Raw genomic sequence first — 51,007 nt, 5'->3', positions numbered from 1 at the left:
TAAGATGAAGGAAAGTGCGATTTTTTTGCGCTCAAATTCCACGAATTTTTATCCGCCATTGAACCGCCATGTTCCTGCGGCCTGGTTACCAAAGGCAGATGGTGTCCAATGACAACAGAGGCCGGGTCACCCGGGAAAAACAAGTGACGTCAGACTCTCAACTCGAAGCCCAGGCGAGCCCTACGAGGCTAACTTCTCATACGGTTTCGAACACGTTTTCGAAAAATGTTTCGTTCTTTCAATGGTGGGAAGTCGCTGTGTTGTTCAGTGGTAGAACAACTGCTCTAATCGAGCGGCAGGAATTGCGCTGCATGCGAGTCCGGCCGACAGAACGAGAGATGTGTGGGTCCAGTTTGTTGTCTTGCACGTTTTGCTATTTTCTCGGTTTAGTTCGAGGGACACTTGGGCATTCCACCCAAGTCAGTGAACACAAATTAAACCTGATCTTTTGAAAAGGGTAAGCGATCAGGAGATCGTGAACCTGAAAAAAATCTCCGAAGGGGAAGGAGCGGCAAAAGGTAAGCATATGTAAAGTGGGCGATATGTGTGAATATTGTTTTTTTATCTTTGGTGATTCCTCGATACCTTGTTCAGCACCCATACAAATAGCAGTCACAAATTTTTATACACATTTTATATTGCGTTTCTAAAGTACTAAACTTTGATTGAACGAGTAAATAATGTAAGTGCAACTAGCTCCCGGAACTAGCTTTTCCCTCCGAAGCATTTCCAAAACATCTCAGTGCGATAAGAGTAAGCTTGTGTTTACTTTGCTTGTGCAAAAGCTTGTGGCAAAAACTATGCAAACAAACGCGAAGAAAACCACTTTAATTATCCATTTTCACTCAGCTTTCGATAAGGTGGTCTTTGGCGTTTACAAAAGGGTTCCTTCTTTGTTTTAAGTGGTTTTCTTGAAGAAATAGTTTGAATTTTTGGTTTAAGAAAGGTTTTAAGAAAACCTCACATTCAGTTGTTTCTTATCAATTAGATTCAATTGGTAATGTATTTTAAATTTTGATTTATTTTTCAGACACTGAGTTGCAACAATGTCAAAACCCAGCTCTTACTATTAAACACAGGCCAAAACAAGCCTTGCAGAGCACAACACGTGAAAAATGTGGACAGCCAAGAAAAGGCCAGTGCTCCTCCTTAAACTAGCAGTTGAAGAGCACTGACCTTTCTCAAGGGCTTTTCTTGATCTTTTGTCATCAACCACCAGTTGACAAATAGAATCAATAAAAGAAATGTTTTCTTTTCATTCATCATGCCTCCTCTTTGTAACTCTTTCCATTACATAGGCTTCTGTTTTAGTGAATTGTCAGAAATTAGTGGGGAGGGGGGGGGGGGGGGGGAGTGAGGTGGAGATTTTAAATTGAGCAATGAAAATGATGTGACCCTCTATAGCGATGCAAATGAAATTTCATGACCCTCCCCCTGAACAGGTAATACAATGTAGCTCAAATACCAGAAAAAGAAAACAAGAATGGAGGCGAACTGTAAGTTACTTACTGGAACCATTTTGCCCCAACATAATTCAAATCATCTATAGAGCCCATTGGCATCATATAACTCCATTATGCTACACATTTCCTTTACATTAATATTTTAATACTTAATACTTGTCTTGCTTTTGTTAAATAATGACTTAAATTAACAAATTTTATTTTGTCTTTTGTATATAACTCGCTCTCCCTGTCATACTATAAATTATGATTGCAAGAGTATAAATTAATGTGACCCTCTGTTTTCACTGCTTATTCTTTCATGACACTCCACCTCCCCCCCTCCCCATCCCCTGCTCCCTGCTAATAGGGAGCTGAAGCACAGACATTCCTGAGCCATGTATAGCAACCAGAACTCAAATGTTTTCCCTTTTGGTGTGGTTTTAAATAAATACTAATTTGAATATAAACAATATTAATATGGTAGCCATTTTGGAATAAGGTTTATGGTTCATTGTCTGCAGTACATTAATAATTTTATTTTTATGTTCATTTGAAAAAGAGTGCCAGAATCTTGTTTCACCAATAAATTTGTTGTTGTACAAATGAAATTGAATCTACATTTTCTAAGAATAAACACTGATCAAGAAGAACAACCTTGAGAAAAAAAATCAAAGGTGGCTCACAACAGTCTCAACTTTACTTCATTTTGGTAGCATGCATTTGCCCATCTCTCACTGCACCAAAAGTGAAAGTAACGAGAACTATTACCACAGCAACAGTGTATCAAACTCATCAACACTTGCTTGGGGGTTTGCCCTTAGGCATGTAGGACAAAGGATGTTTGTTGTTAGGTTGATTTGACCCTTCATTAGAATAAGCAAAAAAATTTCAATTAATACCTGAATCACAAACTTTAACTCCCAAGAATATTGTTTTCAATGTATATTTGCAAAATTCCTACTTTTCCTCCCCTCATTTGCTTAGGTGGATGCTTGTTACCAGAAAGCATGCCTTAATAAATTTTCATTTATAAACCTAGTCATTTCTTCAGTGCGTTAAAGCATCCAGTGCAGTGGTGTTTAACCTGATGTGAGCCACCTTAAAAAAAAAAATATGTACACAGAAAAGACTGTTAATACTATTACATTGGTCATGATAGTGCAAGGGAAGAAAACAAATCATTGCAAATTGTTGTTGCCTTGCAAATTTATTTGTTTATTGATTACTGTACTTATTCAAATCTGGATACAATGATGTCCATGCAGCACCAGCACTCTCCAGGCTTGGTAAGTCGCTCATGGGAGCAATTTGAACATTTGCACCTGAGAAAATATTGAACCAAGAGGAAGCTTAGCATCAATTACAAGGGAACGATCAGCTTAAATTCAAGCCATTGTACAGAGCTTTTCACTACAATATATATTCTTTTTCCATGGTAAAAAAGTGCAAAAACAATAAGCTTACTCGGAACCGAAACTTAACTGTGCACTCTAATTTAACACCAAGGCAAACTTTCGAAAGCAAAGCTAAAAACCTAAACTTGACTTCGATTGCAATTCAACCGAGTCTCCGGTAGCCTCCCTCCGGGGAATGAACTGGCTAGTAGTCAAGAGAAATTGTTGAGGATTCTCAGGCACTACACTTTTAAAGCTTGCCTGTTTTGTTAATACAGCAAATAACACATCTAAATATCAATCTCTATCTCTAATATCTTACCCGAGAGATGAACGACTCAGCAAAGTCTGCTCTTCCTTCTCTTGTAGCAAAAGCGCTAGCTGCTGAACTTATTCGGCTGCCTCTTCTTCAGACGGAACTAGCTCTACAGAGTCAGGACTTCTTAATTTCCTTTGCCTATATCATGCGAAGACGATCCAGGAGAGCTTTCTGTGGTCAAAACAGCTCTGAAATTCGTCGTCAGAAGGAGGACTACAGTACTCGCTTGATCAGCGACTTGAGAGTATTACGTCACGACAAAAACACAATAGGTTTGAATAAAAATACCGCAACTCCAATCACTTTCATACCGCGGGCTCACTGGAACATAAATTCATAATGGCGGACTCGAAAACACCAGTTTTCAAGGCTCAATATTTTCAATTTACGGGGCCCAAACTTCATTTCAGTGACTAAGACAGGTACAACCACATCGGATAAGCTGTAAAGAACGTATTTTTGTTTCATACGTGACATGAAGTTTTGATCGTAGTAGCACTTTAACGAGTAGAAATGCAGACGTGAGAGTGCCAGATCAAAAGGAAATCATTGCGCTTCTAAAGAACATTGCCCTAAAAAACTGGTTGTTCGCAATCGAAGCGGCAGGCATCCCCATTCTTCTTGTTTCTTCGATCAAGTAGTCGATAATGAAACTTTGCAATGGGCAAAAAACTAACATTGTTTGATGCAAAAGGTTGAAATATCAAACTTGTCCCAAATCTCGTAGGCAAAACTGCAAGAACATCGCTACTTTGAAGTAAAGCATTGGCAGCTTGACTTTGTTCGGGTTTTTATTCCAGAGAAAACCTAAGTTATTTAGAGAAATTCTCGCAGCCCTTTCAAATAGAAACTTGTGTTGTCAACACGACCCACGCGAAGAGCAATGACGTAAGCACCAAATTCAATATCCACCAATCAGCATTTTGCGTTGAAAAATTCAACGCAGAAATGAAAATTCCTGAGACATCGTTGCAAGCTCTCTCCTCTTTCCCCCTCCCGCCCCCCACCCCCAAGAGAGCTTGCTCGCAGGCTAAAATTTAGAGAAAAACAGTGTCTCGGTACATTTCATGGTTAAAATACAAACGTACACAATGTCACTTGTCACTATAGAGGGAATAAACTAAATTGTTTTAGTATAAATCTACTAGTCGTTTCTGTAACTCCTCTTCACAGACACTTCAAAGACGCGAAGAAGTGGCCAACATTTTGTCGACAACCGCACACTGTTTGACTACTCAGTCTTCTAGCTATCTACAACAGAATAGCTAGTGAATAGCGTAGCCGACAAGAGAACGGCATTTGTGATAGAACACTAGTATACTTTCCTGTGATGCTGTTTATTATGCTGGTTCTACTTTTTCAGTTTGTGGACGAAATCCTAAAGTTTGAACATTCAAATCAAAGCTATTGAGCAGTCTACATTGATATCTATCCTTAGTGCGCCCGATTGTTGAATACGCCACTGTTACCTGGTCTCCACACACCAAGAAAGGGATTGACTGCATTGAGTCTGTACAGCGCCGCGCAGCGCGGTTTGTTAACAACGATTATAGCCGTTATAGTAGTGTATCATCTATGCTCACGGACCTAAATTGGCCCTCACTGCAGTTAAGACGTAGCATATGTGATATCAGCATGTTTTATCAAATACATAGAGGTCACGTTAATATCTCCCCCCCCCCCCCCCCCACGAGCTTATCTCTGTGCCCGCGTACAGCCGTGCAAGGGCGAGTCATGAATTTAAGAAAAGTCTACCGTTTTCTTGTGTCGACGCTTACAAACACTCATTTTATGTAAGAACAATCCCAACATGGAATGTGTTACCACCTGACATCGTCAAGTCTGACTCTTACTCGGAATTTATCAGTTCTTTATATGTTCTACATGTATAATTTAACCTATTTTGCGTCCGCTGGCCGCTCCATTGCCGGATTAGCTTTGCTAATGGCAATTATGCTAATTAAAGATTAAAGATTAAAAAGTCCTTTCATGTGGTGCTGTTTATTTTGCTGAACAATGTGGTTCTAAGTTTTGAGTCTGTGGATCAAATCCTAAAGTATGTGCTACTCAATAGCTTCTATTTTGATAGGTCATTTCTGTGATACCGTTTTTTAAAATTCTCTAGTACACGAGGTTTCTTGAGTGTCTGGTTGAAATCATAAAGTGTGACCATTAAAATGAAACTATTGAGCAGTACTTCTTCGTCTTTCAGGTGACAAAGTTAACGGACAAATAACATACAGTTTGGGTGCATGATTAGCCGATGAGGGGAATATGTCACACCACTAGTAGTACTCAGTTGCAGAAAGCAAAACGTTCACGGAAATTACTCTGTAGTGATCAAGCGACTATGTGCTGCTTTTTGCATCACCAAAACGACCAACCCCGTAAAGCAAAGCGTCTCAGTAGAATCTCCGGTGAGGAATACGGAGCACCAAAACCGCGAGCACAAATGCGGGACAGAGAGGGGGACGGGGGCAGTGTTCTGCCACGCTCGCGCTTTAGTCACACTCCAGACGCAGAAGGTTGTTTCAGCGACCAACTTTATGTCCACCTGTAGCTCAGATCTTCAGGCCACGCCAAACTAGACCTTGTTCTTAAATTGTTGGGAAACTCAGTTCACTGATATGAATGTTTAGGTGAACCAATAAATCCACTTCGGATTTTCAATAAAATTCGATAATGTTGCCAAATCTTCAAACGCGAGAACAAGAGATGATAAACCTTGATAAATTTTAAAGAAACCACCATTCTGAAGTAGTGTAAAGAAAACATCCCACCCTCCATGTTCTTCCTATTTTTCTTACTGAACTAGTTGGGAGAATTTGTTTAAACATCACGACATGTTTTCTTTGGTGATCCTTTTCTTTTTTCTGGTGACGTATTTGTACTGATAAGTAGTGAGATTTTAAGGAGAAATTGGATACTGATCACTGTTAAGGCTTAAAGGGTTAATACTATAAATACCATTGCTGTATCAACTATGCAACTAAGTCTGTTCCAGGCCTACTAAATTTGGACAGCAAGCTTAAGATGGAGCGTGACTGGAATAAGTCTTTGGTAATTTGAACCTGACAACGTTCTTAATATGTTTTTGGATTACCTGTTCAGTATATAGTGTTTCGTGTTTAAGGCAAAAAAACACCCCCTCCCCACCCCCCCCAACCCCCTCATTATAGGGGTATTTTCTTTTCTTTTGTTTTCTTGCAATATTGGCTTACCTCATCCTCAACATTCTAATAAAAGGATTCTCAAAAAAAGATAAAAGAAGAAGAGACCGATACAACGTAGAATTACGTTTTAGAGTGTACTTATATTTCGGCTGGCCAAACCAGCCTTCTTCAAGTACAATGAGAATTTGCATTGGAACATGCGCTTATATTAGAAGTATTTGCTCAATAACGGAACTGCATAAAACTTAAGTGATTGACAGTATAAAACATGAAGCAAATGAAACAATTTAAAGAAAAAAAAAAGGAAAAAGCTAGTAAATTTCCTCGCGAATATTCGGGCAATGCAACTAACGACATGCAATTAATCCCCATACAAACAGTCTACTCCAACCGAGACTCAATCCGTAAGGCCAGGGAAGCCGTCTAATCTCAAAAGACAGAACACTTCTTCCACATGAACTCACATGGCCTGAATATTCGCGAAGAAATTTAATATTTTTTTTTTTCCTTTCTTTTTAATTGTTTCATTTGTCGATTATACATGGGATGCATAATTCAGCTTTTGGGGACTGGAGAAAGCCAAGCTTTAAAATTTTTGATTTCATGTTAGGTTTATTCAGTTTTCCCTTTACTCCACATTTCCCTGTTATAGTCAGTTCTCTGTTTTACTGGCTTGCTTCACTAAAGTTCCTTGTTTCAACTACTTCCTGTTTAAAGCAAAGACAAATCACACTGTTTTTTAAATCACTAGTCGATCTTTTCTTTTGTAGAGTCGTCGATGCTGTGTTAAAAGCGTTGCATTTACTCGTCACTTGGTGCACACAGCGCATGTCAACTCTCGTCCATCGACATATGGAAGGCACGGGAGTTAGCCGCATCTTCCTTCCACAGGGTACAGCAAGGCACCATTCTTATTGGCGGAAGTACCACGAACATATTCCGGATCACCGTCAACACAAACGAAGTCACTTGAATGCTTGTGGCCGTAGTTTTCAGTCATCAGGTACCTATGATACTCCTCGGTCCATCCAGATGGACAGTCATTCCGTGCGGGTATCATCAGCTTTGAGCCACGTGACTTGACGAAGCACACAACGCAGGGTGCTTCATGGTCGTGAATGGTTCTCTGAAAAGGGTCGCCGTTGTACCCACTGACTTCATACGCAGTATCCCGCGGCTTGATGTCCATCTTTGTAGTTGTCATACTTCGGATTGTGAGGAAGACAAAGATAGCTCGCTCCGCCACCATAGTCAGTGTAATGGTCTCCGCCCATTATACCTGATAAAATTCAGATAAATTATCATGACATGACAGTAAGAAAGTAAAGGTCACTGTGTTCGCGAGACTTGAAATTCTCTAGTAAACTAACACCCGCTTCCCGTTTATTAAATTATTATTCTACCAGAGATTTTAGTATTGACCATCTCCAACTCAGTTATCTTGAATCAATGACAATGACTTTTCCCGGACCTATTTAATACTCTGCATTTAGAGTTTAGGAGCTTATGATGCTAAAAAAATGAAAATTCATGCAGGAAACGACATTCCGCTATTGTATCACGACATGTAAAAGCCGCTGTTGTTGGGAACGTTTTTCCTCTTCTTTTTCAAACAGCGAAGCAAAAATTATCATCAATTGCTAATCGCTTTACCTTTATAAACTGTCTGAGCACCACTGGGGCATGTGGTCCTTCCCCAGCGCACATACTTCACTCCAGACTGTCCCTTTTCTCCTTTGGCTCCTTGAGGTCCCTGGGCACCAGTCCTACCAGCAGCTCCCTGGTCTCCCAGCTGGACCTGGGAATGGTTTGTTTGTGCCAGGCTTCCCCGGTTCCCCTGGAAATGAACAATGTTCCTCAGCGCTTCTTTTTCTTAATGGTAGCTATTTTTGGCGAGAGGAGGGGGGGGGGGGGTGAGGAATCTGTTGTTTATAATCAGCCTAAGTTATTTGATTTACCAATAACATTGAAAGTTGGAGGAATTGCAAAAGCTCTTCCATTTGACGTGGGAAGTTTTCAGAATTTACACGTAACCAAAAGTTTAGCTAAACGGAAAGTGCCCCAGGTCTACCTGACGACTTTTCTCTTTCGTAAGTACCAACACATTGGATTATTTGATCATCTGAAGATCAATTTGAAGGAGCTCCAGTCATCCACAGCCCCGTAACCCCCTCTCCTCTCCCTCTCTAGATGTACCACTATATTTCAAGCTCTGATATTTACATGGGCAAACATCTTAATTGGGCCCATCCGCAGTAACATCACCACGTGCATTTAGTAGACACCTGACTTCACGTTTTTTGGACATTCCACTTCTTGCTGCTACACCATGCTGACGAGAGCCAGCTGCCTCGAAACAGCTGTCCACAGTTGCATTTTTGATTCTCGGTTTGCTCTCTAAGAAGTCGCTGCCGTGTTAAGTTTTCTGCGTTGTATCAGCCTTGCAGTTTTTTCAGTTAAATATAACATTATTTTGAGGAGATAAAAAAATCCTTGGAGTGTTACAATAAGAGATTATACCTTTTGGTCCAGTTTTTCGAGGGGGCCCAGGTGGTCCCATTCTTTCTTTTCCACTATTTTGAAGATGCTGTCCTGTTAAATTAAAAACACAACTAAAAAATGCCCGCCGCATTCATTTCAGAACTAAAAGCAAATCGCTAAGGTGGTTCAATCTGCCAATTTAAGGTGATCGCTTGTGGTGGAAACGTCTGTCACTACTTTCCATTGTAATAAATCAGCAAAAAATCTTCACAAAACTTTCCTTTCTTCTAGACTCATCAGTTTCTTTTTTTTTTTTTTTTCAGGAAATATCTTGATTATTTTGCCTTCTTCACTGTGACCCTACAGTGGAACGAAACCTCTTGGTATCTATTTTTCCAATGAGACGAAATAGCAAAGCGCGCAGACCTTTAAGTGAAGTTTCTTATCCTCTACACAGCTCAGCGTATTGTTTTGTTTTTTTTTTTTTTGTTGTTGTTGCTGTTGTTGTTTGTTCTTGTTGGTTTTTTTGTTTTGTTTTTGCGTTTTTTTTTACAAGGACAATTTTGATCATGAATCGGATTAAATGGGAAAAGGGCTGGAAGTACTATCTTTAAGATGAATCAGTCCAAATCGTAGGCAAACTGTAGATTGTATAACTTTATTGTGCCAAAATTGAAAAGTAGTATGGTCAAATAAAGTTTCTTTCAGAATTTCTTAAGAGCGGCAATCCAGAAATTTCGCCTGGAGGCGTGCAAAATGAAAAAATCGAAAATTCCCAAACTTTGCCAGAACATAGGTCTAGATGAATTATTTCTAGAAAAAATACTTTGAGTTCGATTAGATTTTTATTTTAGACGAACGGCGACAAAGTCGGTTTGCCCCTTTTTACGGAGTCCACACCATACGTTACTTGAAAGTCGCCTAAAAATAAACGGAACAGTGAATCCGACCATTAAACATCTTAATCAAAAGAATGAATATTTAGCAACAGTCTGAAGTGTTATTTGTTCAATTCCATCGCGAACTAAATACTTTTGGGATTTTTAATTTTGTTTAATATTTCGCCGATTATCGGCGGAAGAAAAACATGGACACATTGGGAGGGTAAAATCGCTCCTTGGTACATGGCGTGGTTTCATATCAAGTACATCAAGCGAAAGAGCAAGGTTTCATCTTTAAATAACTGCAATAAAATTTTTGGGCTACGCAAAATATGAAATTTTAGAGCGCCAAACAAAAGTGACCCAACGGTCAAAACACGCATTTGCTTGTCACGCATTTAAAAGCATAAATTCAACAAAGTGCTTTTAAAAAAAAAGTTGGTCAACGTTTCGCCAAAACTTATTACTGTTGCGATGTTAATGCCAGTTTTGAACATGATTTTTTTTAACTTCTTAGTTTATGTGAACTTTTTGAAGTTCAAGCGGATTATTTTCGTTGCGAGCCAAATTCAAATCCCTTATCACCGTGGTTGCAGGTGGTTGCGAACGGTTACATGTAAGCCGTAAAGGAAATCGATTTTCTATCCTTTCTGAATCAACATAGACAGCATAAAGGTAACTTGTTTCTGGTGATAACGTCGGGAGAAATAAATATATGTGTAAAATAAAAATATACCTGTGAACTGAGGAGAAACGGCTTCCAGTCTTGAGCCGGAGCATCATCGGATGCGCTGGAATGCGTTACACAATAGACAGACAAAGGATTGTGAGGGTGGGGGTAGGGAAATAGTTTGCACGGACAGGGATTGTCGGGGGTCACGCCAACTTTGAAATATTGATATGGAAAGTTCAATAAAAAAGATGAAAGAACAGAAAAACAGGATTATCCCTGGTTCCTTTTGCATCTGTAGAAATCCAGTTTGTTTCCGGTATAAAACTTAAAAAAATAACAAAAGTAGTCCGCATTGTTTTTGTAAACACTTCTCTATTTATTTATTGGTTACTTTATTTGTTAGCCTGGCCTTGTGTTCACAAACACGGCGAGTCACCACTTTTAACACTTTAACTGTATTCCTAGTTTTAAATGATCCCCTCTCCCCCACTGACACACTGAATCGCCTTAACTGTGGGCGGTTACAACATCATGGCAACCTTAACCTGTGGTTACTCCGAGTTTGTTGGAGGGCCATGTGGATGCAGACGCAAATGTCACATGTCTGCCGATAGCGCAGTGTGAAAAAGACGTCAAAAGCCATTTAAAGTCTTATGACTGCTTTGATTCAACTTTAAAAACAGAGGCAGATCTTCTTCTTGCTAGGGCAGGTAAGTCTGAATAAGTATCACGTTTTAGCGTAACTATACTTTAAAAAAATGAAAACAAAGCAGAGCAAAACGAAAAATATACACAGTGCTTGGGCATAATACAGGGAATACTACATTATTGGAGCTTCCTAAGGAGCATTCTGCATGTGCGTGGAAAGACATGCGGACCCGCCAGCAAGCCAGAGGTGTTTCGTGATGTTGCGAAACTATAATATTCAGTTTTAGTGCACGCTCCTATTCAGTATAGCTCTTTGGGGATGGCAACTTGAAACACAGGCGAAAAAGAGGTTACCAAAAATTATTATTTTTAAAATTAAAAGAATCTAATTGCGACCTCTCTTTGCTTTGGTCGCTTTTTGTTTTTATCATCTTCCAGCATGGGTGTGAAGTTGTTCAAAATTCCACTTGCTTTGTAACATAACTTAATTAATGTGGATAAAAATTTGCGGTTTGGCAATCACGTTAATTTTTTTTTTTTTAAACATAGCTCATTGAATAACACGAAACTTTTCCTCGTGACAATATTGCCAGTCATGGAAGTCGATTTTTTGCAAATTGTGAAATCTCCCGCAAAAATATAAGTCATTTGAGTAATTAAACATGCGCTCAACATCAAATTTCCAGACGTGTAGGTAAACATTGACACTTATTAAATTGAGGCTGAAATAAAACCATGCAGATAAAAATGATGATAAAAACGAATGCAAATAAACTCATTCAAGACTCTTTTCTCTGTCTGGGAAAGCGATTGATAAACATTTCCCATTTGATTTTTAGGGATTTTCGACATAAATGAAAATCATTTAAAAATATCAATATGTCCACGACATCGAGATGCACATGGAATAAGATGGCGCTGTTCCAAAAAGTTATGTTCAGTTCCACCAGACTGGGAGATCCACAAGAGAAAAGTATTCAGAGGAGACCGTGGTATCACACTCCCTCAATCTCGGCAACTCTATAGACTGACCTCTGTACTTGTTCCAGTTGCTTCACGTAAGTAAAAGTTCTATTTTAAACTCACCAACCCGATTGCTCTGATGCAAAAAGGAATAACTATCCTGTATGTTCTTCAAAAATGACGTCTTTTGAAAAACTTCGTAGAAATCAATACCAAGGGAGCAGTTTTTCATACTTGGAACATGTACAGGTTCACGCCATTGAAACTTTCACGTGACATCATCGACCTTGGAATCAGACGAAAGAAAAAATCCTCCAATACTGACGAAGTAGTTGTATTTTTGTCATTTATAGTCTTATTATTGTTTCCAGCAATTTGTAAACAATGCCGGTTGTGTCTAGCTAAAGAGGAGGCTCCTTCCCAATGTGACGCCCCATCTATGTCATGTCAGTCAACTGGGACTTTCCCTGAAGCCGTACGCGTTGAACAAGAAACAAAGAGATTGGAATCAACAGAAAGTGATCCAGTAAGTCTAAGCGTTATCAAATGCAAATACCGAGCAGTCCAAACAGAACACTGTTTATGATCCATGCCTAGAACTTGCCCACACGCGTGTGCTATTGATCGTGCAAAGACAAAGTTTTAGCGCGTGTGAAGGCTTGTCTCCTCACTACTCTTTTCGCGGCTCCGCTGCTCAAACCTAAAACCTAACACTAATTCTGCGAACAACCTCACCAGCTACGTGAGATAGCCTACGGTATGTACGATTATGTTCATGCACGCGCACAACGCACGAATTCGTGTCGCCTCACTGCAGTTAATAGGGATCACCAGATGCTTTCAAAAATATGATCACTGCTGTTCATTGTGAACAAGCAAAGTTAAAACAATCATAATACAAGACGGTGGGTGTTTGTTATTTTACCATGCTCTTGCCAGAAGTGGCTCAAAACAAGTGGCCGAGTGGCCTTCAAAGGACTGGGATCTAATTCTTTGAACGACGGTTTACTCCAAAGCTACCCGTATGACTTTAACTCAGAATCTTATCATTTAGACTTTGGATCAAAAGAAACGTTCTTACAAGTGAACACAATAATCTGTAAGCTAGGTTTTTGCATATCAAAGAAAATGTCAAAAATTTTGTTTTACAGATTTTGAAAATAAGTTGTCTGAAGACCGATGTTTACGTGTAATTAAAAATATCAAAAAATGAGCGTAGGTCGAATGGCTAGATTTCAAGAAATTTACGATTGAAAAACGTTTTTTACGACTTCCTTGAGCATGCGTACTGCTGCATACACTTTGGGGAAACCCATTCACTAGTGTTCGCGCGCGCGCATTACGAACTGCTTGCTTGTTTTCCTTGATCACTCGCGTAATACTTGCTCGGGCGTAATTGCTTGCGTGACACCCGCGCGCGTAAAGAAATTTAGTTTCTCAAAACTGTAGTAAGCCACCTTAAATTTCATCTGGATTAACACTATCGGCTATATTATGATAAACAAGTTCTCGCAAAATTCATGCTAAACAATTCTGACGGTCAGGCCCTTTTTGCCAGGCCACCTTTAGCTAAATCAGATAGATTGCAAAAACCTGGCTGATCAGACATCAGAAAACGTTTTAAATGTTTCTTTGATTGTGCCCATTTCGGTTAGACAGACTAACCTTCATCAGGGGTTAAGGAAACTGAGTAAGATAAATGTGAGGCGTAAGTTTAGTTAAATCTACTACCAAAACAGAAAAGCTTACCTAGTTTTAGCTTCATATGCTACTTATAGATTCAAAAGTAAAATTTGGTCGACGTGGTTTTATCATGTTTCTAGATCACCGTTGTGTAACTTCGCTTTCCTATGTCATTCACGTTTTTGTTCTTTTCCTTTTAGGAAAACGAAAGTGCCACTGGAATATCTGAAGCAATGAAAAACCTGTCAATTGTCACTGCATCAGATGATAGTCCATTTACAACAGACACTACAAGTAGCAGCAGTGATTCCTCAAGTTCCCTTGAAAACCAGACTCTTCGTCACTTAAAGTTGAACGAGTTTCTTAGCGTTTGTGGCAAAGAAACCGTAAATCAACCCAAAAAGAGCTGGGAACAGTTGAGTACACGCACCAAAAATGTTCGTATTTCGAAAGCAAAAGATGCTGTCGTTGCGTCACTGGAGGTCATCTCTCCCCAAAACCCTGCGTCCTTATGGGAAGCACTGAAGAGTTCACAGTCAGTGGAGAAAGCCCTCTGCGCGTCAGTCCAAACTTCAGCGGATAAGAAGTACCTGGAAGCCTTGGCAGAGGCATTTCAGAACGCCCATAGTTGGGACACTCGGCGGCAGGTGTTATCAATAATGGCTGATCTGATTCCTTATTCCGTGATCCAGCAGTTTATACCAGGCATTACGGAGTATAGGATCAAAGCAGCACGACAGCACGAAGTCCAACATGGTCGCGGTGTTCCCGTGCCTGCCACTAAAAGCCCTAGAATGCGTGTAGACGAATCTCAGCTAGACCATTTCTTGTGTTTTATAACTAGCCCACACGTTGTACAAGACTTGCCGTTTGGCCAACGCTACTTGTTTTTGACAAATGGTAACATTCTTGAAACACCAAATGTCATAAGATCTATGATTCCGCAACGGATAACCAAACAGTACCACCAGTTTTGTTCGGAGACCAACTTCACGCCTTTCAGCACCTCGACAATGCTGCGCATATTGTCATCTTGTACCGCAACAGTGAGAAAATCTCTTCAAGGCTTGGACTACTTTGCCGCTGAGGGAGCGAAGGCTTTTGACGAACTGACAGCGTTGGTTGAAAAACTAGGCGACAGACATTGGGTCCTTAAATGCCAGCAGTTACTGAAGGAAGGGAAACAGTACCTCAAAACAGACTACAAGGTAAGTAATACCAAGCTTGAATTTTCTGTAAGTTATACAAACATCACACAGCAAGATCAACTACACTGTCCAGTCTGTAAACCATGTTGTGTGTTTCACACGGATACAAAAGTCTCCTGAAGTACAAACGTCACGAGTTATTTGTACTTTTTCCGGATATGGCTCATTATCTGTTCTCTACTGAGTGAAGTTGGAATATCTAAATACCTAACCTTGAGTCATATTTTCCTTAACTGTCATAGGTACACATTACAGCAGCCTCTAACGTACCAGATCATTGCAGCACACACGCTCTTAGTGACCCTAAAGAAGAGCTTCTTCGTATGACGTGTGACCATTCCCACGACAAGTGCTGCCCATCTTGTGATCGACTGAAATCCACAATCATGGAAATCGAGTCTTTATTAAGGAGCTCCCACCTTCATGACGAAGACCGCGATGACTTGGTGTATACATTTCAGCAAGCATGCCAGTCAATTGAATCCTGGAAAGCTCATCAGTTAAGGTCAATTCAGCAGGATAAGGCGCGAACAAGTCTTCTAGAAAGACTTGACAAAACCTCAGTTCTCATCACACAAGACTGGGCGATGAAATTTCTGCCGCAGAAGTTCAGGGAAACTCAAGCTGATTGGTTTGCCAAAAGAGGAATTTCTTGGCATATTAGTGTTGTTGCCCGTAAGCTTGGTGAAAAGCTACAACACCAAGCGTTTGTACACATAGTGGAGAATTGCAGTCAAGACAGCGACGTGGTGGTCAGCATCATCCGACACACACTGCAGGGGCTCAAGAGAGAACATCCCGAAATTTCAACTGCCTTTCTCCGACAGGACAACGCGGGGTGTTACCACATTGTCACCATGTTAGCCACTTGTCAACTTATGGAACAAGCGACTGGTATTAAAGTTGAGAGAATAGACTTTAGTGACCCACAAGGCGGTAAGGGTCCATGTGACAGAAGAGCAGCCACCATCAAAGCCCACGTCCTTCGCTACATTAACGAAGGCCATGATGTAGTCACTGCAGACGATCTCAAAAAAGCTATTCTATCCCATGGTGGTGTCCGAGGTGTCCGAGTTACCTTAATCGATTCCAGAAAGCAGCATCCAACCTCTTTGCAAGGAAAACTTGAAGGAGTGAGCAACCTCAGCAATTTGTACTATGGAGAGGAATGTATGATTGCATGGAGAGCATTTGATTTGGGAGAAGGAAAGGCCATACCATGGTCTCAGTTGCAAGGTAAAAATGTATTTATTGCTTACTTCTACAAGCAATTTTTTTCTTGAAGGTTTCGTTTTTCATGATCAGCCACACCCTTAGTTCAAGAATCTTCCTACGAGGGTTGGGCCCATGCCTATTTGAGATCGAAAAGTACCCTCCGTCATTGACACAAAATGCTTGAAAATCTGTGTTTGGTTTAGATAAAAACAATAACTTTAGTAATAAAGTTTTTTGTTTATTTTCTCTTTTTCTTTAGTACAAACAGGCTCGTTGGGGAATTCAGCCGTGTTTCCTGACAGTCTCTTCTCTGCTGGAGACTTCCAAGACATCACTCCACCTGACAGCAAGCCGTCTTCTGTTCGTAGAAAGGTAGAAAAAACCGTCCAAGGGGAGGGAGACCTTGAAGCATCCGCTGACGACGAGAACGGGCTATTTTCCTGTCCAGTTGAAGGGTGCGTGAGAACTTTCCAGCGACACTGTAACCTGGAGAGACATATCCATTATGGCAAATGCAAATTTGTAGAGGAAAGGCACAGTCTTATCGACAGGGCAAAGATTCTTTATGCAGAAAAATTACAGGAAGGAGCTAGCGCACAGCCCTTCATTTCCGGAGCTGTACTTTCAGAGCAAAGTGTTCAGGTGCTACCGCAGGGATGGGCATTACGTTCTGCCAAAAAGGCTGCCCGATTCAATGCCAAGCAGAAAGCCTATCTGGACGAAAGATTTAAAATAGGAGAAAAAACTGGGCACAAAGCAGATTCTGCACAGGTAGCAAAAGACATGCGCCATGCAAAGCATGAAGATGGCAGCCGCAGATTCAAAGTGGATGAATTTCTAACGTCGCAGCAAATAAAATCGTACTTCTCAAGAACGGCAGCGAAATTGCGACAAGGAAGTCAGGTTGATGGAGATGAGTGGGATGCTCAAGCCGTGGAAGAGCAAGCTGCATATTCAACTACTCGTGCACATGTCCTTGAAGAGTGCCAGCTGACCCACCCAATTACTTATGATGCATACAACCTTTGTGAAATGTATGCTAAAAACAAGCTCACCAAGCTCAGCATCCCTATGTTGCGCATAATATGCAGCCATTTTGATATGGACACTAACAGTCTTCCACTAAGGCTTAAAAAGCCGTATGTTGAATTAATTGAAGAAATAGTGAGGTCTTGCTCGTGCACTTAGTTATGTATATATGTTTATATACACAACGTAGGCAGGTATTGACTCAGTGACAATCAACTCCCACCACCCTTTCAGTCATTGTTCAGTTTTCATTTTTTGCATGATTTCCCTCGCTAAAAACGAAAAAGGCTGTAACTTCTCGTAGAAGAGTACCAGAGAGCGGTCAAATTTATGTTAACCCAAGGATATTCTCCAACTGATGAGTTAGACAATACTTAGGACAAAAATGTCCCAGGGTTAAATGTTGAACACCAATTTACTTTGGTCCGTTCAAAAAGATCTCGTAAAAATGATCAAACAAACGAACATTAAAGTATCATTTGAAGATTCTTAAATCCAAACACGCTCCACAAACTGCTAGAGAAAGCGTAACGACTGGAATGTCTTTTCTTTGTAATGTAGACGCGTAACCGCGTGAACGCCTGGGTACTTGTCACGCAATCTTTTTCTTTGCTTCGAACACGTTACGGCCGGTGGCCGTCTGCAACTTGTGAGGCAAAAAGTAGATACCTATTTTCATGCTTAGCTCTCACAGTTTGGTATGTATAGATCTGCAAACAGTAGTCTTCCGATTGAAGTATAAATATGGCTAATGTCCTGTTTTACGGTTTCTTTCAAGACCAGGTAAATTTATAACTATATCCGTTCTCGGACGTTCGGCACGAGAAGAATTTGAATTTGTTAACTTTCGAAGTAGCCGCTTAAAGGTGAAATTTCAAACAGCCTTAGCAGTAAGTAAGGGAAATGTTGCTCAAAATTAGTGTTATTTTAGCAACAGAAGGGATTTTGGGCGAAAATTTGACCCATTATTTCTTTTACCGTGCATATTATTCATTTTACGGTTCTAAATGCGTGACAAAGAACTCCGTAATATGACCGTTGGGTCACTTTTGTTTGGCGCTCTAAAATTTGATATTTTACGTAGCCCAAAAATTTTATTGCAGTTATTTGAAGATGAAACCTTGCTCTTTCGCTCGATGTACTTGATATGAAACCACGCCATGTACCAAGGAGCGATTTTACCCTCCCAATGTGTCCATGTTTTTGTTCCGCCAAAATCGGCGAAATATTGAACAAAATTAAAAATCCCAAAAATATTTAGTTCGCGATGGAATTGAACAAATAACACTTCAGACTGTTCCTATATATTCATTCTTTTGATTAAGATGTTTAATGGTCGGATTTACTTTTCTGTTGATTTTTAGGCGACTTTCAAGTAACGTATGGTGTGGACGCCGTGAAAAGGGATGTGAGAGCGGCCAAGCCGGTGGCCTAAAATAAAAATCTAATCGAACTCAAAGTATTTTTTCTAGAAATACTTCATCTAGACCTATGTTCTGGCAAAGTTTGGAAATTTTCGATTTTTTCATTTTGCACACCTTTAGGCGAAATTTCTGGATTGCCGCTCTTAAATCTGAATCTTTATCATACCAACCCAGAAAGTAGGCCATAAGCAACGAGTACGAATCACTTGATTTGAGTGGTAAACGCAGCAAGGTGTCGAGTCTGCAAAAAAAATCATGAGATCAGAACTGAAATGTGTAAGCTTATATTTTTGTCGTTTAAACCGGCATTGCATGGGAACGAAAAAAGTGGTAACATTTGAGTCTGTGGAACAGATTGGCAAGAGGTAAATGCAACACTGTGTTGTCTGCTTTGTTCCCAGATCGTTTAGTGGAATATCTGTATACGTTAATACAGTCCGGCATTTCGTTTATGCCACAGATATCACATAGCTGTCGCATTTAATACATAGACTTTGAGCTGATCCAAGTTGAGATAAATTCTGAATCTTGTTTGTCAACCTACAGTTTTTATCCTTTTCCATTTGCAGCTTTTTCAGAGAGATTATTACAAACATTACCTACCTGTGGTGCTATTAATTTATCATGGTCTACAATTAGCCAGAAGTATGACAATTATCAGATAGTTGATACTGGCTGTTAGCAGATGCTGCGGATTTTGTCCAAATCATCAACGGCATGGCACACTAATGAAACCTTTGGTCAACGTAATTCATTTTTACCTTCAAAGAAAGGCTATGCTCTGCTTGTCAAATACACAAGAATATTACTTGATACTTGTCATTTTAGTCAACTTTGTACTCAAGTTTTAATCAACTTTTGAGTTACTCGATTAAAATATTAACGTGATTTTTATGAATTTCAAACCTCTTCTCAAGTTCTTGAAATCGTTTGTCTATCAAGCTTGCACTTCTGTTGTGCCTGTGGAAAAAAAAAAACAAATAGGACTGTCAGGCAATTTTGTGGCCGGATTAGTTTTCTCAAACTCAACTCTGAATTGAAAAATTAAGTTATCACTCCCAACAGAAATTTAACATCGAGTGAATGAAAACTTAACAGTCATCCAGGTAACTTTTCTTTAACTGTTCTTCAGAAATGAGACAAAAACCATGCAAAACTTTGCAAGTGCGTCTATTTTTCTTATTGTCTCTTTTACGTAATTATTTGCATAACCCTAGAAGGATCAATACAGAAGTTTGGTAGATAATTGTGTTTAAAGAGCTTTTTCTTCAATTCAGTACCACGCGTGAAACTAGCTTTGAACCAAAACATCTATCGGTCGTCACAGTAAATCTAACTGACACTAATTTGGCAGGGGTATAACGAGAATATTTAAGCAAAATACTTATATTGTTGCCTCCTTTGTTTGCAGATCATTTTCTTCCCTTTTAAAGATATATTTGTACAAGCCAACAAAATTAAGATTGATCTGTTCGGATGCTTTAGCTGGACATTTTAGTTGCAGAAAGTTTTAGGAAACGGAATTTCATTCCCCGCGGAATTTCCTTTTTTTACACTGTTTTTAACGACGAAAGAAGTTATTTTTCCAATGTTACGAAATTTTGAGCTGACATTTTGTGAATGAAAAATGCAGATTTTGCTAACGACTAAATCTGAATTTCTGAGGCGATTATGGCCATCCGAACAGATATCCACCGAAATAAACCGTTTGTTGGCCATCATTTGTAATGATTTGCTGTCGTATTGTTTAGAGTAGAAATTGTTTCTCGAGCAGATGGATTACTCGCTTATTCAGATATAATAAAAACAATAAAGGACGTCAGTTTCTTGGTGCGTCCCACGGTAGGTTACAATACGAAAATGCAAAAGCCTAGCCGGACGACGTTGTTTGCCATGAATTTTCACTTAAAAATCTTCTAGCAAAGTTATATTATACAAATATTCAGTACATGAATACTAATTTCGAGATGAATACACTGCGAAACTAGAAATGCACACCTATCTTCCATTGCCTCCAGTCGTTTTTCGATGACCGACAGAGTTGGGGTCGCATTATTCGCTGATCGTCGCTCTCGCTGCATTAAGATCTGTTTCAGTTTACCAGTTTCATCACCATGAGCAGACACCCCATTGACGTTTTGTTCACCTTCGCTGCGCTCTCCGTCCAGAGCATCTTCCATGGCAAAAATGTGCGTAAGAATGGCGCAACACATCATCAACACAGCCACGAAACGCAGGCCACCGCGAGGACTAATTACGGCAGACAATTTCATCCCTGACCGAACGGGCTTTGAATCACTGCTTTGAGGATAATGCCCGAGAAAAACAAAATAACTTTCGTTCTCTGATCTCCAACTAAAGGAAGTTGCTATGTGTAGTCGATATGGAAGGATATAGGGCCATAGCCGGGAATTTTTTCCCGTTCAGTGACGTTGCACGGTTTGAACAATAGAAAAATGAGTAGTGACAAATTTTAATATACATGAACCGTTGCCAGTAAATTTGCAATTTTTGTTTATTTTCTTTAATTTTAAAAACAGTTTGTAAGGGTACTCGACACCGTCACTAGTCACACTTGATCTTAAATTGATTCAACAGAAAAGTAGTAATACCAGGCCCTGGCGAGGTGCATTTACAGCGGCCTGAAACCGTACAAATGATAAATGTTTTCAGTTTCGTGCGATGGAACGTTCACGGAATAATTGTTACCTTCAACCTGTTAAGACTATGCTGTTTAGGGAAGAATTATGAATCAATGCTGGGTCTTTTAACTGTAAAAAAAGCAAAAAACAAACCCACGGATCGCGCCAAATCAGTTTATTTTCCGGCAGTCAAGGTTTGGCTCACAGGATGCGGGAAGGGATCCCACATTGTAGCGGGATTCGGGACACTGTCGACATCTTAAGAGCATAATGCAACGAAGTATTGATGTCCACGTAATCGTCCCGGGGGGGGGGGGGGGGGTACTTCTCGGAATTCTTGGTGGGGGTGTGCCGCCCGGGTCTTCAAATCCCGACCCTATTTCAGACCTAAACATGCCATTTTTCACACCCGTTTTCAGACCTGACCTCTAAAATTCATACCCGTTTTCGGACCTGATAATTATGCATCAGCGCCGAACGGAAGTTGACGCAAGGAGTAAAAGTAAGCTGGAATGACATAGTTTATCTATTTCTTTTTCTCGCTATCAGTTGGTCGTTCCAGTTACGTACTGAGAAGAAAAATATGTTTGTAAGCTTTCGTAAATGTTCCTCGCCCCAAAAACCCGACCCGATTTCAGACCGCAATTGTCAAAATTCAGACCAAAACGGCTGGAAAACCATATCCTTTGGGGCGGCATATACCTATATACCTTATATAGGGGAGTACCCCCCCCCCCCCCCGGGTAATCGTCTTCTCCGGTTGAATTTGTTTTATTAAGAACAACAAATAACTCGACCCATATTATTTTAATCACACTTTATACCAAAGAGGGATCAGAATGTGGATTCCTGAGTGACTGCTGGGGCAGTTAAGTAAGGTAAGGTTGAAAGGGTATTTCATTCCTGCGGCTTTCTGCATCACGTTACAGCATATTGTGTTACACGTTGAAAGCAAATAATGACGAAGCTTATGTTTGGTCGGTATTGTTCAACACAGACGAGACTTTTGACGTATTTGTATTGAGGTCGAAATAGCTGAACAGTATGCTAATCTTACTAAAATATCGGAAGACAAACATTACGGGTTGAAATAGAGTATCTAGCTTAAAAAACAATTTGTTAACCGTTTAATTTAATTTGTTGATAAGGAAAAGGTTAAGCATCCAAACGGGTGGAACAAAAGCAGGTACATTTTAAAAACAGAACTGTTTTTGATCTTGAAGGCAAATAAGCAACGTTTTCTTGTATAATCAGTCGACAATGCGGATACAATTTACACCACTGTACCGAGTAAACAAACAAATCGATCATAATGATCATAATGGTCGCCAAAATCTTCAACCCCGGGCCTTTGACCGTGAAACACCGTGGAATTTTTTTTACAAATTAACAGTGGGTATGATCTTCTTGTTTGTGTTGTAATGTTGTAAACAGTATAAAGAGTAGAATTTTATTGATATTTTAGCAGATAAAGGTGACTATAACGTTATTCTGAATCTTGCGCCGTTAATTGTTGAAAACATCACCTGGACGATGCGACAATCGTAGGCTGAATAAAACCCTTCCTTTGGTGAAATTGTAAAATTGTGTTAGGAAATTATAATATCCAGGAATGATAATTTTAGGAGTCGTCAGTTTTCGAGATAATAATAAATAAACATTACTCGACGACGACAACTGGATCGGATTATGGTCGCGAAGTATCCTTAAAATGACTATCTACTTGAATGATCCCGGCAGGGGGAGGGAGGAGTGTAATCCTCGGAATTTTTGGTGGGGTGTGCGGCTCGGTTCTCCAAACCCTGACGTTCTTTCACACCGAAATATGTCATTGTTTTGGTAGCTTTTTTCAGATTTGGCCTCTTCAATTCGTTTCAATTCGTTTCAATTCCAATTTTCAGAACTAGTTCCTAGAATTCGTACTCGTTTTCAGGCTTTTAGACTGTCAAAACGGCTCAAAAACCATACCCTGTGGTAAGGAAGGATCAGATTTTTCTTTTTTACTTTATCCTCTCTTGACTGTGTTGCCTCCCCGAGCCCGAAACGATAAAACACCATGAGTCCAGCAAACACCTGTTTCTCCTCACAGTATCAGTATGTGGGCAAAGATCCAAATGATGAGAACAATGATGTGCTAAGTTGGGTAACAGGGGAACCAACGGTTCATTTCGTTGGATGTCTGTTGGAATGGTCTTAATCGCCTTAGAAATCAGGACCTACATGTATAGCTATCTGTTCAAAATTTCGTAACAATGGCAAACAAATTCCTTTCGGCTTCGAAGGGGGCAAATATGTCGTTAAAAATGCGAAAAATGTCAGCTAGCAATATTTTCGTAAAACAACCAACACTTAGTAAAGTTGGGGAATAATATTCCGTGTCCTAAAGCTTTCGAGAACTTACATTCTCATATAAAGCATCCGAACATAGCAATCTGGATTAGATTACATAATGCAAGTATGTAAAAGGGCACAAAACGATCCGGAGACACAGGAAGACTCAGCTTAAAGGATTTCTTCGGGTGCCCGTGATCATAATCCTCAAAATTCTTATAACTAGCATTAAAGAAAATTTATGACACTCAGTAATGAGAAAAGATAGTTTGATCTTTGGACAAGTGCTGGGTTAGTTAGTAAGCGCCAATACAAGTATAATAAATATTTGGTTCTTTGAGCGCGTAACCAAAAAATGTCATCTTTCGTGTGGGCGAGTATGTACGAAATCATTGTAATTCGTTTTAACGACACAGTTAGTTGTTTACAGTTTACTATATTCTCTTGGCTGACATAACCTTGTATATTTATGATAGTTTGCTATAAAATAATGGAATGACAAATTTAATGAAGGTTAATGAAATAAAGGCCCCTTTCGATAATTTACATGAGCTACTGATTGGCCAAGATGTCAAACGAAAATGTCGCCGGCTAAGATTTTATGCTCGGCCCGAAGAGAGAACATTATTACTTCTTTTACCAATCCTTTTGATAAATAAATTACCAATATCAATATCTTGCTCGATAGAAAAGAGAAAAGAAACATTAATTTTTTTGTTCAATGGGAGTCAAAATATACCAACACTTATCAGCACTGAGACACACGTACCATCCCCGTGGTATGGCCAATACCGTACGCATGCGCACAACCATATCACCCGGGCAGTGGCAGCCATGGAGAGCTGTTTCGCCCTTATTGGGGCTCATCAGGTCGGCAGTAAAGGGTCTCGACGCGCGGGTTTACTCCCGCTTCTTGACCCGACGGCTATGCCATGGTGATGAGCCCCAACAAGGGCGAAACAGCTGTCCATGGCTGCCACTGCCCGAGTGATATGGTTGTGCGCATGCGTACGGTAATGGCCATACCACGGGAATGGTACGTGTGTCTCAGTGCTGATAAGTGTTGTAGTCAAAATATAGCCCGATAGTAGAGTTCATTGAAAGGAAACGTCATTTCTCTTGCAGGGCTGAGGATTTTAATTGTTGGTCATTCATTTTGTAGCCAAAAATGCAGCCTGTTCCAGGCTTACAAAATTTGACAGCAAGCTTAAGACGGAGTGTCACTGGAATAGGTCTTTGGCAATTTGAACTCTCGGTGTTGGAGGTTAATTGGACTGTATAGACTAAACTTCTACATTTTATGCTGCTCGTTTGAAAAACAATGGGTCAGTTTCGGAAATACCCTGAACAAGAAAAGCCATACCCTTTAAAATATTGGAATCACTATATTTCCTTAACCACGTACGAAATCGACCTTGCTCTTTGGTCAAGATGAGCACGTTCTTAATTGACTGGGTGCGTTCTTCGTATTTTCTTACAATATTGGTTTACCTCAGCCTCAACATTCTTATAAAAGGATAATTTTTAAAAAAAGACTGTGCGGGAAGAACCAAAGAGGCGGAGCGGACGGACACAGAGACATTTCCCGTTCTAGCTCTCAAACTATTTTTTCTCGAGCATGGCTCAAACATTGAAAGAAGCTACCAAAAATGTTGATTGGTCAATGAGATCTTTGACCAGAAAATGTAGCCGAGATACTTAGGTGTGGAATGAATAATATTGCCTGGATGAATTTAGTGTCCTGTTCCTGGTTCGGTGGCCTAATCAGATTCAACCGACAGAACATTAAAGTATAAATTAATTACGCATGGCATGCATAATGCGGCTTTTGGGGACTGAAGAAAACGTTTCAAGGAAACAAAGCTTTAATTTTTTTTTCATATTATTTCATGTTACCTTTATTGTTTTCCTTTCACTCTACATTGTGTTACTATAGTCAGTTCGTTGTTTTACTTGTTGCTTCACTCAAGTCCTGTGTTTCAACTACTTCCTATTTAGTGCAAAGGCAAATCACATTTTGATTAAATCGATTAAATCGCTTGTCAAGCTTCCCTTTCTTCGAGTCGTCGATGTGGTATGAAAAGCGTTGCATCCTCACGTCACTTGGTGCACACAGCGCATGTCAACTCTCGACCATCGACATATGGAAGGCACGGGAGAGAGCCACATCTTCCTTCCACAGGATACAGCAAGGCACCATCCTTATTGGCGAAAGTACCACGAACATACTCCGGGTCACCATCAATGCAAACGAAGTCACTTGAATGCTTGTGGCCGTAATGCTCAGTCATCAGGTACCCATGGTACTCTTCGGTCCATCCAGATGGACAGTCATTCCGTGCGGGCATCATCAGCATTGAGCCACGTGACTTGACGAAGCAGACGACACATGGAGCTTCATGATCGTGAATGGTTCTCTGAAAAGGATCACCGCTGTACTGACTGACTTGATACTCAGTGCCGTATATGTATCCGGCGGCTTGATGCCCATCCTTGTACTTGTCATACTTTGGATTGTGAGGAAGACAAAGGTAGTTCGCTCCACCCCCAAAGTGCTGGTGCCATTCTCCACCCATTATACCTAAACCAAAATCAGACAAAATCACCATGACAACATGACAGTAAGCAAGAGACTATGAGGTAGGAGAGCGAATCCCCCATACATACCCCTCTTCCTATGAGATTTTTTTTCATCTATTTTTGTTTGCGTTGCTATTTTAATGTCGACATCTTATTGGTCAATTAGAGTGACGTCATTTAATTTTAAACTCAAAATAGCATGGCGCGAACTAAAAAAGATTGAAAATAATTATCATGGGGCACAGAGATTCGCTCTCTTACCTCATAGTCTCTTGCAGTAAGAAACTAAAGAAAAGTGTGTTCGAGAGACTTGAACTGCTCCGGTAAAGCGGCTAAACCCCGCTTTCCGTGGATAGACAATATTTCACGAATGATTTAAGTATTTTCCATCTCCTATTCAGTTATCTTGAATTCTCCTCTATTTCGAACAAACAATGACTTCTCGTGGGCCATTTAATACCCTGCAGTCAGAGTTTAGGAGCTTATGATGTCAAATAAATGAAAATTCATGCAGGAAACGACATTCCGCTATTGTATCACAAAATGTAAAAGACACTGTTTTTGGAAACGTTTCTCCTTTTCTTTTTCAAACAGCGAAGTAAAAATTATCATCAATTGCTAATCGCTCTACCTTTATAAACTATCTGAGCACCACTGGGACATGTGGTCCTTCCCCAGCGAACATACTTCACCCCAGACTGTCCCTTTTCTCCTTTGGCTCCTTGAGGTCCCTGGGCACCAGTCCTACCAGCAGCTCCCTGGTCTCCTTTATGTCCAGGGGGGCCTGGACGCGGCTTACCAGTACCTGAATTTCCCGGTTCTCCTGTAACCAAATCACACTGGATGGATAAATATTTTATAGATGTAGATTAAATGATGAAGTGGTAGCAAGTCAACTTTTTTATCTGGTCGCATAATAAATATTTTAAAACCTGTTTGCCTCTTTGTTTGTGTTGTTTTTGTTATTGTTTTGTCTTGTTTGGTTTGGTTTGTTTAACTTTCTGTCCTTTTTTTCTCTCGGTTTTTGCCTGGTTGGCTTGCTTTATTATATTTTATTCCTGGTTTAGTTTTATTTCGTTCATTTTTTGTTTGTTTTCCTTTCCATAACCTATTTCAGGATTATTTAACAGCCACTGCGCCATAAGTTACAAAAATGAAAATGAAGTTGACTCGGGATATTGGTAGTGATTACTACAGGTCACTGATGCGTCAGGCCCTTCAACGTTTAGTTTGCAAAAACTAACATTTTGAACTAAAACTATTCTTTGAAAACTTCTGATTTAATATTCTCTATTTCCTTCGTGTACCTTTTGGACCGGTAAGTCCAGTTTCTCCTTTTGAGCCAGTTTTTCCAGCCTGACCAGGGTCTCCTTTTGGTCCAGGGGGTCCAGGTGGTCCCATTTGTTTGTTTCCAGAGTTTTGGCCATGTTGCCCTGTAATAACAAAAACAACAACTGATCACCCAAAAGTGTGTGTATTTTTTCTTTCTTTCTTTCTTTCTTTCCTTCTTTCTTTCTTTCTTTCTTTCTTTCTTTCTTTCTTTCTTTCTTTCTTTCATTCTTTCTTTCTTTCTTTCTTTCTTTCTTTCTCCCTTTCTTTCTTTCTTTCTTTCTTTCTCTCTTTCTTTCTCTCTTTCTTTCTTTCTTTCTTTTTTTCTTTCTTTCTTTCTTTCTTTCTTTCTTTCTTTCTTTTTTTCCTCCGATTTTTTTGTTTTCTTTTCTTTCCGTACTCTACTTTTTTGTTTCTTTTCTTTCTTTCTTTTTTCTATTATTTTATTTTCTTTCCTTTCTTTCGTTCCTTTCGTTCTTTCGTTCTTTCTTTTTTTTTTTTCTTTTATTTAGTTATTTCTTTCTTTTTGTTTTCCTTTCTATTTTCCTTTTTTTTTCTTTCTTCGTTTTTTTCCCCTTTCCTTCATTCGTAAGTTTGTTTTTAGGAGTTAACGAGTCACTAACTTTAACACATTATTCACTTTAAAACCCCTCTTCATTTTTTCCAAGCGCTCTGGATTTGGTCATTTTGTGTGCTTGGAAGTGCATTTTTTTGTTGTAGCGATGCTTCAATGAGTTCAGTTGCAATAAGATATGAAGCTTGCAAATGTTTTTAGTCACAGGCTACATCAAAGTATTGTTCCCACAAGAAACTATCCTCCTTATCTAGCTAAAGCAGGATATAGTTAGGTAAGTTAAATATTCAATGTATACCAACCTAGAAGGTAGATCAGGAGGGACCCATAAGAATCGCTTGATCTTGGTGGCAAACGCAGCAAGACATCAATTCTGCAAAAAGAACATGTTTCAGTGGAAAACGAAGAACAAGTCTGTGGATGAAATCTTTAAATTAACTCTATTCACATGTACTTTTCTGCACAGCTGTTAAAATATTATCATGTGTACAAAGGTGTCTGTAAGCATGTCTAATTCTGTGGACAAAATCCTAAGATTTTTCTTTCAAATGAAAGCTGTTGAAAAGGAATTTTAAGTGACGAAGACTAGAGTATTATACTGGAAAAGTGGTATTAACTTTTGCGTTTGAGGATGAAATCCTAAAGTGTGATCCAAATGAAAGCTACTGAGCAGTACTCTCCTAGTGCGCTGTTTATTATACTGTACTGGATGGCTCTAGCTTTTTTTACTCTGTTGTTGAAATTTTAAAATGTGACCATTCCACCCTGAAAGCCATTGAGGAGTAATTTCTACTTCCACTTCTGGGTCTGTGGATGAAATCTAAGGTTTCACCACTCAAATGAAAGCTACTGAGCAGCACTTTTCTGCGTGCTTCATTATGCTGACCAACTTCGTTCTAACTTTTGATTCTCAGCGCGAAATCTTAAAATGTGACCATTCAAATAACAGCTTCTTAGCAGTACTTTCATGTGGTGCTGTTTGTTATGCTCTTCAGGGTGGTTTTAACGTTTGACTCTGTGATTGAACTCCTAAGTGTAATCTGATTTATTTAATAGCTTTAGGTATTAATTTTCCTGATGTTTTGCAGTGGCGATAATGCGTTTGAAGTGGTTCTAAGGTTTGAGTCTGTGGATAAAATTCAGTGAATGCAATAAAACTTAATGAGCTGTAATTTGCTGTACATCATAAGATGTTACAAGTTTTGATCGGATGTGTGAAGTGAGCAGTACTAGTCATTCTTCTCATGTACTTTTTAATTACATATGCCTGAAAAGGTGTACCTTCCGTTTTAAGCCTGTGCCTAAAATCCTGAAGTGTAACAATTTAATGAAAAATATGAGTATCACTTCCTGTGTTGCTGTTTATTGTGCTGTACAAAGTCGGTCTAACTGTTTTGTCACTGGCTGACTTTTTTTCAAGTGTGATCATCCAAACGAAAGCTCAGCAACAGTATTTTACTGTGTTTTCCCTGATAATGTTTACCATGGTTTACAGGGTCAGTTCCATCTTTCCAGTTTGTGGATCAAGTCCATGATATACTATGATTTACAAAGCGGTTCCCACTTTTTAGTCTGTGGATGAAATCCATGATATGGTTTACTATGCTTTACAATTTGGTTCCCCTGTGGGGACGTTTATTCTAGTGTCAGTACTAGGTGGTTCTAGCTTCTGAGTCTGCGGATGAAATGCTCGGATGAAACCTACTGGGCAGTACGGTGTAATATGGTGTGCAAGGTGATTCTAACTTTTTGAGTCTTAGGATGAAATCTTAGCAGCAATTTCCTTGCCCTTTGGTGTTATACCACACATTTTCAGTCTTCGTATAAAATTCTTACATGTGACTAATCAAATGCACACTTATCAGCAGTACTTTGAGACTGGATAAATCCTTCATCTTTTCTAACAAAAATTTCCTGCGCATGTTGCTGTTCCCTATATCCCTGGGTAAATCTAAATCAGTTTGCGGAAAGGTGATTCTTTATATTAACAAACTAATGTTTAGAAATTCAAGTTTACAGCCCAGGTGTTCTATTGGAGAAAGGAGGTTGATAAATCAATGAAAAACTTCAGAATTTTGGCAGCAATTAATCAGCGCGCTCTCATTGGCAAGCCAGATTTGTTATTCTGATAAGACACAAGTTTCAGTAGGAGTGTAGAGCTTGCTGAGAAGAGATAAAAATGTTGGTAATATTTACCATATACTCATTTTATGCGCTACAGACTTGCTTGGCAAAAAGGCGTCTAAATTGAAAAGATTAATACTATAAGATATGGCATGAACAGCAAAAACTGAATTTCATCTTGCCATCACTTCACCTTGCGTTTTTATGCCCTGAGATTTTAGTGGCATTAAGGGCACAACAAGATACTGAGCAGTACTTTCCTGTTGCGTTGTTTATGATGCTGTACAGGGTGGCTCTAGCAGTTTTACTCTGTTGATGAAATCTTAAATTATGACCATTCCACCCTGAAAGCCATTGAAGAGTAATTTCTACTTCCACTTCTGGGTCTGTGTATGAAATCCTAAGGTTTCACCACTCAAATTAAAGCTACTAAGCAGCATTTTTCTGCGTGCTTCATTATGCTGACCAACTTCGTTCTAACTTTTGATTCTCATCATGAAATCTTAAAATGTGACCATTCAAATAACAGCTGCTTAGCAGTACTTTCGTGTGGTGCTGTTTGTTATGTTCTTCAGGGTGGTATTAACCTTTGACGCTGTGATTGAACTCCTAAGTGTAATGTGATTTATTTAATAGCTTTGGATATTAATTACCTGCGATGTTGTTTAGTGGCGATGATGCGTTTGAAGGGGTCCCAAGGTTTGAGTCTGTGGATAATATTTAGTGAATGCAAATGAAACTGAAAAATGAAACCTATCGAGCTGTAATTTGCTGTATATCATAAGACGTTACAAATTGTGAGGTGAGCAGTACAAGTCCTTTATCTCGTGTACGTTTTAGTTATATATGCCTTAAAAGGTGCACAATTTCAATAACAGCTGCTAAGAAGTACTTTCATGTGGTGCTGTTTGTTATGCTCTTCAGGGTGGTTTTAACGTTTGACGCTGCGATTGAACTCCTAAGTGTAATCTGATTTATTTAATAGGTTTGGATATTAATTTCCCTGCGATGTTTTCCAGTGGCGATGGTGCGTTTGAAGTGGTTCTAAGGTTTGAGTCTGTGCATAAAATTCAGTGAAAGCAATTGAAACCTATCGAGCTGTAATTTGCTGTATATCATAAGATGTTACAAATTTTGATCGGATGTGTGAAGTGAGCAGTACTAGTCATTTTTCTCAAGTACTTTTTAATTATATATGCCTGAAAAGGTGTACCCTCCGTTTCAAACCTGTACCTGAAATCCCGAAGTGTAACCACTCACATGAAAAATATGAGTATCACTTCCTGTGTTCCTGTTTATTGTGCTGTACAAAGTTGGTCTAACTGTTTTGTCACTGGCTGACTGTTTGTCTAGTGTGATCATCCAAACGAAAGCTAAGCGACTGTATTTTACTCTGTTTTCCATGATATTGTTTACCATTCTTTACAAGGTGAGTTCCAACTTTGCAGTCTGTGGATAAAATCCATGATATGGTTTTATGCTTTAAAAGTGTCTGTGGATAAAATCCATGATACTGTTTACCATGCTTTACAAAGTGGTTCCAAGTTTTCAGTCTGCGGATGAAATCCATGGTATGGTTTTACCATGCTTTACAAAGTGGTTACAACCTTTCAGTCTATGGATGAAATCCTAAAGTGCCGAGCAGTACTTCCCCGTGGGGAAGTTTATTCTGCTGTCAGTACTAGGTGGCTCTCGCTTCTGAGTCTGCGGATGAAATCCTCGGATGAAACCTACTGGACAGTACTGTTTATTATGGTGTACAAAGTGATTCTTACTTTTTGAGTCTGAGGATGAAAACGTAGCAGCAATTTCCTTGCCCTTTGGTGTTATACCACACATTTTCAGTCTTCGTATAAAATTCTTACATGTGACTAATCAAATGCACACTTATCAGCAGTACTTTGAGACTGAATAAACCCTTAATCTTTTTTAACCGAAATTTCCTGCGCATGTTGCTGTTCCCTATATCCCTGGGTAAATCTAACTTTTGCGGGAAGGTGATTCTTTATATTAATAAACTAATGTTTTGGATTTCAAGTTTTCAGCCAAGGTGTTCTACTCGGAGAAAGGGATTGATAAATCAATAAGAAACTTTAGAATTTTGTGAGCAACTAAACAGCGAGCTTTCATTGGCAAGCCAGATTAGTAGCAGTGCAGAGCTTGTTGAAAATACAGGTTGGTAATATTTACCATATATTCATTTTTATGCGCTTCAGACTTGCTTGGAAAAAAAGGAATTAATTTTAAAAGATTAAAACTATTAGCTATGGCATGAACAGCAAAAACTGAATTTGATCATGCCAACATTTCACCTTGCGTTTTTATGCCCTGAGAAAATTAAAGAACCAATTTTTGTGGCATAAAAGTCCCCACAAGAAAATTTGAAAAAATCAATTTCATCAAGTAATGAAATTTCAAAGCGCGTTCTATAAAAAATATGATCCCTACTGAACTCTTAACTGTTTATATTAGTTACGAAAAGCACCTTAGAAACTTCAAAATTTTGGCAGCAATTAATCAACGCGCTCTCACTGGCAAGCCAGCTGATTGGTTATTCTGAGAGGAAACAAGCTTCAGTAGGAGTGTAGAGCTTGTTGAGAAGACATAAAATGTTGGTAATATTTACCATATAGTCATTTTCATGCGCCTCAGACTTACTTGGCAAAAAAGCATCTAATTTGAAAAGATTAAAACTATCAGCTATGGCATGAACAGCAAAAACTAAATTTGATCTTGCAAACACTTCACCTTGCGTTTTTATACCCTGAAAAAAAAAAAGGACCGATTTTAGTGGCATAAAAGTCCCCACAAGAAAATTTGAAATAATCGATTTCATCAAGTAATGGTTAAAATTTCAAAGCGCTTTCTATAAAAATATGATCCCTACTGAACTCTTAACTGCTTATATTAATAACGAAAAGCACCTTAGAAACTTCAAAATTTTGGCAGCAATTAATCAACGCACTCTCACTGGCAAGCCAGCTGATTGGTTATTCTGAGAGGAAACAAGCTTCAGTAGGAGTGTAGAGCTTGTTGAGAAGACATAAAATGTTGGTAATATTTACCATATAGTCATTTATGTCTCCTCTCTGCGGTTGCGAGCAACATTTAAAGAGATCAATTTTGATTGCCAACAGCCAAGCTTGTTTGCGAGAGCGCTTTAGTAAAACCTTAAAACATAACACAAACTCACTTTGTTTGGGATAAAAATTTGGCCATTGTTAATGGCCGCTTTTAATTGAAAAGTACAAAACTTAAACTAATATCTGACAAACGTTGAGGTAACAATAAGGTATTAAAAGCTCTAGCAAAGGTGAGGGCCAGAAAAAAGGCAAACTACACAATTAAATACAATAATTACACGGGCGGAAGACGGGGACGGGGGTGGGTTGATTGCTTGATTTTCTTGAAATCTGAAGTTTAAGGCTTGCAGACTGAGAGGGCGAACTAATGGATACGCCCTCTTATAAAGGGTCTTTGCCTAACTATGAAAGCGAGGCTAAGTATTTTTACTGTGAGTGAACATTTGGCCAAAAGCCTCGTGATGTTGCGAAAAGGTTATTGTCCGGATACTCTCGTGATAATCATACGATGGTGATCTGTTTTAGTAAAGATCCAAGGTTCAAACGAGGAACCATGAGCCATTGTCTCACAACCAACTCACCCCTGTCCCCTGTGACAAACCTAATAGAGAAGGCACCCGGGAGGGAGACATAAAAGCTTTTATTTGGTTGCAATAAAATCCATTTATGTCTCCTCTCTGCGGTTGCGAGCAACATTTAAAGAGATCAATTTTGATTGCCAACAGCCAAGCTTGTTTGCGAGAGCGCTTTAGTAAAACCTTAAAACATAACACAAACTCACTTTGTTTGGGATAAAAATTTGGCCATTGTTAATGGCCGCTTTTAATTGAAAAGTACAAAACTTAAACTAATATCTGACAAACGTTGAGGTAACAATAAGGTATTAAAAGCTCTAGCAAAGGTGAGGGCCAGAAAAAAGGCCACAGGGCGCTGTTTCAGCGGCCCGCCCCACCCGAAGGCTGTTGGCAAGAACTGACCTTTGGCGAATGAAAACATAGCGCCTGCATAAGTTTTCAACTACAAGAATCGGCCAATCTAGTCTTAATACTAGGAGTTCGAATATAGCGAAGAAAAGCAGTTGACTTCCAGCGGCCTAGAAGGCGGATTTGAGAGTCGGAAAACCCTTTGGCAGATGCCCAGCTAGCAGCACCGATGCGAAAACTATGGGCCTTGTACAAAGAAGTATCTAGGTTGCAAAATTTAAGAGCGGCATTAAGTCTCTCTACAAAAAACGTGCGGCTGATGGGTGTCCCATCTGGCCAACAAAACAAAGGACCGCGAACCGGACCCCTCATAGATATAAAGTTTAATATAAGCTGTACTGGACAGCAAGTCGCTTCTGGATATATATAAATTACGAAGGGTGGCCCGGAGTTCTTATGTTTATAGTTACAAATAGTTAACTGAAGGGCCCTAGCAATTCCTCGATCATCAACGAGGCGATCTAACTGAGTAATATCTATGAGATTAGTGGCATCGCTACGAGAAGCTGTGATCTCGCCAATTCGAAGAAAGGCGAAAAATGCTATGGCACACATTGCAGACATAAGTAAAATCTGATAGCGTGATGAAATAGTGTGATCAAAAGCGCTGATTAATTGACGCAGCACTGGTAGAGTGATAGGTAATCGCACGTCATTAACTGGAGCTAATTTCCTATAGCCCTTCAGGACTTGCACGATCAGAGGCGAATCCGTAGGATCGGCTAATTCTGCGAGTTTATGGACATAACTGATAGCAGAAATATAGGTAGTTACGGATGACGAAGCATACTTAAGTGAGTATAAATGAGAGATAAAAAGAGCCAGAATAGCTGGCTGGATTGGTAGCGGGACAGGCATATCACCCATATATTGAACGCACCAATCAGTAAATAACTTCCATGGTCGCTTGTAAACGGAAGCGGACCCCTTACTTATGCTAGCTTCTAAAAGTGTTTTAGTTATAGATGCCAGTTCTCTGGTAACAGATGATGAGGCACAGCTGTTGGTTCTAATGCCATGTCCGAGGCGATGGACTTGAATTTGGTCACCTGCAAACGCGATAAAGCATCAGCTTTGGTGTTTAGAACGCCCGGGATATGCACGGCTTTAAAAAGTATATTATGTTTCAAGCAGGAGAGAACCAAGGCACGCAGAAGAACCAACAGCTCCTTATCTTTAGTTGATTTCTTATTAATGACCTCTGATAGGGCTTGGTTGTCAGTATGAAAAATGATACATTTATCAGCTAGCTCGGCCGCCCAGAGTATCATGCTAATTACGATTGGAAACATTTCGAGAACGATGATATTTTTAGAGGTCCAATTAGCTGGCCATGGCCCGTAAAGCCATTTCCGACCAAAAACAGCCCCATAACCTAAGGAGCCTGACGCATCAGTATAAAGATGAAGATGAGTTGAGGAAAGCCAATGAAAATCTAAGAAAAATGACTTGCCATTATAATTTGTAAGAAATTCTAACCAGAGCTTAAGATCGGCTTTCACTGCACGTGTTAACCTAATTAAGTGTGTCGGGCGCCGGATGCCTACTGTGAGGTTTATCATCCTGCGGAGAAAAGTTCGACCTGGCACGACAACAGAGCAAGTAAAATTTAGCAATCCGACAAGCGATTGCAACTCCCTAAGGGAAACCTTTTTCCGCTGTAGAAAAAGTTGAATGAGAGTGATACATCTACAAAGCTTGTCTCGTGGGAGACGTGCCTCCATCGTGCAAGTATCGAGTTCAATACCCGCGAAAGATAACACAGTACTAGGACCGACAGTTTTCTCAGGCGCCATGGGGACACCTAATTCACCACAAAGCCCCAGAAACTTCGTCAGGTTGTTAGCACATGATGATGATGTGTTGGCAATGATAAGAAAGTCGTCTAAAAGGTGTAAGATGCCCGAGATATCTAACTTGTACCGGGCTATCCATTCTAATGCTGTTGAAAAGGCCTCCCAGATTTTGCAGGAGCTACTAGCTCCCATTGGCAAACATTTATCGAAATAAAACTTGCCTTCCCAAAAAATACCCAGTAAGTCATAATCTCCTGGGTTAATTGGTATTAAACGGAAGGCATTTTTGACATCAGTTTTTGCTAGGGCACAGCCCCTGCCTGTGCGCCTAATAAGCCTGATAGCATCGTCGATAGATGCATAGTGAACAGATGAGGCCTCTGTGGGAATGTGAGAGTTAATAGAATTACCAAAGGGAAAGGATAAGTGATGAATTAAGCGAAATTCCCCTGGCGTCTTCTTTGGAATCAGTCCGAGCGGAGAAATGTGTAACGAAGGAAGGGGTTGTGTGACGAAAGGGCCTGCAATCCGACCTAAATTGATTTCCTTGGATAATTTATCATTGACAGCGGCAGGATTCTGAGTGGCCGACGAAAGATTGTTGCAAGTGGAGGGCACGCGGGGTCCCACATAGTCAAGCGTAAAACCTTTGTTAAAACCATCAAGGAGATATTGTTTAGATCTAAGCGGATAGCCGTCTAAATAATAGTTTAACTTATCGACTTTGACTGGAGTTGGGAGCGGTAGTGGAAGTTGGAGTGCGTGATGTGGTAGCTGAAGGTTTGATCTGTTTACATTTGGAGGCCGGGTGGACGGCACCACATTTGAAGCAGTCATGTTTAAAATTACATCCGAAACATTTGTCGCCTTGATGGAATTTCCAACAAAACCCGCGAGGAAAGGGCTGTTTCACCTGCCTATTAATATTGTTTGCAAGGTTGCCCTGAGAAGAGCTTCTAGTCATGTGATGCGCCTGCAACCACAATTCCCAATGGATTTCTTCCCAGGGAAACAAGGATTTTTGACGCAAGTAGCGAAAATTCTCGTCATAATAACGCCAATTAGCGTTCTTAGCTGCCAGATCACGCACCGTTGTACTGTATTTCATTAAACCTGGGGCACTATCTGGAAAGCGTACTGTGTAAATCGCCACGAAAGTTTGAAAAGCAGTAGTCCACTGATCAATAGACACTATGCGTTTGGAAACCTGGGCAGGCTCAAGACTGACAATAGGCTGGTTAGACAAAGAAGACGATTTAACAGTAAAATTATATTTTGGATCCCCCGGAAGGGAGGAGAGCAAAGTTCCAAGATCGATGTATTCATTGGCCCAAATTTTTGTCTGAATTTTGTCTGGAACTTTACTCGACAAGGGAACGGAAATCAACTGGTGGATCTTTTCAGGCCTTGTATCAGTCTCGAGACTACCAGGTTCTATAACTGAGTTAGCTAATTGCGTATTAGCGATGTGGCCCTCACCAGTAATGTCTTGGACGACCGCTGCCACTGACCCCTGTACAGCAGCCGCAGGATCGGAGGCTGTATCTTCGGTGGAAAGTAAGCCAGCAGACCTCAGGCTTTGGACCACGGCGGCTGAAATGGCGGATGTTAATTCGGGTAGCAAGTTAGCCGTCACCGAGTTAGTGGCTGTGGAAGAAGTGGACGGCGCGGGCGCGGGCGCAGCTGATGTGGTCTGGATGACTGGTTGACGTGCTAGTGCGCTTGGGTGAGTGCCAGTGGTGTGGTTTATGGCTGGAACTTGTGCCTTTGAACGAGAGCGGCCAGGAGATTTGGAGACTCCAGCTTTAGGTTTTTTACCCGCAGTGGATGGCGTGGCTGTAGCTGGACTGCGGCGCTTTCCTCGGGTCATCATAGTGTATTTACCTAAACACGCGCGATAAATTCTAATTGAGAAAGAGCAAAAATGTAAAAAAGAAGGAGGGGGGGGGTGGGAGGGGTGGTTTAAGGGGGGGGGGGGGGGGGGCGGTCATATCCACCGAACATTTATGCTCAGGAAATAAATAAATGACAAACGAGTCACTGAAGGAACCGGTTTAGTTAAGGAACAAATCGGCAACATGTTTGGCAAACCCAAAAATTGAGATGCCGCGAGGAACATGCAAAATATGCCGGATATGGTGTCAAAACCGGTCCGTAAATGACATAAAACAGTTATCAATCAGAGCAAACGTAAATGTCTGGTGGATAATGACACGTTTGAAGCTGTCAGACCGCCTCACGACCCTTATCGCCCGAAAGTTGTTTCAAGGCAAACAAAATTGCGCCACGATAGCTCCGATAGAGGGTATAATTGCCTTGATCATTGAGATGTACTCCATCGCGGCATAATACAGGAATGTTGGGATTACGTAGCCCCTTGTGATACCAGAAGTCTGCATAAACTAGTGGTTCAAGAACCACTTGAAGATACTGATTTAAAACATCAACTTTAACATTGTAGTCAGGGATATGGGTGGGCGTTTTAGATCTGTGAATGACCTGGCAAACCACTACAAAGGCGGCGCCGCAATGATCGTGCAGAAAAGATACTAAGTGCTCAATATCCGAGCCAACTGACTCAGGGCGCCGCCCCACAGAACACAGATCGTTGGATCCCAGCTCCAAGAGGATAATTTCAGGCTGCAAGGCCTTAACTTTAGCGATGTCAAATTGTAGTGTCTTAGGAACTGTTCTGCCACCAATACCAAGAAAAGAAAGATCTACTGACGATAGGTCAAAGTCCGGAACCGTTCGTCTGTCGCGACTTTGATGAAGAAATACATTAAGCCGACGGACAAATGAGTGCCCCAAAATAAGGACTTTGTGTGTACAATTCATAGTAGCAAATTCAAAATATGAAAAGGCGTAAAAGGAATAAAGACTAAAAGGGGGTATACTTAACGTTGATGGCTTGATTGCTTGATTTTCTTGAAATCTGAAGTTTAAGGCTTGCAGACTGAGAGGGCGAACTAATGGATACGCCCTCTTATAAAGGGTCTTTGCCTAACTATGAAAGCGAGGCTAAGTATTTTTACTGTGAGTGAACATTTGGCCAAAAGCCTCGTGATGTTGCGAAAAGGTTATTGTCCGGATACTCTCGTGATAATCATACGATGGTGATCTGTTTTAGTAAAGATCCAAGGTTCAAACGAGGAACCATGAGCCATTGTCTCACAACCAACTCACCCCTGTCCCCTGTGACAAACCTAATAGAGAAGGCACCCGGGAGGGAGACATAAAAGCTTTTATTTGGTTGCAATAAAATCCATTTTCATGCGCCTCAGACTTACTTGGCAAAAAAGCATCTAATTTGAAAAGATTAAAACTATCAGCTATGGCATGAACAGCAAAAACTAAATTTGATCATGCCAACGCTTCACCTTGCGTTTTTATGCCCTGAGAAAATTAAAGGACCGATTTTAGTGGCATAAAAGTCCCCACAAGAAAATTTGAAAACATTGATTTCATCCAGTAATGAATAAAATTTCAAAGCGCTTTCTATAAAAATATGATCTCTACTGAACTCTTAACTGCTTATATTAATAACGAAAAGCACCTTAAAAACTTCAAAATTTTGATAGCAATAAATCAGCGCGCTCTCACTGGCAAGCCACATTTGTCATTCTGAAAGGAAACAAGCTTCAGTAGGAGTGTAGAGCTTGTTGAGAAGACATAAAATGTTGGTAATATTTACCATATAGTCATTTTCATGCGCCTCAGACTTACTTGGCAAAAAAGCATCTAATTTGAAAAGATTAAAACTATCAGCTATGACATGAACAGCAAAAACTGAATTTGATCATGCCAACGCTTCACCTTGCGTTTTTATGCCCTGAGAAAATTAAAGGACCGATTTTAGTGGCATAAAAGTCCCCACAAGAAAATTTGAAAACATTGATTTCATCCAGTAATGAATAAAATTTCAAAGTGCGTTCTATAAAAAATATGATCCCTACCGAACTCTTAACTGCTTATATAAATTACGAAAAGCACCTTAGAAACTTCAACATTTTGGCAGCAATTAATCAATGCGCTCTCACTGGCAAGCCAGATTTGTTATTCTGAGAGGAACCAAGCTTCAGTAGAAGTGTAGAGCTTGTTGAGAAGAGATAAAATGTTGGTAATATTTACCTTATACTCATTTTATGCGCTTCAGACTTGCTTGGCAAAAAAGCATCTAATTTTAAAAGATTAAAACTATCAGCTAGGACATGAACAGCAAAAACTAAATTTGTACTTGCCAACACTTCACCTTGCGTTTTTATGCCCTTAAAAGTCGCCACAAGAAAATTTGAAATTATTTTATCAAGTAATGAATATAATTTCAAAGCGCGTTATATAAAATATATGATCTCTACAGAACTCTTAACTGCTTATATTAATTACGAAAATCGCCTTAGAACCAAAAATAAAGAAGCAAGCTTTATATATATTGATAAGAGTTCCATACCTTTTTTCTATTTCTTCCAATCTTTTGGTACTTTCGTTGTACCTGTAAAAGAGAGATCAGGGTGTCAGGATATTTCCACTTGGCATTATTAATTTCATCATATGTTGATTTCGCTTGTCCTCGAGCAAAGCTCTTTAACTTTCTCAGTTCATACCCTGAAACTCGCGCCTACATGGATTAATCGATTTATAGCAAAGTATGTTGGCTATGCAGCCCTGACAGATCGTCCAAATTCCCCGCAAAATTTAGAAGCCTTTTTCGAGAATATTTGGATTTTATAACTAGCTGAATAGTTGATTGGGAGATGGATAAATGCAAACACAACTATTGTAGTAGCAGTAGAACATGTGGTCGGAAATTTCTCTCCACGTTAAAACTTAGCTGGGATTCTTGGCTTCCGAAAATGCATGAAATTGTTTTCTATGTTAGAGTATGTTGCGAACATGCTTATACACAATCTCAGCCGCTTTAGTAAGGCAATCGCTCCTTCACATCAAAGGTATTTTCAGACATTTCACGTAATACCATGGTAAAACCGAAAGGCTTAAATGTCTCTCAGGCTACGAAACTGATAATTAGCTGATACTGTACGTAAATTAAATTATCTTAGCTTTTTATATTTCTTTATTCAGGTTTGAAGTGAGATCTGCTTGGCAGTTGGTAAAATTTACGGTTATTCAAAATTTGAAAACTAAGAAATTAATCCAACGTATACCTTTCCTCCATGGATTTCAATCGTTTTTCAACTTCCGTCAGGTTGGGGGTCGAATTTTTCTTAATTGCTCTTCGTCCACGGTACAACAAGGATTGTTTCAGTTCACCTGTTTCAGCGGCGCTATCAGCTTCTACTCGACGCTGTCCTTCCCGAGTTTCATCCATGGCAGAGATGTGAGCCAGAATGGCAGAACACATCATTAAAACAACCATGAAACGCAGACCATCCCGAAGTGTAATCACAGACAATGGCATTGAGGACCGAACGGGCTTTCAGTTACTCGAACGAGATTAAGGCCGAGAAAAGCAAAATAACTTTCTTTCTCTAATCTCCAACACAACAAAGTTGTTTTGTGTAGTCGATATGGAAGGATATAGAGTCATGGGCGAGAATTTTTTCTCGTTCAGTGTGACGTTTCAGCATTTGAACAATACAAAAATATACCGTGACAAATGTCAATATACGTGGCTGCTGGTGAATTTGCAATTTTTAAAAGCAGTTTTCATCGGTCAAGGTTTCGCTCGCAGGAGGCAGTAAGGGTTCCCATGTCGAAGCGGGACTGCTCGGGATGCTACTAGAGACCTTTAGATTTTAGTACGAGAACGACTACCAATGTGAAATTTGACTTCAAGTTTTTAGCGAGGTAAGGGACCTTAACCAGCGACGACGACGACGTCAACGAGAACGTCAGGAAACAATAGCTTTAATTAGCAAAACACTGGGTCTGCACGTGCGTTGTAAACTTTGGTACATTTCTTTGTCGTCCTCTGCAAAACAACAACGTGAAATAACCAAATTTAAGGTTTTATGGAGAACGTGAACGTATGATCATTAATTTTTCTTTCTCTTTCTGAACTTTAAAGGCGCCCCTACGACGTTAGCTCCTCGATAGTTCGGCTACATTGCACAAACTGAGAGAGTATAAATCATCGCTAATTTATTCAGAAGACGCGAAGGAAATTTTTTAAGTTTTGTCTTCGTCGTCGTCGTCGTCGTCGTCGTCTCTGCCTAAGGTCCCTAGTTACTCTTTAGTGAGCGACGAACTTGACGAAGTTGTTTTGAATGACCATAGCTAAGTCCAAAAGACGAGATCACCTGTTTCGAGGATACTTTTTCAATTATACGCCGTTCTCACAAACACTCGTAGTAAAATGACGACAGCTATCTCGTTTTCCTGCCGAAATGACACTCCTTTACTGATTCGCGCGCGCTCTTTGCCTATTGGTAGAACTCGCAGTCGTTCTCACTGGTACTTAGTGGGTCGCTACTTAAGCAACGACGACGGCCGAAGCAACGACAACGCCTCAAAACGATAGGTTCAGGATAAGCAAAAAAGAAATAGCTCTGCACGAGCGTATTAAATTCTGGTGGATTATTTTTACCACGGTCCTGTTCAAAACAAAAACGTGAAATGACGAAATTCAAGCTTTTGTGGAGAACGTGACAACTGAACGTGAGCGCACGACGTTGAATAGTTCATTCACTCTCAGTTCGCTCTCTTTCGTTCTCTTGAACACAACTACTACAATTTCATTCCCGAGTAGTTCAGTTTTGCACAAATTGAACAATTGAAATAATGTAATTGCTATGTAGCACAACTAAAATGAAGTTATATTTTTAATTGCAAGTGTTATTTTTATTCATTGTAATTGGCGTTAAGAAGGGAACTTTGGCAGCGACGACGCATGGCATTATAAAGGACGAGATGCGACTGAGCCCCTGTTATTTTAACTCACACAACCATTAAGAGAGATCAGAATGAGGATTCAGTGACTGCTGCGGTGCGATAAAGAAAGGAATGAAAATTGATGGCTGGAAGTGCGTCTCGGTTTCATTTTGATGAAGATTCAATGATAGCAATGTCAATATGCGTTAATTAACAGATAAAGAAGCCTCGAATATACTCTGTTCTGGCGCCAGTTGTTCAAAGGGTGGATAACTTTATCCACTGGATAAGTCACTATCCAGCGGAGCACATGTACTCTAACTAACGCTTTTGGCAAGTTTTCCACACAATCCGATACTTAAATTTGACATATCCTTTTACTCTATCCACAAATTATAGGGATATCGGTAAAAATCTTGCACACATTTCATCTGCCGGATAGCGACCTATCCAGTGGATAAAGTTATCCGCTCTTTGAACAACTGGGGCCTGTTGTACAGCTCGCAGGAAACGGCTAGAGCACAAACGAAGTGTAGGGGGGAGCCCGAGACACAGTAGAGCGTTTCTAAATTAACTTCTTGAGTGCTCTAGCCGCCGCTTACCAATTCCTTACAACACAACAGAGCATAGTCTGAAAGGCTTCTTTATTTGTTATATAATTATGATAAACAATCCTTAAATTTCCCCACGCATTCGCCCTTATTTTCAAAACAAACGAACGGAAGTGCGTCAGTGTGTAAAGCACGCTAAAATAAGCCGATCATAATTCTTGTTACAAAAATTCAAATGATTTGATTGATTGAACAAGACGAAAGCTGCCAAACATGTCAAAGCATCAAAGTTCACAAATTGAAATGGGGCTAAAGTACATAAGACTTCGAGTGAAACACGAGTGCTTCTTCATAGTTTTTCAGTCCAAAAATCAGGACCGCAAGGTGAAATGTTCAATGACATCCGGCCGCCATTGTGGCTCATGAAAACCTGGAAGTTGTAACAAAACAACTAGAAAACAAACTGCTTAAAGCCTGTGGCCGGTGCTTAACAAACTGCTGCGCTGTGTTTTGTGAATGAACAACAATCGAATTTGCGGGAACAAGAGGATTGCTCGAACTGGTGACAGCGTAAGGAAAATTAGACTGCTGTATGACTTCTGTGGCCTTCCACTCAATGCACTGGAGAGGATATCTGAACAAGCTCTCAGTTGTTCACTCGAAGGGCGAACGTTATAATTTCTGATGCTTGCTTCACAATGATGACCGGAGATGGCCATGATGTGCCGCGATGGAACTAATGCGCGTCGGATCACAGCGTGATTGCAGTCAGAGACAACGTTAAGTTCTTGTATATAAGTGTGTACTCGCTAGCTAATTAACTTTTCAGTTTTCTTAATGCCTTTTTTTGTTGGATATTTTATTTCTACACGAAAATATAGCCAGCGAGCGTTTACCGTACATGTATTTGAGTTTTTAACACTGTATTTAAGCTTATGGTATTTTTTCGTTTTACAGCTTACCTTCAAGAAATCGCACAGCCCATTTTGTGTTATCTTTGGCGTTTTTCGTATCTGCTCTCGTCAGTAATTTCTTCAATTTCGGCGCTTGGCATTTTTGCGAATCTTTGCTTGTTTATGTTTCTACGTGGCTCCTTGTTTTCATTGCTAACTTTTTTCGGTAACTTCACTTTCAATTTCCATGTAATTTGTACTGTTGCTCACAGGATGGTCTATATCAATTGAAGATAACAGCTCGTTTTCGTTTTCGTTTCCCAGGTCCTATAAGACGTCCAGGTAAAAAAAAAAAGCCGTAGCCGAGAGAAGTCCGGGAATTGGTCGGCCATTTTACAAACGGGCCGATGGCGTGACACCATAACTCCGTGTTTCTGTAAAGCACGATGTTTCAACCAATCATGGCGCTTGTTTAATCGAAACTTTGTTATAAAAGTAAATTAAATAATTAAGAAGCTTATGTTTGTTCCGTCGGCTCAACGAAGACAAAATTTTTGACGTATTTGTATTGAGGTCGAAATAGCTGAACATTATGCTAATCTTGATGGCGAACGAAAATAATTAATGAAAGGTGAAGTTGTCTAGCTGAACAACTTCAGTTTAATTACGTGAGATTTAAGTCCGCGAGAGTCAAAGGATTAGGCGCCATCGAAAAGCTGGGCACAAAAGCAGGAAAAACGAGATTATTAAAAACAGAAAATTTCTTTGTAATCTGTGTACACTCGATTAAAAAAACGTTGTTAGATAAAAGGTATCAACATTGAACGGTATTTGTTCCAACGGCTTTCTTCACCGCTTTGTTCGCCTCGTGGAATGCGGGCATCACTTTTTCCTTGCTTCGACCAACTGGTTCATGTCGTCGTACACAGTAAATTTGTTATACCTGTGCGAAAAAACAACTGAAGTTATGTGTCCGAATAAGGTTAATTCAGTTGAATTGAAAAAGTAAATTATCACTCGAGACAGAAATTTAACATCGAGTGAAAGGAAACTAAACTTTGGAAACTTTCATCCATACAGGTTTAGTCAGTCTTCAAATTAGAACTGGCCACTATGTTTATGTTTCCTATTTTTGCGTAATTGTTTGCATAACCCTTAAATGATTAATACAGAGGGAAGATGATTCTTTTTGAAACGTTTTCTCGTTAAACATTGAACCAAAATATCTATCGGTCACACTGAGTAAATCTAACAGTGACACTAACTTCTTATGATTATTTCTGTCGTATCATATGAGTCTGAAATTGTTTCTCAAGCCGATGAATCATCCGCGTATTACATGTAATGAATTACGAGCTAAAGAAAAAGTGTCTCGGTACATTTCACGGTTAAAATTCAAACGCGTACACAATGTCATTTGTCACTATCACGCGATAGAAATCTAGAGGGAATAATCTAAATTGTTTTAGTATAAATCTACTAGTCGCTTTAAAGTGCTACTATGACGAAATTCGTGTCTTTCTTATCTGAGCCATTTTAAAACATAAACAAGTAGTCTGTACGTGAAGAAGAATGCTGTTTACTATTTTAAAATATCTCTTTTTGTTCCCGAGATATTCAAGTTTTTAAAATATGCAAATTAGCCAAGTGATGACGTCACAAACTCAACAGAATTTTGGTCAAATATTACGAAAAAAGATATCTCAGCCAATTTGTATCAGAAATGCTTGATTCTTTGCAGTGACATTGTTATAGGTGCGCTACATAATGTGAGCTTATCAGTTTTGTTACCATGGCAACATAATGGGTTCCAGTCCTCCCTGATACTTAAGGCGTTGCTGGCCATCTTTGGCATTCTATTTTGATATTTGCCAATGGTGCCTCATCTGCATGATCCAGCAAGCGTATAAATATGTTAGGTCGAGTTCGAGGCCTTGTTAAATGTTTTTCAAGCTGAAAATCACTAAAATATTGAAATCAGGTTGGAGGGGACTGGAAAAGAGTGAGTTGCCATGGGAACCGAATTTTTATAGCCGTAGGTGTATTGCCTTTAGAACTATTAGCCTGCCAGGTTTCAATGGTCTCTGTTGTAAATTGACTGAGATAGCTCTATTTATAATATTTGGCCAAAATTTGGTTGAGTTTGTTACGTTATCAGTCATCTCATTTACATATTTTACACATTTTTCAAACGTGAATATCTCCGGAACCAATGCAGATATTAAGAAACGGTAAACGGCGTTTTTAATCTTTCCTAGAATTTTATGTGATAAACCTTTAAATTCAAGAGGTAAAGATTTGATCATAGTAGCACTTCAAATTCTCTTCATCGACACTTCGAAAACGCGAACAAGCGGCCACTAGGGAGCTTAAGCAACGACGACGGCAACGGCAACGAAAACTTCCTTTCATTTGTGCTAGTTCGCGATTATTTCAAGTCGCTCAACTTTTACAAAAATGGCGAACTATCCAGGAACCAAATTGGTAGGAGTGGCGTACAAGTTAAGAAAGGAAATGAAAAATTCACCGTCGTCCGTTGACGTACTCCACAAAACCTTAAATGTGGTCATTTCACGTTGTTGTTTTGCAGAGGACGGCAAAGAAATTTACCAAAATGTAAAATGCACGTGCGGAGTGATTGTTTTGGTTCATTAAATCTATTGTTTTGCGGCGTTGTCGTTGTCGTTGCTATCGTCGTTGCTTAAGCTCCCTGTTACAAAAAAAAAAGTTAACTATTTTGTCGACAACCGCACACTGTTGGGTTACTCATTCTTCTAGCTATCTACAACAGAATTTTAAGACACCTTCTTTGATCTTTTAGGCAATTCTCTTTTGGACTCCTTCAATGATGCGTTTCGGCATGGAAAGTTATCTGTTACACAAAAACGAGGAATTATTTCGCCAATTCCCAAAGATGAAAGTAATCTGACCATGTTATCAAACTGGTGTCCAATTCTCAACGTAGACTACAAGATTCTGGCAAAGGCAATTGCCAAGAGGATTCAACCTAAATTGCCTAAACTAATTCACACGGACCAAACAGGTTTTATCAAAGGAAGATTTATTGGACAAAATGTAAGACTTTTAAATGATGTAATGGAATACACAGGTGTTAAGAAGATGCCAGGAGTCCTTGTGGTCATTGATTTTGAAAAAGCCTTTCATACAGAATGTCCTTAAATGTTTCAACTTCGGCCCGGTTATTCGACATTGGGTCTCTACACTCTATAATGATGTAGAAAGCGCGGTTATTAATGGGGGCTACACGACCAACCTTTTTAAAATTTCAAGAGGAGTTCGACAAGGATGTCCATTAAGCCCTCTGCTTTTTGTTAGGTGCAGAAATTCTTGCTCAAAAAATAAGACAGTCCCCTGGGTGTCGTGGTATAGAGCTACCACAATCGGTAGAAGCGAGAATAAGTCAATTTGCAGACGATACAACCCTCATCTGCAAGGATACAGACGCGCTAAAAGAAAACATGAAAGTTTTAAATGATTTCCGTGATATCTCTGGCCTTCGATTAAATAAAAAGAAAACAAAAGCAACGTGGATAAGTAAAAACAATAGAACTAAACAATAGAACTAAACCTATCAAGAACCAAATAAAACTTTAGGGACGCATCTATCATATGATAAAGACAGAAGCGATAACTTAAATTTCTTTGTGAAAATTTACAAGATGGATGCTAAACTAAACATGTGGCAGACACGAGATTTAACTTTATTTGGACGAACAATGTTAGTTAAGGCCTTGGGCATATCAAAGTTAGTTTATGCGGCCTCTATGCTATGTGTCCCGGAAGTGGTTGTTAAAACGGTCCAAGAAAGAGTATTTTAAAAGTTCCTGTGGAAAAATAAGGGAGACAAAGTAAAACGATCAGTTGTCACGCAATCCCTCAATTACGGTGGATTAAACTTTCCAAACTTACGCTCAGTGGTAAAATCGCTACGTTTAAGTTGGTTAAGCAGATTTTTAAAGAGCTCAGACGAAACCTGGCAGGCAATTCCAAATGCATACTTTAATAAATATGGAGGACTATCGTTCTTACTTAAATGCAATTATGAGATAAAAATCTACCACTATTCTATCGTGAGATGCTAGATTATTTTAAAGAAATTACGTAGTAATTACACGGATATGTATAAAAGTGAATTTATTCTTTGGAATAACAAACATATAACAATAGAGAATACGTCTATTTTTTGGCGAAATCTTTTTGAACGGGGAATATGCTTCGTAAGTGACCTGCTTGATGAAAATGGAAAATTTTCAATCTCTAGAAAAGTTCCAACTTAAATACAATGTACACTTAAATTACTTGAATTATTTTCAACTTATTGCAGCCATCCCAAACCACTTAAAGAAAGGTGCTATTGAAAATGTTATACCTGACAGAAGTATTCTTGAGGAACGTGATACATTTCATCTCTCTGATAATAAAACAGTCTTACTGACTAAAATGCGTTGCAAAGACTACTACAAGTTTTTTCAGGAAAAGGTTACAACAGAACCTACAGCTGTGAAGTCTTGGTCTAAGCGGGGTTTTGATCTAACCCACCACTGGAGTAAATTATTTCAAAACATCTATAAAATATCCATTGACAATAAACTAAGAGAATTTGCCTTTAAATTATTCCATAGAATCTTAGTAACTAATAAAGAACTTAAGAGATTTAAAATTAGAAATGACGATGCCTGCTTTCAGTGTCAACACGCTGATTAATTGGAACACACTTTTTTGGAATGCCCCGTAAGTATTAAGTTCTATCAAGAAGTATTATCCTGGTTCAATGTATCACAAAATACACAAATAAATTTGTCGAACGAACAATTCCTATTTCAAAATTTTACAATCTCACCCGCTGTGCACCGAAACCTGCGCCGTCAACTAGATTTAATGCTTCTTTTCACAAAGAAATATTTATATGCATGCAGAATGACTGAGTCACACCCTAGCTTTTTGCTGTTTTTAACGAACTTAAAATTACAATGGAAAAGTGAGAATCTTATATAACTTTCCTTTCAGTTCTCCATATATATATTTGCTGCAAAAACCTCTTTTTAGTTGTTTAGTATATTTAGCTATTTATTTATTTATTTGGTTATTTATTTATTTATTTATTTATTTCTTATAGAATTATCTATCTTTTGGCTTCTTTTCCCCTATTAAATGTATGTGTAATGTTGTAAGCACTGTAAATATTATTAGTATAGCGTGATATTGTAAATCGGATATTGTAAGTATTGCAAAAACTGTAAGAATTGTAACTTTGTAAGTACTATAAGTAGTGCGTAGTACTATAAATATTGTGTGTCTTAGGCTAATAAAGATTAAAAAAAACAAATCTACAACAGAATAGCTAGTGAGTAGCGTAGTCAATAAAAGAACAGCATTAGTGATAGAACGTTAGTAGATTTATATTAAAGATATATAGTAAATGGACGCTAATTTCGAGATTAAAAGACTGCGGAACTAAAAATGCACACCTATCTTTCAGCCTTTTTTTAATGTTCGACAGGTTGGGGGTCGCATTATTCGCTGATCGTCGTCGCTCTCGCCTGCATTAAGAACTATTTCAGTTTACCAGTTTCAGCACACCGCCAACAGTAACTGCTCCATTCAGTTTTATTCACCTTCGCTGCGCTGTCCGTCTATGCAGATCATCATCCGTGGCAGAGATGAGAGCAAGAATGGCGCAACAGTCATCACCAACAAAGCCAAAAACGCAGACCACCACGAGGAGTAATTATGGCAGACAATTTCATTGCGGGCTGAACGGACTCTCCATAGGTTGTGCTACTTTGGGTTTCACTGAATGCTTAGCCAAGAAAACAACTCTGGCCTCCGCCAAAGAAAGTTGCACATGACGCTGAAGGCGATAGCGGGTGCATTACATGAAGATAACGGCTAGAAAATTTTCGTACTAATGACGGAGAGCCACTGGAGCGATGCCTAACAACAGTTCCTTGTAAAGAAGAAATCCCGACCTTCCTTTCTATTTGCAATAAAACTGTTTTGAAAGAGGAAGCAGTTTGAAAAAGATATGGACAATGGAAATCATAGGAGTGGAAGCGATTACTATGGGGCTGCGAAAAAAGCCGAGCCGAATCTTCGGGCATATTATATTTCGTGGACTAGACTGGAGTTGACTGGATTTGTAAAACGTGGATTTGATATTTCTCTTTATTTCTCTTTTCTTTTTATTTTCTCTTTTTATTTTACGATAATTCCTCATTCAAAGGACTGACCTGTTAATCAAATATATCATAGTTCCTAACAGACGTGTACATTCATCTCGCCCTATATAGGTTACTGCAAACAAATATTGCTGAATTTAGAATCAATGAAAAATAATTTTGCTTAAAAACGTGGAAAGCCTTCACAGACTCTCTGTAGAAACTAAACGCGTAGTCATTTAGGTTATTGTGTTATTTTGTGTAGGAATGTTCTTGTCTATATCTCGTGCGTGCTGTATTTGTAGTTGCGTAATTTAGTGTTATTTATCACACTTTTGTGCACAAGTTTTGGCAGTTTTATATAGAATTTTTGGCCGTTTTAGTGTCAGTATATCTCTTCACCGCGAGAGCAGTTAGTCAACCTACAAAGTTTGTTCGTCCGCTATACGATTTAGGACAGTCGGTTTTTTCCAGTTACTTTGGTTTGCCCAGCTCCGCAACAAATGTAAGTGTCGGTTTTTCCTTCGCGCCATCTATTTGCGCTAGTTCATTTTGTAACGTTTTGTTTGCTTGTT

The 51,007-nt window shown here is 39.5% G+C and overlaps 2 protein-coding genes and 2 pseudogenes across 4 annotated transcripts; 1 reads left to right on the top strand and 3 right to left on the bottom strand.

The window, feature by feature from the left end:
- Positions 1 to 6,508: 6,508 nt before the first annotated feature.
- On the bottom strand, positions 6,509 to 20,809 carry LOC146467523 (uncharacterized; annotated as a pseudogene). Its single transcript, XR_014867707.1, has 6 exons — positions 20,535 to 20,809; positions 19,443 to 19,496; positions 18,707 to 18,777; positions 8,852 to 8,923; positions 7,985 to 8,168; positions 6,509 to 7,610 (listed from the first exon to the last, which is right to left on the bottom strand). The product of XR_014867707.1 is annotated as an uncharacterized LOC146467523 (transcript).
- LOC146467524 (uncharacterized) lies at positions 10,898 to 17,308 on the top strand (annotated as a pseudogene).
- A 4,763-nt stretch (positions 20,810 to 25,572) lies between the features above and the next one.
- LOC146467521 (uncharacterized) lies at positions 25,573 to 41,593 on the bottom strand. The gene is made up of 6 exons (XM_085125744.1): positions 41,144 to 41,593; positions 40,429 to 40,470; positions 28,295 to 28,365; positions 27,397 to 27,522; positions 26,721 to 26,912; positions 25,573 to 26,090 (listed from the first exon to the last, which is right to left on the bottom strand). The coding sequence occupies exons 1-6, from the start codon at positions 41,395 to 41,397 to the stop codon at positions 25,609 to 25,611; spliced, it is 1,167 nt and encodes a 388-aa protein (XP_084981870.1). The 5' UTR covers positions 41,398 to 41,593; the 3' UTR covers positions 25,573 to 25,608.
- On the bottom strand, positions 33,205 to 39,149 carry LOC146467522 (uncharacterized). 2 transcript variants are annotated; one of them, XM_085125736.1, is made up of 3 exons: positions 38,876 to 39,149; positions 37,458 to 37,862; positions 33,205 to 35,231 (listed from the first exon to the last, which is right to left on the bottom strand). In XM_085125736.1, the coding sequence occupies exons 2-3, from the start codon at positions 37,849 to 37,851 to the stop codon at positions 34,213 to 34,215; spliced, it is 1,413 nt and encodes a 470-aa protein (XP_084981862.1). In that variant the 5' UTR covers positions 37,852 to 37,862; positions 38,876 to 39,149; the 3' UTR covers positions 33,205 to 34,212. The 2 variants fall into 2 exon arrangements, with proteins under 2 accessions (XP_084981862.1, XP_084981861.1); XM_085125735.1 differs by having other exon boundaries at positions 38,881 to 39,149.
- Positions 41,594 to 51,007: the final 9,414 nt, after the last annotated feature.

Source organism: Pavona decussata, unplaced genomic scaffold, assembly GCF_977016875.1.
Source record: "Pavona decussata unplaced genomic scaffold, jaPavDecu1.1 SCAFFOLD_135, whole genome shotgun sequence".
Lineage (NCBI taxonomy): Eukaryota > Metazoa > Cnidaria > Anthozoa > Scleractinia > Agariciidae > Pavona > Pavona decussata.
Note: the sequence above shows the minus strand (reverse complement) of the source record. Positions and strands in the feature narration are given on the sequence as shown.

What these genes read in the sequence shown, in the direction of transcription:
- LOC146467522 (XM_085125736.1), bottom strand. Translation starts at nt 37,851, where the DNA reads ATGATGACCCGAGGAAAGCGCCGCAGTCCAGCTACAGCCACGCCATCC. An exon ending in GGTCGTCCAAGACATTACTG is followed by an intron (nt 35,232 to 37,457) that starts GTGAGGGCCACA and finishes TCGCGTTTGCAG; the next exon opens with GTGACCAAATTCAAGTCCAT.
- LOC146467521 (XM_085125744.1), bottom strand. Translation starts at nt 41,397, where the DNA reads ATGCCATTGTCTGTGATTACACTTCGGGATGGTCTGCGTTTCATGGTT. An exon ending in TTGAAATCCATGGAGGAAAG is followed by an intron (nt 40,471 to 41,143) that starts GTATACGTTGGA and finishes TCTCTTTTACAG; the next exon opens with GTACAACGAAAGTACCAAAA. An exon ending in TGCTCAGATAGTTTATAAAG is followed by an intron (nt 26,091 to 26,720) that starts GTAGAGCGATTA and finishes ATTTTGGTTTAG; the next exon opens with GTATAATGGGTGGAGAATGG.